Source organism: Protopterus annectens, chromosome 1.part1, assembly GCF_019279795.1.
Source record: "Protopterus annectens isolate FY-2018-M chromosome 1.part1, PAN1.0, whole genome shotgun sequence".
Lineage (NCBI taxonomy): Eukaryota > Metazoa > Chordata > Ceratodontiformes > Protopteridae > Protopterus > Protopterus annectens.
Window position 1 is genome coordinate 539,547,002 of NC_056726.1, and position 72,089 is coordinate 539,619,090.

The window sequence follows — 72,089 nt, forward strand, 5'->3', positions numbered from 1 at the left end:
GAACACCTCTTGCCAGTGTACTTTGGTTATGAGTGATTGAGATTCTGTGGGATATGTGGGCTTTGTATAGTTATCAAGGGGTGACATTTGCACTGCATTTGCTTGCTAGTATGTTGCAGTACGTACTGCATCTAATTAGGTGGTGCCATTGTGGACAAGCTTTGAGTTATGCTAGGTATTATTCCTTGGTTTTCTACACAGCTAATTAAGGATTTGTAATTGTTCTTAGCTTCTGATGCTAGTATAAGTCCATGGGATGCCTTCAGTTTCTCGATAGGGTATTTTACTTCTTTAGATATCTTTATAATGTTAACTTGATTTGATATATATATATATATATATATATATATATATATATATATATATATATATATATTTTTTTTTTTTTTTTGTTATATAGTTTAAGAAGCTTTTTTCTTTTATTGCACTTCTTATTTATACATGTGGAAAACCAGGCTGGTTTACTTTTAAACTTCCCATTTTACATGCATCTGGTAGAGATTGCCAGGTTATTGCATTTAGCCAGGTGCACATCGTGTTTGCTTGTATAACTTAATACTGTGTCAGTATCTTTAGTATAGTTTTAGTTGCATTTAAGATGCAACAGTTTCAACTGTAACACAGTCATCAAGGGGTTAATTAATGTTCTGTCTCAGTGTTGCTTAGCTAGCTGCCTCTCTTTGCTTACCCAATCAGAGTGTTTTTTATATGTATATAAATGGCTGTCTTACATTTTAATGGTGTCTGATGAAGTTAACACTTGTTTAACGAAAGCGCTCACATTTTATTTGTTTTTCTTGTGGATTTTTATCATTAAATACACCTTTGGTTTATCATCACCTGATTGATTTGTGCCTGTGAAACTCTGCCTGGCAGCATTTTTATTTTATTTATTCATTTATTGGTTTGTAAGTGCCCTGCCTAGATGCCAGCAAAGAAGAAATTTAGAGAATTTGAAAGAAAATCAACCACAACAGGTGAGAAAAAAACACCGTCTGGAAAGAATCCTGCAGCTATTTAGCACAAAGCAGTTCAAGCTCCAGCTTTGGTGCAAGACAGGACTTCCAGTAATGTAGACAAAAATAACTCAAATGTGCTCAGAGCCAATTAAAATAAAAGAAACACTCCTCCTCTTCTTCTTTTTCGGCTGTTCCCATTAGGGGTCGCCACAGCGGATCATCTGTTTCCAGAAACACTACAGGAGTATATTAACTCAAATAACAAAAGGCTGGAAACAATGAAAGAAGATTTAAAGATATTCAGATGAGCTGTTAAAACTGAAAAAAAAAAACAGAGGTAGAAATGAAGAAATATGAAGTATGAAGCTGTTCAAGGAGAGATGTTTCAGAAAATGGTAGAATTAGATGACAGAGAACATAGGGAAAAACTGAGATTTTCTGCTGTACTAGAGAAACTGGAAGGAACAGGCTGTATTCATTTTATGAAATCATAAATAAGCAACTGGACTGGTATTCCACAGCAGGAGTTGTTAAATGAAAGAACACATAATGTGTATGCTCCAAATCTGGTCATGAGAAAGCAGCTAAGACCTCTTAATAGTAAATATGCAATCATACCAGCAGAAATAGTTGATTCTGACAAAAATGTGGCAGAAGGGCAAAGTACTACAAGAAGGAAACAGTGGAGTATTTGTGGAAAATGATTATTCACTGTACACCAGGCAAAAGGGGAGTACATTTTTCCAGTAACAAGGGAATATTGAGAGGTAGGTGTGAGATTCAAGCTGCTGTATCCAGACATCTTCAGAATATATTTTTCCTGGAGGATCAAAGTCATTTTTTGATGCAGAGCATGCTAAGTGGAAAATATAAAAGTTCGTTCAATAAAAAAAGAGAGATATCAAACAGAAGGGTACTCTATTTCTTATTCTTCTGATAATAAAGCTCAGAGAGAAGGACTATGCCAGTATAACCTTTTTCAATGTTCCAAAGGAAAATACTTGAGAGACAGAGAAAAGCAAAGTACAGGAGTTAACTAGAAAAAAAAACATGAGTACATTGAAAATGAACCAGAGACTAGAGATAGGAGATGTTGATCAACAGGAAGTAAACCAGCAACTCGGAAATTTAATGAATAAGTATCAGTCCTATTTGTGAAATATGGCAGAGCAAGAAATCCTGGAAATATTGCACATTTTTTACTTTGTTAGACTTATAGGGGACTCTAACGCATATGCCCTACTTCATGTCATTAATATTTGTAAGAATATCAAGGAGAGAAAATGAGGAAGGAAAGCAATAACTGTAAGTAAAACAATTTTTGTTCTTAACAGTATTATAAAACATGACATATACTGAATATTATATAGTAAAGCATTTCAGTATTTTTGTATGTTATAGGGATACTAAAGTAAGCAGGTGCGATGTTTACCTTCATTCTTTCTTCTTGTTTAGTTTTATGAAATGTAGGCAAACGAGAAGAATGCTTGGACAAAAACATGTTTAAGATAAAAGGTTGTAATCTTAGGTTGTTGAGGTGAGAGATGGGTTATAAAACTGTACAGAGCATGATGTAATTAAAACTAATATGCTTGTTCTTATTTTTGCATAGGGTAATGGCTGTATTTAGGCCTTGGCTTGATCTAACAACATGTTTTAAGTGGAAGCAAGTAAATAAAAGAATATTGACTGTAATGAAAACTTTTCCTTTAGCAAATAAATGTTCACAGTGCAACATGAGAAGGTTGCAGTTGAAGGCAACTGTGTAGTTGGTTTTCATGTTTTTATGGAGTCAATGAGACAAGAGGGCAATAAAAACAGAGTAGTTTTTTCTTTTGGTGGCTAAAAGATAATGATGTTCTTCGTGTTTCACTGTTGCAGTCATTACATTTGGGTTATCTGCTTGTAGGTAGCCCTCAGTCGGCCTGATTAACAAAGTCTTGGGTCCTGCATCGGTTGCTGTCCCTTCTTCCATGATGTCAGGTCATCAGGGGTATAAAACATGCAGCTGACACCATTACATCAGTCTTTCTTGCCATGCGGTGCCAGAAGCAGAAGCAGTTCACAAGTGCCAGTTGGCCGACTCCTGAAATTTTTGTTTTCGAGTTTCAGAACCGAAGTCTTTAACTAAAGCTAAGTACCCCATTGGGGAAACTTTTTCTTGCTCCTTACCAATGCCAGTAAAAGTTATTAATTGCATTACTTATGGAAAGCAAATACCTCATAAAGATTTTCATTTGTACAGTATTCCTTGACTAGGCCCTGACTACGATGTACCTTGCTGTCGGTTTTGTGCTTTATTTAATCAGCCACTCTCCGTCGTCGGTATATTTTCGCCTCTAAATATTTTGGTTCTCAGTTTAATTATCCAGAAATGTCATCAGTTAGTCATCCAACTGCCAGGATTCCGAAAAATGCAAAGATAAAGACAGAGACAGGCCACCGAGGTCCAACACTGCCGACAACGCTTCTCCTAAGCCAGTTGCCAGTTCAACGGTACTCAGTGAGGCACTTTTGCAGCCCCTGATACCCACTACTTCTGATTCACAGGCCTCTACTGAGACCCATTCGGAGACCAATATGCTGCAAGATGCTTCAACTATGGAACCCGTGGATGTCTCTACCTTGCATGGGTCTGGAGCCGCTGTGCAAGCTTCTGAGGGTGTTTTCAGGCCTACGGACTTGCATATTAAATCAACACCTCCTTCATTACTTAGGCCTAAATCTCGATCCATGTCTAAAAACACGAAGCCCAGGCCAAATTCTCAGGCTTCTATGCCTAAAAAACAAATTATAAGAATGGCTGAAGATCTAATAACTCTAATCAGGGGTAGCCAACCCCCCCCCCCCTTCTAAGAGGCCTAGGACTGAAGTTGATTATTAATCTTCTGATCAGGATTCTGTTTTTTCTGACTCTTCTGATGATCTGGATTTGCCCTTACCTACTTATGAGGATTCTGATGCAGAGGACTCTATTCCCTCTGCTTCCCCTCCTGAGGAGTTTTCTTTTGGGGAAACCTTACATACTCTAAGGGAACATTTCCACTGGGAAAGCCAGTATTTTTCTGATTCAAAAATGAGGCTTAGGGATTTCCTTCTCCTACCTCAGCATAAGCCTTTAGCTATTCCTCCTGTACTAGACATTGTTGATGATGCTTTCTCGGAATCTAGTTTGGCCCCTGATTCCCTGCCTCCTGCTCCCAGAAAACCTGACAGATACTGCAGGGTCCCTGAGTCCCACAAGTTCCTTTTCAAAAGTCTTATTGAAGATCCAGAGACTATTTCACAGGGGCCCAAGGGCATTAAGTCTTCTACTGCTAAAAATCCTACCCCTTCTGATAGAGACTCCAGGGCGCTGGATAGATGGGGTAAGAAGGTTTACACTTCTACAACCTTGGCCATTAGGGCTTTAAACTGCCAGTTTCATATGTTAAAATATCAGTAACATGTTATTGGACTGCTTAAATAAAAATGATGTTGATTCCTGACTGTATGGAAAATAAAGAATTACAGGATTTAATGCATTCTGCTGAACAAGTTGGAAAACATACTTTGCAATCTGGTTTTGATTCATTAGAGGCCTCTTGCAGGGCTGCTGTTACTGGGTCTGTGCTCAGAAGACATGCTTGGCTTAAGGAGCAATCTTTGCCTGATCATGTTAAAGCTAAATTGTTGGATGCTCCTTTAAATCAGGACCGCCTGTTTGGCAACAAGGCGGAGGAAGTTCTTAAAAAGATGGAAGATAAAGCTAACTCTATGCAAACTGTTAAAGATTTTTTACAAGTTTAGCCTCCTAGATTTAATAGGCACTGGCCCTCTAAAAATTGGTCCTTTCCAGTCCCTTCCAGGTCTTCCCAAACTAAACCCAGACACAGCAAAAACCCCAGGTTTCAGTCTCAGGGGACTCACAGAACTAAGCAGTGGGGGCCTCCACTTCCAAGTCTGGGAATAATAAGACTCCCCCCTATGGTAAACTGTCTCAATGACTTCCTTTTAAAATTTCCAAGCACTTATCAACTGACTGCCCCTTTGGGGGGAAAGATTGCTCTTCATGCAAAGAATTGGGAGCTCATTACCCAGGACAAATAGGTTTTAAATATAGCGTCCCAGGGATACAGATTTCACTTCCACATGTTGCCAACACTAAGTGGGTGGCCGGACCTACCCCCAAATAAATGGGCAGAGGCCCAAAAACAAGTACTTTCTCTCTTAAGCATGGGGGTATTCAACTGGTACCAGAAGAGGAAAGGGGACAAGGTTTCTACTCGAGACGTTTCCTGGTACCCAGAAAAGACAATTCATGGCATCCTATCCTGGAACTGTCTACTCTAAACACCTTTTTGGAGATTCCAAAATTCAAGATGCTGACTCTTCACCAATTACTTCCTATGCTAGGCAAAGATGCCTGGTTGGCAACACTAGATTTAAAAGAAGCATACCTGCACATCTCAATCAGGGAATCTTGCAGAAGATACCTATGCTTCAAAGCAGGCTACATGCACTATCAGTTCTCTGCACTGCCCTTTGGCATATCTACTGTGCTCAGGGTATTCACAAAGTGCCTAGCTCCAGTTATTGCATTTTTGCAGGCAAATAAATATTCAATTATACCCATACCTGGACGATTGTCTAATTCAGGCAGAAAGCCAGGACATACTTTTGAATCATATGGCCTTTGTAAAAAAGGGTTCTAACTTCTTTGGGGTACACCATAAATGAAAAGAAATCACACCTGGTACCCTGTCAACAAATTATATTCCTGGGAGGAAGCTTGAATACAACTTCCCAGATGACTTACCTCATGCCAGAAAAGCAAATTCATTTGACAACCTACTTCAAACAAGTGGCTACAAAAACCCTGATATCTGCAAGACAAATACTGCAAGCCTTGGGGTTCATGGCTTCCTGCATTCTTCTAATTCCATATGCAAGACTGCATATGAGGAAACTACAGTGGTATCTAAAATGCCTATGGTGTCAACATTCTCAAGACCTAGTAACAATGATTCCTATAATACCTTGCCTACGCCTAGAGTTCCTTTGGTGGGCAGAGGCCTGTCACAAAAACAAGGGACTACCTTTCACACCTCCCCCTGCTGCCCAAACCCTAACAACAGATGCATCAGACTATGCATGGGGGGTCACCTGGCAGGGAAGAGCATTCAGAGCAAATGGATCCCAAGTCAAATGCACCTCCATATCAATCAAAAAGAAATGTTAGCTGTACAGAATGCCCTGACAGCCTTAAAGGACCACATTCTTCCAGGACAACTAATGGTAAAGATAGACAGCACCACTGTTATGTGGTACATAAACAAGCAGGGGGGTACACATTCTTACCCCCTCTGCAGACTAGCCATGGCATTGTGGAACACAGCCTTGAGCTACCAAGTGCACCTACAAGCTCAATTCCTGCCAGGAAAATTAAATACACTGGCAGACTGACTAAGCCGAAACCTCATGGACCCACACGAGTGGAAACTAGAATCAAGGATTTTCAACATGTTGACTAGCAAATGGGGGAGCCCAGATATAGACCTGTTTGCCTCTACCCAGAACTACCAATTGGACACATTTTGCACAAGGACTCCCACCAAACAAGCCTGGAAAGTGGATGCTCTGTCCTTTAGCTGGAAAAAACTATCAGTCTTTGCCTTCCCCCCTCTGCCTCTGCTCTCCAAAGTACTACTAAAAATCAAACCGGACAAACCAAGGATGATTTTGATTGCTCCAGACTGGCTGCGCCAACAATGGTACCTCCTCCTGCTCAGTGTGTCATGGTTATCTCCATGGCACCTGCCTCAGACTCCTTCCCTGCTGTCTCAGCAGGAGAACCAGATTATGCACCCTCAGCTTCCAACACTGAACCTGGCAGCCTTGCTAATTACTTAATTTGTCCTTTACCATCCCTCAGCAAACCTGTGATGGATATCATTTCAGAGACAAGGAGGCCTAATACTAGAAAATCTTATGCTGAAAAATGGAAAAGATTCTGTGCCTGGAACCAATCTCAAGGGATTAGTACAGCAGCGCCCAATTTACCTCAGACTTTACAATACTTAACTGAGATGCTTCACAAGAGCCTGTCTTTTTTTCCTCTATTAAAATCCATGCCTCAGCCATTTTGGCTTATTATAACAGAGAACCTCCCCTCTTCTCTCATCCACTGCTCAAGCAGTTCCTCAGATGGGCCAAAAATTTGAGACCACCCAGGAGAGCTCCAACCCCAGCCTGGGACCTTAACTTTGTCTTGAAGAAACTCACTCTACCTCCTTTCGAGCCAGCTGCTACTGCAGACTTAAAATTTCTTTCTTGGAAAACAGCTTTCCTTTTAGCAATCACTTCAGCTAGAAGGGTATCTGAATTACAGGCCCTTATGGCAGTGGAGCCTTTCATCATCTTTCATGTGGACAGGGTGTCCTTCAGAACCAATCCATCCTTCATGCCCAAGGTGGTATCCAGTGTGGCTCTTAATCAGTCCATTCATTTGCCAACCTCCTTTCCCAATCCACACAATAAAGGGGAACGGATACTGCATTCCTTAGATGTGCACAGACAACTTAGATTCTACTTGGACAGGACTAAACCTCAAAGGCAATCTGAACAACTGCTGGTGGCATTTGCTGCAGGGGCAGAGGGGAAGGTTATTTCAAAGCAAACCATTTCTAAATGGATAAGCCATTGCATTCATTTCTGCTATAAGCACCATGGAAAACCTATCCTCCAGGGGATCAGACCTCACTCCATCAGGGCTGCATCTTCCTCTACAGCCTATTTCAGAGATGTCCCTACCACGGACATCCTAGAAGCTGCTACCTGGAGTTCTGTACATGCTTTCACCAAGCATTATCATTTGCCAATTTTCTCTAAATCCAGAGCTGGCTTTGCCACTGCAGTCTTGCGGGGCCTTATAGCTGGCCCTAATGCTATCTAAATTCCTCCTCCCAACCATAGCTTTGGGAATCCACCCAAATGTAATGAACTGCAACAGAGAAACACAAAGACCATAGTACAGTTGTGTACACTTACCATAAATGTAGATGTTTGAGTGTATTCACTGTTGCAGTCCTGGTTACTCTCCCTCCAGCCCCCTAACTTATTTTGGCTATACCTCTACTTTCCTTTACTATGCTTAAAAGCCTTTTTGGTGTATTTGCTTTTTTGTTGGATGTATATCTTTGTACTTTTATGTTTAATTGCTTCCCATTAGGGGGGCACCTGACATCTGGGGCAAGGAAAAACTGATGTAATGGCTTTGGCTGCATGTTTTATACCCCTGACCACCTGACGTCATGGAAGAAGGGACAGCAACCGATGCAGGACCCAAAACTTTGTTAATCAGGCTGACTGAGGGCTACCTGCAAGCAGATAACCCAAATGTAATGACTGCAACAGTGAATAAACTCGAACATCTACATTTATGGTAAGTGTACACAACTTTACTTTTTCTGAAAGCATTTAAGTTGTTTTCTTCATGTGGGAGAGGAATAAAGACAAGACAAAAACAGATGCTGAGTGTAAGTAGAAACACATGCTGCATCATGCTTCTTAGCATGGATAACCTTCATTTTAGGCCAATTAAAGCCTGTGAGTGGTAACTGTCAGTCTGGGAGAATTGTTTGAGGGTTTTCATTAAAACATGACCTAATCACCTACAGCCATATTTTTACACCAACAGTTGGCTATCCCTGCCAAGGCCTTCAATGTGTGATCTGTGTTCTCCTATCTTGAAGATACTGTAGACCACTGTAGATGCTTAAAGCAGTTGGTCTGTACAACTCTTCCCCCTATAAGGCACCATCTAGAATATATGCTGCTGCCCACAGGTCCAATCATGGGTGAGTTTGAGATGAAAATATTCACCATGTTTTTTTTTTTTTAAGGTGAGATTGAACCTTATACCTTGTGCATAAGAGGTAACAACATCAACCATTATGCCAACTGGTCTCCTAGGAGTTTTGAGGAAGGTAGAAGAGTGGCATTGAATAGAGAGAGATGGCAACAGTTGACATGACACCCCTACCCCATGCAGAAGAACAGGAAAAATGGGGTTGATATTACTGTTGCTGCTGATTTTGTTAAAACAAAAAGTCTTGTAAGATGTGACATAGATTCAAATGGATATGACAAGAAACAACTGTATAAAAGATCACTTTGCCATCACAAACTGCAGGAATCTAAATTACAGGTCATCAAAGTTCTGTCTAAGGCAAAAAACACAGCCTCTGTGGGTTCTGATGGCATCCCAGGCTGCATTTTAAACAAACTAAAACAGGAATTAGCAACCCCCTTTAACCACAGCAGGATACAGGATTTGTCCCAGCTGAATGGAAAACTATGACCATTATCCCCCTCCACAAGGGCAGCTTAGCAACAGATCCAGGGAATTATAGACTATAAGCCTGACTAGCCTTATCTGCAAGGCTATGGAATGTATCATCGTGGACCTCATAAATAAAGATATAGGTGACCTCAAAACCCTTGATCCAACCCAGTTCAGCTTTATAAAGTGTCAGTCATGCCTGTTAAACCTAACAGACTTCTTCAAATATGTGGCCAGGGCCATAGATGAGGGCAGATCTGTGCACATAGCATATCTGGACTTGGCGAAGGCCTTTGACACAATCCCCCATTCAGGTATTATTGACAAACTCACCCACCCAAATGTCAACCCCTTCATTGTTAGGTGGGTGACAAATTGGCTCACTAACCGTACACATGCTAGCAAGGTGGGTGATTCCACCTCAACCAGCAGACCTGTTACCAGTGGGGTTCCAAAAGGGTCAGTACTGCACCCCCTATTGTTTGGTATTTACTTCTCGGAAGTTCAGGCCAAAACAAAGGGGATGAGGCTGACCAAGTTTGTTGATGACTGCAAACTTGGTGTGACTGTTGACTCCCTAAATGATGTCAGTGTACTCCAAGGGAACTTACACAGACCAACAAATGGTGCCAAAGCCATGGACTCAAACTAAATGCAAAAAAATGCACCATCATCCCCATTGGTAAAAGCAGTCTTCCTATACTAACTATCAAATAAACAATATAAGTACAAACACTGTAGTGAGAGCTATGGGCACACAAGTAGACTGTGACCTAAACTTTGACCACCATGTGTCCACTGTAGTAAGAAAGCCATTCTACATCATACATTTGATTATTAAAGGCATAACCTCAAGAGCAAAAGTAGTTATAACCCTCCCCCCTATACTCATCCCTTATCGAGCCCATAATTGAGTATAATACCCCATTTGGTATGTACCATACCAGGCACCTGCAGCAACTGGAGAGACCCCAAAGATTTTTAACTGAAATGATCCAGGGTCTTCAGCACATGCCTTACACAGACAAACTGAAGTCTTTGTCAATGTACTTATAAGCATATAGGCTTCTTAGGGGAGACTTCTGCCTGGCTTCCAGAGCAGTCTCTGACCTCAACCTGATGAAGTTGCTGCACATCTGTAAGTCAAATGGGACTAGAAATATCCACTCCAGTGATCAAATCTGGCCTGTAATTTAAACAATAAATATTTAAGAGGGACTGACAAGGATTAAAGTATTGCAGAATCTGGGCAATCTCACAAAACAATAAGAGGTGCAACTGTAAAGTGCTAAAGATAATATATGAACACACGTGTGTGTATACATATATATATATATATATATATATATATATATATATATATGTGTGTGTGTGTATATATATATATATATATATATATATATATATATATATATATATATATATGTATGTCTGTATGTGTGTGTGTGTGTGTGTGTGTGTATATATATATATATATATATATATATATATATATATATATATATATATATGTATATATGAGTTTAGAAAGATTGCTCTGAAGCAACTGTTTTTTGATAATGACTCCAGAGCAAAAGCTTTTAGCACATGGCTGAGGCAAAAGAATGTAGAAAGGGTTGTTTCCAAGGGGGGGGGGGTGGAGTTTACTACAGAAAGGCGGTAAGGGAACCAAGGTATTGGGAGCAAATAAATAATGAAGGAATGGCAATAGATTGGGAAGAGTCCAAGAATACATTTAGACTGCTGGCTAGAGAATGCTTCCCTATCAAAGATTGATATCATAATATAGGCAAAGAGAAAGGAATAGGGGAATCCTAAGTGAAAGACCACCACTGGTAGAATATTTAGTAGGCTATAACAATGAAAATAACCAGAGATACTGTAGATGTATTAGAAATATTTTGGACATTTTATGAAAATCTGTATACAGCAGAGAAATGAAAAATCAAGAAAAAATACAAATGGAAATGTTTATAGAAGAATTAAATATGCCAAGGTTAGAGGTAGACAGTTAGGATAGGAGAAGGTGATATAAAAATGGTGATGATGTATAACCAATCTACAGGAAAGTCTCCAGGAATAGATTGTATTACTGTAGAAGTTTGGAAGCTAGGAGGGAAGAAAGTGATAAAGTTGTGGAAGTTTTTGTTTAACAGTATTTTAAGAGGAGAAGTACCAATATCCTGGAAGAAAGCAGTGACACCTGTAATACCTAAAGAGAGTAAAGATCCTTGGGAATCCCACTTCATACCAGCCCATTTAAATACTAAACCAAGATTGTGAAATGTTTATGTCTATAATGGCTAAAAAAAATGTCAAAAGTTATGCCAAAATTAATAGATATGGATTGGTGTGGTTTTGTGGAGGGGAGGCAAACATTTGACAACATTAATAGAACAATGGTGATCTAGGGAGAATCAGAATGTAAGAAAATACCACTACTTTTGTTGGTTCTTGGTGCAGAGAAAGCATTCGACAGAGTAAGGATAGGATTTTATGAGCAGAGCAATTGAAGCATTTGCATTCCCTGACACAATAATAAGGTTTATAAGGAGGCTATATGTGGGATGGGTGGTGAAAATTAAAGTGGGCGCATCTTCTCTGGTAAGTTCTATTAAAGAGAGGAACCAGGCAGGGGTATCCTCTTCCTCCTGTTTTAATTTGTATTATATTTAGAACCATTGGCAAAAAAAAAATAATAAAATAAAATAAAGGTGTGAAATCCAGATACTATCCCACTGAACTGCCGCCAAATTATGTGACTTCACCCACTATCCTGGATCAGTAACTAAGGAACTTCAGTCCTCTCTGCTGACTTCAATGAGGCTGTCACATAAACAGGAGTAATATTTCACAATTTTCCCTTAAGAGCACAACAGGAACACTCTCTAACTTGGGTATAGACTGTATACTTCTGTCCACCCCTGTTGTAACTACTTATTACACACTTCTGAGCAATGTGTCCCCGTTTAAGACCTCTGACACACTCACACTTAAATAAATTAAATGTCACACATCCAAACCATTCTGGGAGAGCCTGACACAGATTTTCAGCTGTGTCCCTTCCCCAAAATAATATGGTAATGCTGCCACCAGTCAGAGTGCCTTTGTGCCCTTTTAAGGGGTGTCCAATTATGAAAATTAAATATTAAAACAAATAGTAGAAAATGAACAAAGCAGCTAGGTTTTCAGAGTGGCCCGGGAAGTTATCAAGGCAGGTATAAGCATTCTCAATTCACTAAAGAAAACACTGATTGATCAGCCACAATGTAAGTTAATAAAAATATTTAATAATGAGGCAAATGATTAAAAAATATAAAACAGTAATTTCCAATAAACAAACAGAAGTCAGTCACCAGGAAAATAAAATCAATACTGAAGTATAGAAATCCAACATTTAGAAAAACTCTAACTGATCTGATTAGTTGTGATTTTCCTATCTGACTAAAGAACACTATCTGTGATCTAAACTAGATTACTACAATAGAGCAAAGGCTGGCTTACAGTTCTTGGTGAGTTCTTTTTGGGTAGCCACTACACAGTACATTTGTGAACAACTCACAACTGGCTATTAATTGACAACTAACTTCTGACAACTGACAACTGTAACTGACAACTGACTTCAGCTGTTTTCAGCAGGCTCTGTTATAGACTAGCCTAACTATCACAACTGTTCCAATTCTAATTTTCATTTCATATTTTGAAACTCAACCAACAGCTGTTTACTAAATTTCTTTCCCATCTTTCAGCTTCTGACAGTAAAACATTGCAACCGTCAACATTCTGATGACATCACCTGCAGATCAGTTGCATCTGAGACAGTTTGTCTTTAGAATATTTCTTTGCAAACATGTGGAGTTAGAAATGTAAAAGGACACTGTTCAAGTCTTTAAAACATTCTGTACAAACAGATCATTAATCAACATGTAAAACATATTTACAATATCATAGCTACTCATGCTGACATATAATACACAAATTAATCTGAAATTATGTACAAAAACTCAGCCAGACATGCTAGCACAGATGACAGTGTCTAGTTTCTTCACAAAAGGACTCAGTAATTCAAGGAAATAATTGGTATGGTAATCAAGAAAAGTTGACTTTATTTGCAGATGACATTATTTTGTGCCTAATAAAACCATAAAATGATATTTCAGTGCTGGGAAACATTCTTAGACAGTTTGAAGTCTTTTTGAGATACAAATTTAAAGACGATAAAACAAAGGTAATAGTTGTAAACTATGTATGCACACATGAATTGGTGCTGCAATACCCATATTTACGGTGACATGATAAAATGAAGTACTTAGGAGCATAGGTTAAAAAGGATTATGTTATGGCAGCTAAGGATATGTGTGAAGAGACTAAAAAGATAATTCAAAAACTGAGAAACTGAAAGCTCTGTTTTATGGATATGGATACCAAGATACAAGCATTGAAAATGTTTAGTTTCTTTAGTTTTTTGCACAGGTCAGGCATATTTTTATCAACCAGAGGAGAAGATGTGGATAGCAATTAATAAAGAGTTGAAGGATTTTATCTAAGAGGAGAAGAGGGCAAGAGTCAAGTGGGATAAATTGAACCTTCCAGTAGAACAAGGTGGTTTGCAATTACCTGATTTAAAGGGGTATTTTGAGTTACATAGTTAAAACTCCTATGCACAGCACAAGTTGAAAGCTATAATTCAGAGTGGAAAGGGATGATGATGAAACAGAGAAAAGGCTCAAGAAATAAGGAGAGAATGTGATTTTGGATGCAGATCCTTAAGGAGAATAACAATAACCATACAGAATATTATATTAATGAAATAAGAGAAAGTATTCTAAGAACTAAGTCAACATGGAAATAGAGAAAGGAGATTCTGCCGATAGGGAAGACTGCAATTAGGGGTATAGAGAACAGGCAAGAGGAGGCTGGAATTTACTGGAGAAAACTGGCAAAGGAACCAAAGTACTGGGAGCAAATAGTGAGAAAAGGTAATAGATTGAAAAGAGACCAATAATAGATTTAGACTGCAGGCTAGAGAATGCTTCTCTATCAAGGACTGGTATCATAGTATAGGCAAAGAAAAAGGAATAGGGGATCCTAAGTGAAAGAGCAGCACTGGTAGAATCTTTAGTAGAATCTTGAATAGAAGCTGCTGTTAAAATGGGATAATTAATAGGGCATATAAAATATTGCACGATAACTATGTATACAAACCAATCAGAGAAGGTTAAAAAGGATTGGGAAGTGAGCCTGGATAAGCAGTTCACAAAGAAACAATGATATATGTATAGCTCCCAAATATGGAACAACATCTAGAAGATTTAGGATTTATGCTTGAAAGGGTTTGCATAGGCATTTTTATGCCCCAAGCAGAGGTCAAAGAATCTTTCCTCAGATTAATTACAAATGTTGGAGGTATGATCATGAAGAAGGAGATAATTGGGAACATATCTTTTGGGAGTGTAATGACTTGGCAGACTTTAAAAATCCTCTGCAGACTACTCTGTCAAAAATATTGGGTGAACAAATTGGTGTAACCAAGGAAATTATTTTTTGAGCTGTGCTATAGAATTGGAGTTGCCTAGACATAGTAAGGCCTTGCTGAGTTTAATTCTGGTGGCTGCCAAAAAAACAATTACTAGAAAATGTAAATCAAAGTCTAAAATAACCATACTAGAAGTAGTGAATATAGTAACAGAGATAAAAGAACTGGATGTGGGATCTTTAAAAAAAGGATAGTAGCAAATTGCATTGAAACATGTGAATTGTGGGAACAATACATGCAGAATAATGTTTTGGAGGAGGAATGAGGTTTAAAGGAAGGCAGGGCTTGAATGTAGTGTTCAATTGACATTGACCGTATAGAAGATTATATGTGATGCATAATGTTTGCAACTGTAAATATGTCAATATAGTTTGTTTTCTTTTATATAGATGAATAATTGCCTATGTCATAAGTGATAATTCAAAAAAGATATATTTTTTTTAAAAAAACACCATTCATCATCTTATACACAACTTCTACAAATTTTCTTTTTTCACAGACTTTTTTATTGCTCACCCTGTATTGGCTTCAGTTAAGCTACTAGTCACTAAACTGTACTGTTTTACTGCACCTAGTTTTGAAACTTTGACTTATGTTCTAAAAGCAAGCAAATCAATTGGCAAGACATGGGGAAAATCTTTCCTGTACTGCATCATTACCAGAAGTCCTCTTGCATGAAAGTCTATTAAAGTAAGTGATACTCCGAGTATAAAAAAAAATGACCTTCTCCAGAACTAATTTTTAAAGACCATGCATCGCTACATATACTAGTGGAGCATTTTATGCACTGTAATTAATCCTTGCAGTTGACCTGTACAGCTCTGGATGAATATAGTACAGGAAATGAAGGGTGGTACTATGCCTGAATGGTATCATCATCATCATCGTCACCAAATCAGTTTTTATGAGCATGTACATACCTCTGTAAGAGAGTTTTACATACACTTAGTATCCATCTGTCTACTGGGCTATATACAGTAACTGTTTATAACTGGGCAACATTCTTCAAGTTAGTACACAGTAATCAACACAACATGCCATGGCATCTCTTATCAGAGATGGCCAACAAGAATAAATATAGTTCTCATTCAGCTGTGGTACTTTTTTTGTTAAACAATGTAAATAATTTAATTCACATATTCAGTTTTGCATACTGTGCAATCCTTATGCATGATGCACTGGATATTTTGGCACTGACTGCTGATGCAACAATTGTATAGGTATATGTTTATACAGCACTAATAAAGTAGCCTCATATCAGACAATGACTGCTTACATTTAACTTTCAATGACTTACCTTTATTAAAGATCACATGCAACAAAGTCTGATTTACCTAAAATCTTCCTGTATAGGAGCCATCTTTGCATTACTGATCACATAATGGAATTTAAATAAACCACCAAAATGTTCCCCTACATATAAAGAGTTGTTAACTCCTTTAAAAAAAAAACATAATGTTTCCTCATACAGCTTGCACTCTGTGTTTGACTAACTTCATCATACTTAGCATGTTGACGACATGAGGTCAGGGGTGCAGGCATCAGTATTTCCTATAGTTCTACTCATAAACACCTGAAAATTACTACTCTGTATATTTCTCTCTTAAAACTGCCCAAATGCCCATTTGTGATCATGTTGTTACCTTGTCGGGCACTGTAACTATCATGTACTTTCATCTGGGCATGTATTCCTTTTCCTGAATTAAATATATTAATTTAAGTTGCTTGGCCTCGCCATATGCCTCCAAATGTGAATATCTCAACTACCCTGTTCGTTTGTCAGTATTAAGTTTTCAAATTGCACTATTTCTCTTTTGTTATCCCAAAGGAACTCCTTAATTTCTTTTTTCATATTTTCTCATATCTGATCTCCTGGTTGAAAAATAAGTAACTTGTAAGAATGCTAGGTCCACAGATCCCTGAGATGGAAAACCATCAACAGAAACCAAATCAGCAACTAAATTGGCTATAAAGATGCACAGCAACAACCAAGTTGGCTTAAAAAAATCTTCTTTTAATACTTCCTGTTAAGCACTTTCACCCACAAGGATGTGGGCTTCATCAGAACAACTCAATGCAAAACTGTTGCAGTTTAAATACTGCTTTTGGCACCAGTTTAAAATATTTTTAAAGTGCAAGTGTGTCAAAATAACATACATAAATTTAATTCAAACAATTCATTCAAATGTTATTTCAAATTCTCCTGGTTGATACATATAAGCCTGACCTACATAAAGAACTAGCAGGACGAAAAACATCTCAGTTGCTTGTATATTATTCTTGATGTCTATAAATAAATGGGGAAACTTTGTACCAAATCACACATTGGGGAATAAATCATTACTATGGTCTAATACCTCTCAACCTCTTAGTGCAAGATATCTGGACAAAGCCAGAAAGAATGGGTGGAGAAATGCCCAAAAATAGAGACAGAATTTAAATATTGTTCCTATAAACTTAGAAAGTTGCTAGAATGAAAGGTTTTGCATTATTACATATGTTCTTAATGATATAAAGTCTGAAATTCAAATGTTTGTCTTTATTTACTGCTATTTAGTGACTTTGATATTCAATAATTTACCAGAAAACCACAAATTTTATGAGGAACAATCCAAACATATGAGACAAAAATCTGGACATTCTGGAAAATCTGGACAGTTGAGAGGTATGATTTATTCTTTGTTTTTGCAGTATTTCCTTTATATCTTGCTGTACTATTAAATATTTCAATTGTCAAATATTATTTTTATATCGTGGTCAGGGTTGGCAAAATATAATAATAAGTCAGTCGAAAAAGGATTGTTTTCTCATTAGTATTTTGCCATTTATATCCAGTTATATTTGGTTATCTTATGTTCCTGGATAACAGTTCTAAATACAAAACAAACAGTAATGGTGAAAGTGAAAAGCCCTGCCTAGTTCCTCTTGTGAGGTTAAATGCTTTAGTTCATTTGCCATCACACTTCAGTGTAGCTTGCTTTCCTCTGTAGATATTAAATAACAATGATGTCCATGTTTGTGTATACATATATGTCTCAAAAGACCTTTTCATATATTTCCATCTCAATCTATCAAACACTTTTTTGGCATCCAAACCTATAAAGACTGATATATTATTATTGTGCAGTGCATCTTTTTGAAATATATGGGTTCCACTAAATTTGTCAGATGTTTGCCTACTATCTATAAAGCCACACCAAACCAGGTCTATTATTCTCACAGTATCATTCCCATTCTTTTGGTGAAAATCATCACAAACACTTTGTAGTCATAATTCAAAACTGAAATGGGTTTGCATGATCCTGGCTCAAGAGGATCTTACCCACCTTTAGTATAATTGCTACCATTGCTTCTTTTCAAGTAAAGGGCAGATCTCCACCCAGGAAAGTACTATACAAACATTTATTAACACTTGCTGCTTCTTCTTCCACATTTATATTGAAATTCCATTACTACCAGTGCTTTCCCTGTATTATGGTTTATCATTGCTTCTTTAATTTCAGTTTCCTATATTTCTGATGTTAATACCCCCTTTCTGCTTCAGTATGTTGCCATATAATGTCTGTTGCTCTCAACATCTACATCTTGTCTATATAGTATCCTGTAATAATTTACGATTACATTCATAATTTTCCAGGGACCACTTCTACCCTATTATTTTCATAATTTCTGATTTTAGATATCCTTTTGACCTTTTGTTGCCTCAGATGTTAAGCTAACAATTTGTTTGATCTAGGTTATTACTGAAATGGTTATTTTAAAACTATTACTCTGTGTTCATTCATATTTTCTAAGTGGTCTTGCAAAGAGAGTTTAGCTTCTTTCAGGTGCTCTTAAATTTGTTTTGTTTCACTTATTTTTTCACTTCTTTAAACCCCTTATTTATAAGCCCTCTTAGATACCTACTATGACTATTTTTCATATCTATATTGCATTAATTGTAACTACATTTCTTTTTTCCCTCAATTTTTTTATTTTTCAAATACAGTTGAATAAATTCCATAGTATTTGTATATAACATCTTAATAACTATGTACACTATTTACATTACCCTGACACTATAACAGAGCTCAATATATACAATTACTTTATAGGTATAACAATCCAGTTATTAGAGTGTATCTGTTCAGTTATTGTAAAGTGTTAATCAGTGATAAGACTTTTTTCATGGATTGTTAATAAATGGCTTAGGATGAATCCTTAATTCTTTAATTTTAATTTCCAACAATGCCGTGGTCTTCAGTAGGCTGTAGAAGTCTTCCAAAGTTGGTATTGTGTTTGTATTCCATCTTCTTATTATACACTTCTTTGAGGTTGCAAGTATTGTTCATACTAAATACTTATTTGACTCATTCAAATGAGGACCTTCATACATATTTAATAATACTAGAGCTTTAAATAAGTTAAATGATTCATTAACTAAAGCTTATAAAATGTTTTTAATACCATTCCAAAATGGCTTAATTTTAACACAGTCAAAAAAATGTGATTCCAATCTGCAATGTGTATTTGCTCAGACCTCCAACATATTCCCTTTGTAGAAGAATTAATTTTAGTAATTCTATCTGGAGTTAAGAATGCTCTGTGCATGCATTTCCAATTAAAAACTTTCCAGTATTGTATAAAGGATATATGTTTTATTGATAATAAAATATTTGATTTAATTTCTTCAGTTAGCTGTAATGAGTGTCCTTTTGTTATATAATTTCAATATGAGGATATAGGTGTTGTTTTATAATTTATCAATATCTTGTAAAATTTTGAAATACTGTTTCCCATGTCATAATCATTATATATGATTTCATATAGGTATTTCATAAGTTTAAGTGTTTCTTTAAATAAAGAATTACTAATTATTCTGCATAAATCTTGCAAATACATCAGAATGCTTTGCATAGATAGCCAATCTTGTTGTGGAATTTTGTATGTTTCTATTGTTTGCATATCCAGAACTTTTAGTTCTTTGATACATTGAAACCAACAAACAAATCCTTTCTGTTCCTAGGAATTAATTATTTTTCTGTATATTTTATGTGGATAACTCTTTGTAACTATGAATGGTGTTAAAAGATCAAACCAGTTTTTTAAATCTTTATTTGCATTAATCATTTTCCTAAATGAGTCAATGTAATAATCATCTGAGTTTTAGTGGGCTTAGTTATGTTACATTACATATTAATACATATGTGCCATGGCAAATTGTTTTTATCTGTTATTTGAAATTGTTTATGTAAATCAAATTTATTTATTGATATTGCAGTTAGTAATACTTTCCAATTTGCAGAATAATTTAGTCTTATCCAATCTGAGATTGTTTTAGATATTGATGCTTTTATATATGTTTCTATATCAGGAAAGTTTAATCCTCCCTGTTTCCATGGTCTGATATGATGTATTAAAGCTATTCTGTTTCTTTTGGGAAACCATAAGCATTTTATTAGGCATGAGTTTATTTCTTTTAGTACATTCCTTTCTGGTAACAGTTGTATTAAAAAGGCTATATATAGAATCTTAGGTAGTAAAACCATTTTTATTAACTGTAGTTTATCTTCAAATGTTAATATTATTTTGTTTCACTTTTCCACAGAGAGTTTAAGTGTATTGATGATATTATTGTAGCTTTTTTAGACTAATTCAGTATTATCCTTGCATAACTCAATTATTTGATATTTTAAGGTAGATTCTTGTTTCCCTATAATGTGATTCCCCTTCATCTGCAATTCTTTTTTTATTTAAAAATAAAAATTTAGATTTTGATTTATTGAAATGGAGTCCTGAAGTCCTGTAAAATGTGTCAATTAAAATATCTAATTCTTCTAATGTCTCTTTTGTATTGGATAATGTTAATAATATGTCATCAGCAAAGAGCATTTCTTCAGAACTGTATTGTTCATAAACATCTACGCCTTTGATTTTTGTATTGTTACATGTTAAATCTGCCAATATTTCAATAGCCAACGCAAATAGAATCAGCAACATGGGACATCCTTGTTTAGTACCCTTTGTTATATGTATAGATTCAGAGGTGAAAGGACCTAGTTTAACATATGCTAAATTATTTATAGCATTTAGTAGATGACCAAAGGAAGGAAGGAGGAAATTCAAATAATGGGGATAATGGGTGGGAGGTTGGCATAATGGTTAAGGTGTTTACCTTGCAAACACAAGGTGCAGGATTTGATTCTCACATGGGGTAGTTGGCTAGGCTTAAAATGACCCACAAGGGCAGTTAGCCTAGTAATAATCTATGAACCTATAACACCAGCATTTTAAATAAATAGTCTCAATTTAGAGAATCAAAGGCTTTCTCTATATCTAAGCCAATTATGAATGTTTCTTTATTTTCTTTATTAACATGATCTATAAGAGAAATTATCCATTTAATATTGTCATGTGTGTGTGTCTATGATATATAAATCCAGTCTGATCGCTATTTATTGGTTTGGATAGTGGTATTTTCATTCTGTTAATTAATATTCTTATAAATATATCGCAGTCATTATTTAATGATGATATAGGTCTATATGAGGTACAGAGGTTTGGGGATTTGTTTTCCTTTAGGATTGTTATGATTAAGGAATATCTCCAAGAGGGTGGTATTAAAGCTTGTGACTGAATTTCTAATAGAGTTTTATGGAAGAGGGATAGTATCTTTGAAGGAAAAAAATATATATTTCCATAATTATGCCATCTATACCTGGAGCTTTATTATTTTCACCCTAGTTTACTGTATCTGTAATTTCTTTGTAGGATATGGGTGCTTGCAGATCTAGTTTTGATTTTTCTTTTTTTTATATTAGAACATTTTTCATTTAGATTTAATTGATCGATATGTATATTTTCTTTTTGGAAATGTTCCATATAGTGATTTCTATAGGCATTAAAAATGTCACCTATATCCAAAGCAGTTTTCCCTTTCTTTTCATGGAATATACTTTTAATGTTATTATTTTTTGATTGTATTTTGATTCTTGTGGATAAATTATGTAGATGTTTGGGAGAAGTGACCAAGGTATTAATTTTTAGTTTTTCTAAAGATAAACTAGTTTTATGTATTATAATTTAGTTGTATTTATTGTTTAATACTTCTACATTCTTTTTCATCTTCAAATTATTTAGATTTTTTTTTCAGCTTTTACTGACAAAAGTTTGGATTGTAGATCTAATAATTCAGAATCCCATTCTCTGATTTTTCTTTATACCAAGTTAGGGTTTTACCATATATGTATGCTTTTAATGATATAATTATTTTATTTATCTCTGTGGTGTAATTAATATCGAAGAAGAACTGTAATTCAGATAATAACCAGGGTTTCAACTCTTTAATTTTAGTTATATATGCTGGAATTCTGGAGTTAAAGATTAATGGTTTCTACCAATTTTGAAGTTTTAGCATTAATAAATTGTGGTCTAAAAAGTGGCAGGGACTGACTGATAAATTAATGACTTTAAAGTGTAGGTCATGGGCAGTAAATATTTTATCTATTCTAGTTTGGGTACCAAATCTGTGATCTTGATGGGAAAACAACAAAGATTTATCTTCTTTAAATTTGAAAGCATCTACAAGATGAAATTATTCTACCCACTTGTTTAAAGCTTTTAATACAGCAGATGTATGCAGCAGTCTTTTATTTGTAGTTTCAGAAATATCAAATATACAGGTAAAATCTCCTCCTGATATTAAGTTGCCTTTATAATTATTGGAAATGAAATCCAAGTGTTTTTTAACAGTTCCTGATTCAATGCCTGGGAACCAGTATAGATTGGCTAGGGTCCATATTCTGTTATTATATTTAACTATTACCAATGCCATAAGGCCTTCTTTATCTTCATACTTATAAACAATTTCTGGGTTAATCACATTTGTTTTCCATAAAATTGTTACCCCTTTTGTCTTTGTCTTATAAGTGGATTGCACCAATATCATATATTCCTTAGGATTCCATTTGTAATTGTCGTTTGTTTTGAAATGAGTTTCTTGAAGGAAGACAATTTGTGCTTTGTTCACTTTTAAATATTTCAGTAGATTTGATCACTTGCTAGGATTGTTTAAGTCATTGGTATTTAAAGATAATAAAATTAAATCCATCTTAGGTTATTTAGACTATGTATTTTTTTTGTTTTATTGTGACTATTAAACATTTTCCTCTGATAAATATAAAGTATATGTTTGAGCTTTAGTGTTATCAGTTTTATACTTTGAGTGTTTACCAATAAAGTAATGTTTTGGTCAGGCATACTAAAAATGTTTTTGTGGAATAACAAATTTAAACTAATACATTTTAACAAAACTAAGATCCGCACTAGCCATGGGATGAAAATCATTCCTAATCTGATGGATAAACCTAAGTACATCAGATTATCACTCATACCTTGACAATCCAGAACATCTGAGCTCCATAAATTGAATTATCATATGGAGACTATTTGTGATAGGAATAAGCGATATTTATATTATTTTGAATAGATATAATACTATTGTAGATTAGACAGAATTCTAATACAATATAAATACTTATTGTATAAGCAATTATTTACATGAAAGATAGATGACAAGCAATTTAATCATAGTAAAGTAAGATGTATCATATATAAAACCTCAGTAAAAGATTATAGCACACAGTTATTTAACATATTCACCCTTATTGATGAAGTCTTTCAAAACTTATTAATTAATATAAATAGATGGTAATAATATTTATACCTAATGTTTATAATGCAATGTAGTTTACTAGATATATCAGAAGTTATATTTCATTGTTTGCCAGCATTTAAGTAATCACTTTGTTTGTTGCTAACTTACTTAAAGCATCAAACTTGTTTTATGTAAACATTGATGAAAGTTAGTGCATTTTAATTATCAGTGCATCCCTCTTCCCCCCAGTTCCTACACACAGGGATTTTCATATATGTCATTTCTTATTATACATTATACATTTCAATTATAACAAACACCCTTGCCGACTTTTCACATTAATTTTGTACACATTCATAGAACTAGTAAATTCATTACAAAAACTAGCTATATAAAATAGTGCCTATTGGATTAGGACCACCATATATTAGTTTACTTTTTCATGCATCATTTGTTTACTTCTTTTCATAGATTCATAAATGTTTACTAGACTAATGATCACAAGGGCCTTTTTAAGCCTAGCCAACCATCCCAAATCTTTGACAAGTTCTGATACCCTTGATAAGTGTAAACATGGGCCTGGGAGATTAACCATTTACAGGTTACCTGTGTCCATTAGAGACATAGGTGCCAAACCAGTGATAAATTTCCATTTTCCTATTCAATTGTCCAAGTTGCACTTGAATTGGGTTAGGGAAGAACTCTGCTTCACATGGATGGGGAGCCTGTTCCATAGATGGGGTAGTCTTTCGGATACATACCTATCTCTCCAGCAGGTCCTATTTAAATCACAGGTAAGGTTTACGTCTTTAGAATGGGTAATTCTGGTGTTGTTTGTTTTGTGGATATGCAGGAGGTCCATTATAGTGTTGCCTGAAAATGCCCTGTATGCCAGGCATAGATCTCCCCTCAAAAGCCTGTAGGGGCAGAATACAGGGATAGGGCTTTGAAGTGGTCTGTGTAGAACATTTTACTTATGCCACATATTCTTTTAGTGAGAAACCTCTGTGGACATTCCAATTGTTGGATATGCCTGGTTAGATACATACCAAAGGGGCCACTGCACTCAATGATAGGTCTGATGAATGCCAAATAGAGTGGAACAATGACTTCCTTGGACTTAGATGCCATACCTTTGTTTATAAGTTGCAAAACATAGATTGATTTCTTCATCACTGTGGACACATAATGAACAAAGTCTAGATTGCTACCCATGTCTGTCCCTAAGTCCCTGACTACTGGGTCAACTCTAAGGGGTGTGTTGTCAATATGATAGTTACCAAGGATGGACGACTTCCCAAAGGATACTATTATGCATTTATTGGCATTTAGTTTTAGCCCATGGCTCTGACACCAGTTGTTTGTCTGTGTCAGCCCCTCCTGGAGAACATCTGTATCAGTGTTAGATTAAATGACAGTTCCTATTTTGCAATCATCTGCAAATTTAGTCAGCCAGAGACCACTGATATTGACCTTGACTTCTGAGAAGTAAATGCCAAAAAGGAGCAGCCCAAGGACTGATCCCTGAGGGACTCCACTTGTGACTGGCCTCTTTGTAGAGGTGGACTCCCCAATTCTAACTTCATGGCACCTGTCTTTGAGCCATTTGGCTATCCACTGGGTTAACCTCTTGTGTTTGTCAGCAATGGCTGATTGGGATTTTGTGTCAAATGCCTTGGCCAGTTCAAGGCAGGCAGTGTGAATGATTTTGCCCTCATTCATTGCTTTGGTGACCTTCTCAAAGAAGTTCTCCGGGTTGAGTAGGCATGATCTGCCCTTGACAAAAATCAAACTGGGTTGGGTCCAGTGTCTGGAGGTTTACTATATCTCTTTTGATCATCTCCATGATAATTCTTTCCATGGCTTTACATATAAGACTGGTAAGACTTATGGGTCTGTAGTTTCTAGCATCTGTAGACCCTTCCTTCCCCACTGTCATCATATCTTCATTAAAAACAGCATACTGTATTGCAGTATGACCAAGGATAATCAGACAGCATGCAGTATAGCTTATATCCAGTATAGCACAGATATAAACTTTTATTTTTAAGTAAAATTTGAGTTATAATGCATGTATTTCTATTAATCTAAGAACTTTTTCTGTATTATATTTAATGAATTCAATAGTTTTAAAATAGCATTCAAAATGCAACTCACATTTTGATTATATCACATCCTATTCCATATAAGCATTTATCCTTTTTGAAGTACTCTCCTCATTCAATGTTCCATTTGCATTTTTTGTGAAATCTCCCATTTTTTTTTTTGAAAAATCTTTCAACTTTTTTGCTTTATCCATTATTTTGTGTTGAAAGAGGAAAGAAATTTACAGGAAATTTCTCAATTGTCATGTCCATAGTTTACTTTTATATTCCTGTTAACTGGTTACCTACTACTGACCGCTCCTTCCTCCAAATCATTTTTTCTCTTTGCCAGTTTATCTTGTGCCTGTCGAAGGTCTGAGACGGGTTTTAATTCAAGTGGATAAGAAGTCGTTATCTTCATAAACCCTTCTGCCTCCAACATTTAAGATCGCTCTTTTCCTACACAAAATAGAAGAGCATTCTCATTTTTCTGGTATGTCTGCACAGTTTAATCATTATAGGGCTTGGCTGCTTTCTCAGTGTCTTTACTGTGTGTGCTCTTTCTATTATAATAGCAGGAACAGAAAGCCCAATCCATATGCTGAGGCATTTTCTCATTAAGTCTTTACAGTCCTTCCCTTCATTTTGTTCTGGTACTGCTGTAAACCTCAGGTTTTCACTTTATGAGGAGTTCACAGTCTCTGGGCTATTTATTCCCATTTTAATTGCTTTTCCACCATTGTTTCCTTCATCTCCTTTTCAGCAGTTTGCATATTAGTAATTTCCTCTGAATACCTGGTTAAAACATCTGTTTCCTGCCGCCTTCTGTTGTTTGTCTCTCTCTATATATTCCAACAGGGAAGCACTTATCTTGAAAATTTCAAATGTGCACTTAGTCATTCTTTCTATTTAGAGTGACTAAATAGTTTTCTCTTTCAGCCTCCGTTACGTCTTCATTTCCTACATCTGCTCTGTCACACTACTTTTAGTCTCCTTCTAAGTTTTCATAGTTGCTCTCCATTTCTCTTCCTGTTGATCTTGAAGATGTCACAGATACTTCAGCTACCATCTTTTATCACTTTATAGTAGTCTGTAGTGCAGCTCTCAACTTCCATCCCAAAATGTATAACAGATGAGCAAAATGTGAAGCACTCCAACTAGGAAGCCCACAGCATGATTAAATGTGTTACTTTCTACTAATAAAAAGTTATTTTGATGAATTAATATGACTCAGTATTATTTACCATGGATATCAGTTTAAAAAATTTCCTAATACTGAATGTACTGCAGCCCATTTTAATGTAGAATACTGAGGAATATGGACTTTTTAAGACTCAAAATGAGGACTGCTTCCCATAATAAAGTGCACTTGAGAGGTATAATGTGCAAACCTTTGCTGTTTTAAACTGTTGTCTTCATCAAGTTCTGGTTTAGCTGCTTACACTGTTGCCACCGCATTTCTTCAGAGCAACTGGCAAACTTATTGAACATGAAAAGGAGTTGGTCAGAGCTGATGGTGAGTTGTGGGGAGAAAAAGTAAAATAAAATAAATAAATGCATTTGCATTAAATGTGTTGTGAATATTGCTTTAACAGGGGAAGCAGAAAAATGTGCAATGTGTACAAGTAATTCAGTACTGAATTATATCATAACAGAGATATAAAAATCATAGTCCCAAGATTATGGAGTTCAGTAAAGCCAATTTATATTATAGATACTTCAGAAGCAGAGTACAGCTTCTCGTTGTAAGTGTAAGCAAAAAAAAAAAAAAAAAAAACTATGATTGGGAATGAACTGACCACATAACAAGAGCATATAAAAAATAAGATAAATACACATTTTAAGAAAGGCCAGTTTGAAAGAGCTGAGAGAAAATGCAGTGGTGATTGCTTACATTATTAAGTGTCCAAAACAAGCATTTATTTTTTATAGTATGCACACCCTGAATTTGCAAAAAATTAATCCTTTCCTGTTGCAAATGAAGATAGAAGGAAAGATTATTAACTCTGAAGTTGAAAGTAAAAGCAGCGCGATTATAACAAATAAAATTAAGTTCAGAAAAAGTAGTAACAAAGTTTAATGACCAACTGACCTTATAAAGGAAACGTACACAGGAGGAAAATTTGGTATTCCTGGTATGAAGCTTTCTTACAAAGAAAAAATAAAGCATATTCTTTGAGAAAAGTTAAACAAGCTTAAGCAGTCTTGCTGTAAAGATGATTTATTAATAAAGTTATTTTTAAATCTAGGCAGAAGTAAAGCAAATATAGTCTAAAAGTGGACATTTAGAGATTAGAAAAGTGATTTTATTAAATATTAAACTGCTGTACAATAAATTGGTATATTAAAAAGAATCACAACTAATACTCATGATCCATCAGATAGCAAACCTAGATTTTGTCATACACGTATCAGTCCCACATGATATTCACATTAAGGCAGTAGGAGACACAAACAGAAAGCTAAATGAGAAAATAAGTGCCCCTTTCACATATTCAGAATGGGCTGCCCCCATGAAGACTCTACAGAAGCCTGATGGAACCATTAAATTGTGTGCAGTTTATAAGTTAACCATTAGCCGACCAAACAAAATCGCACTCCACAGCAATAATAAATGAGAACACTAGCCACTCAAAAATTAAAGATGTATTCAAGTTAAAAATTTTATTTGTTGAGTACTTTCATTCTTCAAAATGACCAGGACTTCATTAGAAGTAATTAATCACCCATTTCCTCTTTTTTAAATGCTGTTCATATCCACGTGACCCAAAAGAAACAATCATTATCCATTTAAAAAACACAAATGAAAGACAGAACATAATTTATGTTTTCCATATAATAATCACTGCATATAAATCCATAGTATAAACTGAAAGCTAATGTTACACAGAGCTATATATACTATCTAAATGTTAGAACCTACATGTCAAAATAAAAAAAAATGTTTTGTAAAAATTATTTGCAAATAACATACTTCTGTCAAAGCATGCAACATATAAATAGATCAGTTTATAAATACATAAGTTTATAGTTCTTAAACTTCTTATAATTTTGGAGCTCTATCCATTGTTTTTATTTGATATTGGGAAAACTGAGTACTCTTTGTGAAAAAGGGATATATGAACATTATTATAATATTCATAAGACATATACTAACATGCATAAGGGTGGTGCAGTGGTGCAGCAGTAGCATTGTCACCTCAAAGCAAGAGTTTCTCTAGTTCGATTCTCAGCTGGGGTGCCTTCTGTGCAGAGTCTGTATGTCCTCTCTGTGTTTGTATGGGTTTCTTCCGGGTGCTCCGGTTTCCTCCCATGTTACAAAGACATACATCTGGAGCATTTCTCCCTGGGCCTCCACTGAAAATTGGCTTTGTTCCAAGTTGGACTTTCCAGGATAAGAAATGTTAAATAAATAAATAAATAAATAAAATGTCCTATATAGACAGTCTATCACATATATGGAGAATTTTGAGTTTAGGTTTGCCATATTAGAAAAAAAATACTTAGGAACATGGGGGTGGTAAAAGAAACAATGTGACAACTTAGACTCAATGCTGCAGTACCTCCAGACCTTAATGATGTTATCTCATTACACAGTATTTTAAAATGACTTTCTTAGATTGGAAATATGATATTAGTTTTCAATTTACACTTTAAATGAAGTTTGTAGTTATATAAATGCAAAATTTATGTTTTTCATATCTTTGATATATATATATATATATATATATATATATATATATATATATATATATATCTATGTGTGTGTGTGTGTATGTATATATATATATATATATATATATGTGTGTGTGTGTGTGTGTGCTTTAAATGACACACACACACACACACACACACACACGCACACACACACACACACACACATACAGAGTCACTGCCTTCTCTTGAAGGGCCTTGCAGTGGTCCCATTCATTCTCAAATTTAGTCACTGCTATTTATCACATTTACCATTCAGAAATACTTTATTAGTTGCATGATAGCCTGTATATGAAATAATTGCTTCCTTCTGTCTCCCTTGAGCTATTTACTTTGTGTCCAAAATGGTTTCTTCTTGTTTTAATATGTATTTTAAAAATAGCTACCGATTAGAATTTATGGATTCCCTTGAGGCATTTACATTTCTAACATTTTATTATATAAACCATAAACATGTATGATACTAATGTCTGAAATGCCTCCATCTTCTCAATTTTTTTGCAATGATGAAGTCTCCAGAGCACAAAAGTGCTCCCAATTGGGTGAGTCTTATCACTAGCTGTCTCTAAATGTACATGGATAATAACTTCTTATGTTGTATAATTTCTGGTTGTTTATATACATCATGATTAATCCACTAGTTCATGAACTGCTCACCACAAAATCTTTCTGTCTTTCATATACACTAGACAAAAATTAACATTAAAAATAAATGAATAATGCATGAACACACAATATATATACTGTTTACTGACACAAAAACAACAGCTGTGTTTATAAATGACATAAACATGCATAGCACATCACACAGGTGTCTCTGATGAATCATTTCAGTGTTATCAAAGAATGGATTAGTATTAACAGAAGGTTATGCCTCTTATTTAAATCACTCAAGCCTATAATGCCTTTTTGTATAGTTCCAGTTCACTCCCTTACCTCCTTATGGGGTCTGGCTTCTTTAACTTAATGACTTACCAGCTAATAATAAGTAGTATTAGAAAGGGCACAGAGTTATGAACAAAATGGCACTAAACCTGTCAGTCTGCTATAACCTGTAGTGGCAAAATTAATCTTTGTTTGCCAATTATTATTCATATTTTCATATATGTATATATATATATATATATATATATATATATATATATATATATATATATATATATATATATATATATATATATATATATATATATATATATATATATATATATATATATGTATATATATATATATATATATATATAAATATATAAAACTGAGAGACCTACATATTCTTGAGATGTATGGTGTGAAATACCGAAATAATTGATATACTGGATGATACTGGAAAAAACTGAAATGAGACTAGAATGTATACCTTTATCTGTTAATTACCCAAACCTGTAGTCAGGGACTTAGGGACAGACATGGGTAGCAATCTAGCCTTTGCCCATTATGTGTCTATAGTGATGAAGAAATCATTCTATGTTGTGCAACTTATAAACAAAGGTATGGCATCTAAGTCCAAGGAAGTCATTGTTCCACTGTATTTGGCATTCATCAGACCTATCATTGAGTACATTGGCCTCTTTGGTATGTATCTAACCAGGGATATCCAACAATTGGAATGTCCACAGAGGTTCCTCACTAAAAGAATACATGGCGTAAGTAAAATGTCCTACACAGACCACCTCAAGGCCCTATCCCTGTATTCTGTCCCCTACAAGCTTTTGAGGGGAGAGCTATGCCTGGCACACAGGGCATTTTCAGACCCCACTCTGATGGACCTCCTGCATATCCAAAAAACAAACAACACCAGAATTACCCATTCTAAAGACTTAAACCTTGCCTGTGATTTAAATAGGATCTGCTGTAGAGATAGGCATGTATTTCAGAGACTACCTCATCTATGGAGCAGGCTCCCCATCCTTGTGAAGCAGAGTTTTTCCCTAACGTAATTCAAGTGCAACTTGTACAACTGGATGGGAAAATAGGTGCCAGTCTTTATGGGCCAAGTGTTCTTGTACCTTACACAATAATGTTTGCAAACTGCAGTTTGGATAAGAACGCTTTATTACGTACAGTGAAGATCAATATCTGAATAACATAATATTCTGGAATGCAGAATAACAGTAACCTTGCTGATAAATGTAATAGTGCTGATAAATATATCCAAAGGTTCTGCACATATATTATGATTCTCTTGAATAATATTAACTGAAACAGTCTTTTCCTCCTGTGTAATGCTGGACATTTTATCTGATTTTGGTACTCAGGCTCAGGTGTCTGAACTGCAAAGACCTTTTGCATATCAGTCCAAAACTAACTTAACTGATTCAAATGACCATGTCTGAGGTATTTCCTAATAATACTAAAACCCTGTAATATTTTATGTGTCTCTTTAGACTTTGTTTTCAAGCCTTGTCTTGCATGTGCCTCACAGTGCCTGTCTATTCTTTTTCTTGCATACCATTGCAAGTACACATATCTCTCCCTTGAGAAAGGAACATTCTGTAGCTTTCCCTTCAGAACTGCTATTTCTGCACATCTCATGCTTAGCCAGCAAGATTATCTTTTCCTTTCTACTGAACTGTTTTTCCCTAAAACTGAATGCATGCATGAAAACACAAGTCTGACTCTATATTTTCAGGCCTATTATACTACCTTATGGGTTCATAGGTTGGTACTAGGCTATCGGCCATGCAAGCCTAGCCATAACAATTCCCTGGATATTTCTTCCCACAATATTTACTTCTCTGGGCCCCTGTCTAGTAGGGTGACTGACATGATCCCCGGGGTGAATTTCCTATCTCCCATCCAATCATCAAGGTTCCTTTTGAAGAGGGCCATTGAGGCACTCTGCTTGACATGTATGGGCAGTCTATTCCAGAGTATGGGGAGTCTCTGGGTCAGGAACCTATCCCTCCAGCATGTTTTGTTGATTGTGATGACTAGGTTTAGATCCCTGGAGTGTGTGGCTCTGAGGGATTGGGATTTCTTTAAGTGGAGCATGTCCAACAGCTCAGGGTTTGACATGGCCTTGTATGTTAAGCAGAGATCATCTCTGAATAGATGATATGCCACAGAGTATAGCTGGAGTTTTTTTTAGACGGTCAGCATATTTCATCTGCTTTAGGCCTGTGATTCTTTTAGTGAGGTATTTCTGTGGCCTTTCCAGCTGTTGCAGATGTCTTGTGAGGTACACACCAAATGGGGCATTATACTCTATAATGGCTCTAATGAGGGATGAGTACAGTGGGACAATGACCTCCTTTTTTCTGGATGAAAAGCCCTTAATGATGAAGTGTGCCACATAGAAGGATTTCCTGACTGTTGTGGTGATGTGATTATCGAAAGTGAGACCACTGTCCACCTGTGTCCCTAAGTCTCTCATCACACTTTTGATGTTTAGCGTCTTGCCACCTATGTGGTAATTCATGGATGCATGTTTTTTTCCAAAGGGGATAACTATACATTTCTTGGCATTAAGCTTGAGCCCATGGCTCTGGCACTGGGCATCTGTTTCTGTAAGGCCTTTTTGTAGAATATCCACATCATTTGCGGATTCAATAATGGCTCCCAGTTTGCAGTCATCTGCAAACTTTGTTAGCCAGAGTCCCTTAGTGTTGGCCTGTATTTCAGAGAAGTAGATGCCAAACAAGAGTGGTCCCAGGATTGAACCCTGAGGTACCCCACTTGTCACTTGTCTGGAGCTGGATTTGGAGTCTGCTACTTTTGCAGTCTGGGTTCTGCCAGTAAGCCAGTTGGCAACCCATCAAGTGATGTAGGGATTTATGCCCAGCTTAGTAAGTTTATCTATGATTCCACTGTCGGGGATGGTGTCAAAGGCCTTGGCAAGGTCCAGATAGGCTGTGTGGACCACCTTACTGTCGTCCACAGCTCTGGCGACTGATTCGAAGAAGTCAATCAGATTCAGGAGGCAAGATCGGCCCTTCACAAACCCAAACTGGGTGGGGTCCAGTGTTTGAAGGTTGCCAATGTCTTTGTTTATAAGTTCCATGATAATGCGTTCCATGCCCTTGCAGATCAGGCTTGTCAGACTGATGGGACGGTAGTTCCCGGGATCCAAGGCGGATCCGCCCTTGTGGAGCGGGATAACTGTAGCTGTGTGCCACTCAGTGGGCATGAAGCCTGAGGTGAGGCTATGATTAAACATGACACTTAGGTGAGGTGCCAGTTCATTTTGTAGTTCATGTAGTACACAGCCTGGGATGTCATCTGGTCCCATGGATGCTGTATTCTTAGCTTTGGAGAGTGCAGTTTCTACCTGTGTGGCTGTTATTATCAGAATTTTCTACACCTTTGCTAACTACGTAATATTTCCTTACTAATTCTACCATCATGTCTACCAAAACTACCTCATCCCTAACTAATCTGCTACTCTGTGCCACACTCATATCTGTACTAACCTCAGCATATCTGATAACCTCCTATGAACACCCAAATATTTCTCAATTTAACCATACAAGAAAACAAACAGTCCTACATACTTTCACATTCATCCATAATAATATTACTATTACATCCACACCTAGATACATACTAGCTAAATACCACAGACTTGCCCACATTAAATACAATAACCTAACAACAAAGAAATTCCGATACCAAATTAGTAACATACATTATCTTTTGCTTTCACTAAAAAAGCATTCCTTACAGGATGGAGACATACATCCTAATCCTGGCCCACATAATATCCTATCCACTGGACATCTCACCAACAATCCCTCTATTCCCCTCATCCCCAAAAAACACCCCAACTCTCTCCTCATTGCACATCTCAATATCCAAAGTGTGAATAACAAAGTTCCCCATCTTCATGCTCTCCTTGATGTACACTTTTTTGATATTTTATGTTTGACAGAGACTTGGCTAAAACCTAAAACACATGATAATGAAATTATCCCACCAGGTTATAACATATTGAGGCTTGACCGTATAAAAAGAAAGGGAGGGGGAGTAGCACTTCTTTTTAAAGATGGGCTACAAGTCACCTCTATACAACCATGCTGAAGTCCTTATTTCCAAATTACAGCTTAACTCTAGTAAATCCTTCTATATCTTCTGTATCTGTCTACCTCCTGGAAACAATATCAGTACACTAGAGGATATTCTTAGCTGGGTCTCAATATCCTTCCCACAAGAAACTATAATCCTAGGAGACTTTAATATAGATTGAAAGAACATCAATACTGAACATCCTACCTCTCATATTAACCTTCAAGGCTTCTCTCAGACCATTACCTCCCCAACAAGAATAAACAAACCAAACAAAAAAGAGAGCACTTTGGATTGGATCCTTATTAATAACTACCACCAAAATTACATGGTTGGTATCCTCCCTGACGATGTAAGTGACCATTCCTTGACTTATATAATCAGGCAAAAGTTTAATACCTCTCACCTAACTTCATATAGAACTATACGGACCAACAAGCAATTTAACCAACACCTTTTCCAGAGTGAACTCAATGCCTGTGATTGATCTCAATTAAAAACCCTCCCACTTGAACAGGCTGTCAAATACTTCAACTCTAAGTTCTTAGAAATCCTAGACCAGCATGCACCTAAACGTACTATCAGAACTAGGTCCAAACCTGCCCCCTGGCTTACAAATGAAACCAAGAAAAAAATCCTCGTCAGAAATAAAGCCTGGTCTAGGTGGCGAACTACCAAAAATACATCAGATCAACAAATCTTTAGACATATGAGAAACATGACAAAAAAAAAAGAAATTCTTTCAGACAAAAAAAACTTTTACTGTAAAATGCAGCAAACAAACCAAAACAATCCTCAAAGATTCTGGGCAAGTATCAATAGACTCCTTTATCCAGGTCACTCCAGAACACCAACCCCAACAGGTGCAACACATGAGACTCCTAACCAAACTGCCAATGCTTACAATTCCTTCTTCACAGAGGCGATCCAATCTCTAGCCAGTCAACTAGCTCCTGATATATCCAGTCTTCTTAACTCTTCTCCCAGCTGTCTTCCTACCTTCTGATTTCTACCCACCTCAACAAATTTTATCTATAAACTCATTCTAAAACTTAAGCCTTGTACTCCTTCTGCTGACCAGATCCCAGCTGAATACCTGTAAAGAGCAGCTAAAGAAGTAGCTTACCCGATATCCATCCTGATTAATAGAACTACTAACGAGGGAAGTATCCCTGACATATGGAAAATCTCACATATTATCCCTCTACACAAAGGTGGCAACTCAATGAATACTCTATCGACCTATAGCCCTACTATCCCCCTTAGCAAAAATAATGGAAAAATGTATTCACCATCAGCTTCTAAACCATTTAATTCAACATAACATACTAGCTGAAAGCGAACATGGCTTTAGGCCATTCCACAGTACTACTACTGCCCTCTTATCTTTTACTGATACCATAAACAAAAACCGCAATCACAATGTTCTCTCTTCCTCTCTATTTATTGATCTCTCAAAAGCATTTGATATGGTAAACCACTCTCTACTTATAAATATTCTGAAATCACTCTCTCTTGATACTATGGCTGTAAAATGGTTTACTACTTACCTCAGCAATATGCAACAGGCTGTGCTCTGGGAAAATAAACTATCATCCCACCTTCCAGTCTCACTTGGTGTCCCTCAGGGCTCCATTCTAGGCCCTCTCTTATTCTCAATATTCATCAATGATCTCTACCTAGCTATTCCTCAGGCAACCTGCATACAGTATGCAGATGATTCAACTTTAATCTGTGCAGCTGAATCTTCATCTGAACTACAATCCCTAACTCAGAAAATATTTAACGTAGTAGAGACTTAGTTCTTAAAATGTTGCCTCCTCTTGAATCCCAAAAAACAAAGCTCCTTCTCTTTACTCCTACCCGTAAATCCATGCCTTTATATTTCTCTGTTATTTCTAACAATGGTGCCCTCATATCCCCTGATTCTATCACCAAACTCCTAGGAATTACTATAGACAAATACCTCAGCTTTGATAACCATATTAATAACACTTTAAAAACAGTCAACAGAAAAATGGGCTCCCTATACAGGATCAAATATTTTCTCACTCCAACAGCCAGAACTACTGTTGCCCACTCTCATCTAATCTCAACACTTCTCTATGCCTCACCAATTTACACCAACCTATCCAAGAAGAATCTTCTTAAACTAACTACATCTTACAATAACATTGCCAGATTTGCTACTGGTAATTGCTTTAGAACTCATCACTGTCAGAATCTAAAACAACTAGGATGGCTTGAACTGCAAAATATGCTTTATTTTAACCAACTTACCATTGCTCATAAGATCCGCAACCAGCCTAACAACACTCCTAAACTCTCAAACCTCATTACTCCGTATAAAAATCTTAATACCTTACGCACTGCTAACAAACGTCTACTTAGTATTAGTAAGTCTAACAACATGGCAGGTAACTCTCTTTCCTCAAACACAACTGGGAAATACTGGAATCTTCTACCTAGTGATCTTACTTCACTTCCTTCCCTACCCCACTTCAAACAAAAACTCAAAATATACCTTAGAACACACTGGCTATGCCCGTGTACTAACCCTGACTAACCCACTCCCTCTATGACTAAATTTCTCCTAACTCCACTCTAACTATAATTTAATGCTCTTTACTGCAAACTTTACAAGAATAGCAAACCCGCATACAGTTATGATCTACCTCACATGGATATCTTGTTCAATATGTTGTAAATACTCTTATGCAACTATTCTCAGGAATTGCAAACCTGAAAAAGTTCAATCTACCTCATGTGAATATCTTGTTCTATATTATTGTAAATATTGCTTTGCAATATACTGTATAATGTTTTGTATCTTCTGCTATGGTAACTTGATTGTAACCTTACAAACACTGTTTTGAATTTGCAACCTTATACTTATTGGTATAATGGATCTGTCTTGGAGCGTTTCTCCCTGGGCCTCTACTGAAAATGGACATATATCCAGTTGGACTAGCCCGGTCAACAAATGTAAAATAAGTAAATAAAAATTTGGCAATCTTTTGGTATTGAGATGGGCCCTTTAGGGGGTGAGAAGGGGTGAAGTTGGCACTAAATCGATCTGCCAGGATATTGGCAATATCCTTGGGATCAGTATATTTAATGCCATTCTGTCATAGCTCAGAGCAGATCTGAGCATTGCCGTTTAGATTCTTGACATAACTATAGAATGCCTTGTGGTTGTCTTTGGAATCTTTGGCAATTTTATTTTCGTAACTCTCTTTTGAGGATTTTATGAGGGATCTCAGCTTCTTACTTAGGCTGGTGAGGGAGTTTTTTTGCATCCTGGGATTTTCCTCTTTTCTGCAACAGTTTCTTCCTTCTGTTGTATAGTTTGTTTATAGCAGGGGACCACCAGGTTGGCTTCCTTTTTTTGGAGAAGAGCATCTTGGTTCTATTTGGGATGGCACGATTCATGCACGAGTGGATGTGCTTGTACAGTGCCGTAATGTAGGATTCTACAGTCAAACTTCCAGATCCCATCTACGTGGGTGTTGTGAAGTTTGTCACTTCTGACTTCAGTAGCATGAAGTTGGCTTTGGAGAATTTTTTTAAGGAGGTTTCCTTACTGGGGGGTGGGGGTGGGATGTGGATGTCAAAGGTGATTTGCTTATGGTCAGACCTGACCAATGAGGGGGTGACCACTGGTGTGGAGCATCTATCTCCCATGTTGGTAATGACCAGGTCTAGGATATTGGCTCCCCTGGTGGGACAATGGATTAGTTGATCCAGGGCATTGGAATTTATGAATTCCAAGAACTGTTGGGAAAAGGAGTTGGTACCCGAGTAGTTTTCCCAATTAATGGCAGGGTAGTTGAAATCACCTAGTATTAGGGTGTTTGGTTGTATCTTAATATTTTCTAGTATGTTTAGAAAGGTGTAGTGAGAATCTTGGGACATGGTGGGGGATCTGTAGCAAGCTACAATTTGGATTGCAGTCTTACCTAGTGTTAGTTGCACCTGGAGAATTTCAGATGCATTGTGTTGGGCAACTAGCCTGGAGGTGTGAATATCCAGGGTGAATATGGACACTCCTCCACCTTTAGTGTTTCAGTCTTGGTTTTGTGGCCAAAAAGTGTGGTAAGAATTGTAGCCTGGTATTGCAGGGGTGCTCTCTGGAGCCTTGAATCAGATCTCAGTTACTGCACAGATATCGATGTTCTCCATGTTTAGGAGTGCCTCAAGAGAGTGCATTTTGAGGTTTAGACTTCTAGCATTGAGTAGCATTACCTTCAGATTTTGCATGCTTGTATCTGTTATGGTGGTGGCTTTATCCTTTGAACCTTGCCTAAAAAAGGCACTATAGGGGTGGTAAGAGCTTTAGCCAGTAACCTGAATCCCAGGGGTGACAGGTGCAGACCATCTCTAGCAAAGCATCGTAGTTTGTCGATCATGTCTTCCCAGGCAGACAAATACTGGATCCTCTTTGAATGACACCAGAAGCTTAGCCAATTGTTGAAGTCAATCATTATGTCCTTATACCGTGGTATAATTCTGGGCAAAGGCAGGATGCTACTCAGGACTAGGGTCATACCTGCCTGGGTCACATGATCCAAGAGCTCTTCCATGTCTCTTTTCATGTAGTCCAGGGAGGTACGTCTCAAGTTATTCACTCCAGAATGGACAATGACAGAGTCATATTTGTACTTGTTGTGGAGTGACTTGAATGCATGCATTATGTGGCGGATCCTGGCACCTGACAGGCAGCTGACTGTAATTTTCTCCTTGTTCAGCCTGGTGAGTGGGACATCAGTGTGCCTGACTATAGAGTCACCTTTGACTAAAGTGTTGGGTACATTGTCTTGCCTTAGGGGCTGTGGTTGGGTGGCACACTGGTGTTGTGAGCTATGTGTCACTTTGGTTGTGACTGGTATTTGTTTGCATTTCAGCTTCGGAGGTCCTTGTTGCTTGGGCACGTTAATGTTAAGGGCCTCTGCATATGTAGGTTTAGTGTTGCTCTGTGTGGGTGTTGATGGTGTGGGTTTTGAAGGGCTATGAGTTGCTTGAGGTGTAATACAGGTGTTAACCTTCTCCTCTTGACTGTCTAGCATAATCTTGGCCAGAGAGAGCTTAGCTTCCAGTTTGGCTATGTAAGTGCATCTCTCGCAGGTTGTAGTACTGGGTGGTAGGAGGAGAGGATTGTCTATGTCCATGAGGCAGTTGCCGCACTGCCCCAGTATGCCCAGATTCACCAGATGGACAGAAGAAATCACCGGAAGCTGACCCTTGGACATGCCTGTTTAGGTGCTTTTTTGTAAAGTTTAAGAGCTGTTTTCTCTTACCTTTGCAAGGTACTCTGCAATTATAGGCTGTTTAGTGCCTATGATTAATTTCTCCATATTGACAAGGAGAGCTGAGTGCTTGAATCAGTTTCAAGCTTTCTAGTGCTTTCTTGTAAAGTTTAAGAGCTGTTTTCCCTTACCTTTGCAAGGTACTTTGCAATTATAGGCTGTTTAGTGCCTATAATTAATTTCTCCTTATTGACAAGGAGAGCTGAGTGCTTGAATCAGTTTCAGGCTTCCTAGTGCTTTCCAGCAGGTTCTAGAGCAAGTGCTAGTCACAGGGGTTCAGATTTTAGTGCTACTACTGAGAAACCAGCTAGTTCTAAGGAAAAAGTTGAAGAGCAGACTTTCTGGCACCTGAAATAGTTTAACTGTAGCCTCGCAGTGCTGCACAATTTGAAAAATGTGCAAACACACGCGTTTTTAAGCCAGAAAGTTGAAAGGGATAGAGATCAGCCCAAAAAGGCTAATAAAATTACAATTTCAGAGCTGGAAACCACTCCTCTAGTGTTAGATAGGCAGTACAATGCTCACCAGTCCCACTGGTAAGCAGTAGGACTTCCCACTACCACAGCAAGGTCTGGATAGCTCTGAGCACAGAAAATAAAGTCCTGAGACAAGCAAAGCCTGCGATATGGACTGGCTAGAAAAGGTGGGAAATGAGCAAACAAGATAGTATTTTTTTTTTGTTGAAACAGGCTAAACAATGCAATAATACAGTAAATAAACACAAAAAAGCTAACACACTTGAGTGTGTAGCCCTAAACAGTAATTGCAATTAAAACTCTAAAAAAATAGCAATTTAAAACTTTTTAAATGAAGCAAGGCAAGTGCACAACTGAAAAATTATTTAAGAGGCAGTAACACAGCAGAATAAGTAGCTAGTCTACATATACAGAGAAGTCTATATATACAGAAAAGCAGCTAAAACACACAAACACTTAGCACTTGAGTTGAAGCAATATTAAGACAATTACAGTTATAATAAATGCTCTAAAATATACTCTATATTTTCAAAATGTTTGAGAAGCACAGTCAGAACCAAGGAGATTCAGGCAAAATTTTTTTTAAGGGAAAAAGGAGAAACAGAAGGCCTTATCAAATGTTCTCTCTGTATTAGGTAGAATGAGCTAATGACACTAGACTGGGAGGAGTGTCCCAGGTCAGATTTACAGTAGGGGCGGGCAACTGCAAAGCCACCAAGTATAACAAAGCCACCAAGTATAACAATTAACCTAACAACTACTTTAAAGTGAAAACTCTTAGTCTAACAGCTTCCCCTGAGGTCCATGACAAAGTTTACAGGGATCTTCTTTTGTAATTACCTCATATCTGTATTACTAACTACTATAATCTGGTTTGAATATACAGGCTTTATACTACCTCACTCATAATCTGCAGATGTATCCTGATATATAGTGTCCTGATAGATAGTGATGTCCTTTATGGTCCCAAAGGTACTATTAGCTCCATATAGCTTTAACAGCTCCATATGCAGGAAATATACCTGTTCCAGTGATTACCCCATTACCCAGATCCATAGTCTTTAGAGTATTTTAGTCTAAGTTATGATGCATGTGTGATGTATCTAAAACCTGCACATTATTCTGAAAATCAGTGCCTCTTAATTCTGTGTTTTCTAAAACTGATTAGGGCAGGTCATTCTTTCAACACTGCTGTTCCAGAAACAGCATGAAGAAAATGCCAAATATATCCTCAACTTGTCTCTGTGAGTCTACAGTCAAGGTAGACACAGTAAAACTGTAAACCCTGCCTAGTTTTCTTTTATATTGCTGTACGCTGTAATATTAAAATTACACTGACTATTGCCTATGTTTTCATCCTTATGAACTGCCACTTTATTGTACCATGATGTCTCTCTCTCTCTCTCTTATAGCAAATGAAATCGTTCCTTGTTTTGCATGGATTCACATACTCAAATATTGTACTGTTTAGTCCATTTTCTTTTTCATAGAAAGGCTATAGCCTGTCAAGCATGATGGGTATTTTCTGAAGACTAACTGAAACTGGTGCTAGAGGGATACCTTTATAACTGGTCTTGAAGCATACTTACCATGTACTGTATTAACTTGTGTCTCCAAATTTTCAGCTAGGTTTGTTAATCATTTTTATTTACCTTTTTAATTTCTATGTGCTGCAATAGATGTCTGCCTTCTAAATTAGTGTTAAAAATCCTGTAAATATTTATGTGCTATTAATGGTTCACTAAACCTATGCTTTCTGTATTTCAGATCTGTACCTTTGCATACTCTGTCAGTGTCCTTTTAACTTTCTCTCTAATGTACAATAATTTTGCAACGTGCACTGTAATCTGTAAATTAATTAACAAATTAAGCCTGCCCTGTTATGCCTTGAATATAGTGAATAACTACTATTACTTATTCTTTAGATAACTTATGTTAATAAGCCTGTTACAAATAATTCTGTCACTTTACCCTTAAAACTAATAACTGAATAATGTGATGTGTAATGTAATAATGCTGTTTAAAATAATTCTGTCACTTTACCCTTAAAAGTAATGACTGAATCATATGAAGTCTGATGTAATTGCATGTTGTAACTGAGTAGGAATATTATATTCTGAAACTTGTCTGGAATCTACATAATGCTGTTAGAAATGTATAACAGAGTATTAATGTTATACTCTGAAATTTGACTGAAATGTCCTCTACTGGACATGCATAACTGAGTATGAATATCATATTCTGAATCTTGACTGAAATTTAAATTAGAGTGATACATATTTATATGTAAATCTAAAATAGCGGTGTATATTCTGGAAACTAACTAAACTAATACTAAAGGAGTATCTCTTTGCCAATGTTACCTGAACACAGATAAAAGCATAATTAAAATCTGGTAAATGTTATATTCTGGAAACTAAACTATTAGTACCTTTTTCTGTCAGTATTGTCTGGATATAGATAAAAACATAAACTGAAAACTAGTACTGTTATGCAACTATCTGAAAACATGAGAACATTTACATAAAGAAATTCATTTTCTGTAGATAGTCGACATGTGCACCACAGCTCTTGCCAAATCTACACCTTACTCTACATTATCCAAGTCACTGCTGAGGTATTGGAGGCTGTTTTAATGCCCATTTGTCCTTTTCTGTCTCCCTTTTTTGCTTAGGCCTTCCAAACCTCCCATTTTCCATCTCTTGTACAAAGCTGGGTGACTGATGTTCTTGACTGCATTTAAAATCAAACTGAACATCTGAATGAATAACCCAGCCACACATCCCTTTCCCAATTCACCATGTGATCAAAAATAACCAGGAAGTCATATATTTTAAAATACAAAAGCACTTAACCTTTTGTATTTATGGTTTTAAACTTTCTATTATAAATACATTTAGTTTTTGGTGATCTCTTTTCAGCTCCATGGTTGTGTGTCCACAGTTTGGAAGACTAACAACTACATTTATGCATGTTTGTAACTGAACTGATAATGTACTATAGTGAAATGGAAAGGCTGTAACTTTATTATTAAATCAAACAGAAACCTCAATGGCATTGTTTTTTCTTGTCATAACTTCAAATGAAATTAAAGTAGTAATCTAACACTGTATTCATATATCAACATTTTTTTGCATTTCTGCACCTCTATAAAATTAACCTTAATTGTTGAACTTTCTACGTTTACTCTTTGACACTCAGGTCGTAACATAGCCTTCTGTGTGTAAATCTCTGATAAATGCTACAAGGATTTATCCTTACTGTCTACAATTTTCTTGGATAAATAGTAAGAACTGTAACTGCATAAGCTGTTACTAAGAATATTAAACTGATCTTTACCGTACTGTTTTATGGCATACAATACTATCTTTAATTCATATTGCTGAAATGGCCTGTAACCTGATGTGCTTGGTGAACTGCAATTTCTGCAATTTCTGCATGAAATACATACAGTCTTTAACCATTTACATATATACATCAATTAATAGAGTTGAACTGATCCGATTCTGGCAGTTTATTTCTTTGCCCTTTATACAAGTATGTGACTTTTCTTAATATAGTATACACATTTATTGCTAAAGTTGAGCTGATCTAATTCTGGAACTTTACTAAGCTGCCCTTTATACAAGTATGTGATGTTTCTTCATATAGCATAATTCTGGAAGTTTACTTGTCTGTCCTTTATACAGATATAACATAGGAGTTGAACCTATGGATTTAATGGCACATAATATTTATGATTCATTCTTTTCTTGCATGGGATTTGAATTTTTGACTGTACTGTCACTTCTGAGTATGACGCACTGACTTTAAATGCTACATTCTGTAAACTAGCAAGACATTTAATATCTGTGAATGCTTTTTTGGCTCTATCTATATTGAGATATTATTTATGCATTGCAACACTTTACTACCATAATACAAGGGTCTTAAAATGTCTGTTAAATAAAACAAGAACAAAAATAAATCATTTGCCAAATCTGTAATGGTAAATCCTTTATTCTGCAAATTAATTTGACTGTCGTTTCTGGTATGCCTCACTCAACATAAATGCATACTGTTAACTTTGTTTCTCACTGGCCACTCCCAATATGTCTTTGTGAGAACTTCTGCTGTGTCAGCTGAACTGGAATTTATTTTATCTTTAACCCATAATATGCATGTTCCTGTCATAACCAATTCTTCAAATTCTTTACATTTATGCAATCTACTACATGCAAATTCTTACACCTGTCATCTATGTGCACTACTGTACATTCTGTAGCATTTTTATTTTCTATAAAATCTTTTTACTGAAGTCTAAAACAACATATAACTTTGATGACATTTCCTTACCTAGTAAAGAGCTATTACACTTCAAACTATTAACTGCTGTAATTTTTGACCCTTTAAATCCTTACAAAACTGCATTTGTATCCTCTGGTAAAGGTTTATTTGTGACTGAAGATGATTTGTCTATATTGATCAGTACATTATTCCATTTTTTTTCTGTAAACAATGAAATATTGTCATTTCTTTCAACCTTAAACAATAACAGATAAATAATCTGGTTGGATGCTGGACTGGCACACCCTTTATAGATATGCTGGAAATCCTTTTTTATGGTACTAGCAACAACACTGATTTGAGCTATGGTATGCATTTCTTCTTTATTTTTCCCTGAAGTCTGTATATTATTTATTCTGGTGTTTACTTTATCAGACTGATCAAAATCTGTACTCTTATCCCTCTTATCCCCTCTCAGTGCAATATTTGCCTTGGTTGCTGAAAACAAGAAATTAAAAATTGTTACATTCTGAACAGCTGCATTTGAAATAATGTGAACTTGAGACATTGCAAAAGTTTTCTTCCTATTTGGTCTGGAAATCTGAATGTTACATAAACTGACTGTGTTTACATCTGTATTGACAATACTGCTACTTAACTATGTACTTGGAATTACATGTAAACTACAATTTATTGCATTCTGAACATCTGTATTTAAAATATCCTGAACTTAAGATATTGAAATTTTTTTTTCTATTTGGTCTGGAACTCTGCATGTTATGTATACTGGCTGTGTTACATCTGTATTTACTGTACTGCAACTTAACTCTGTACTTTGGATTACATGTAAACTAGAATTTATTACAGCCTGAACATTACATAACATAACAAATACCAATGTAGAAGACAGGGAAATTCACTAAAAAGGCTGGTTTATATCACACCATACAGGGAATATTGCTAGTTGTTTCTTAGTAATTATAACAATTGCGAAACCATAGATGTTGTTAAAGAAAACAGTCTTTGATATTTGCACTGTAAATTGTATACATTGAGAAATGTACAGTATTATTTGTATTGCTAGTTATACAATTAAACATATATTTTCATATTTATGTAAATGTCTCAATAAACATGCACTTATAGTGGGATTTCTTGTTGTCATGCAAAAGCTTATGTCTAGTTAATAAAAATGTTGCAACAAAATATGTCTAGGTTATATAGTTTTTAAGATATGAACATTGTGAAAGTTTAAATAATTTTATAATCAATGAATCAATCATTCATGAATCATAGGGACTAGGTACTGCCACTTTGGCATATCTGCATTATCAGCCAGAGAAGGGGATATTGTAGTTTTAAGCTCTGACAGCATTTTCTAATTCCAAATTTCTAAGGGAGAAAGCCTTCTAACTCATGTGAAAACTGTACTGCTGACTTCTTGGTAATCATGAGGAACAGAGACTCTTGTCATTAATTGTGTTACGGAGAAGTCTGCCTTTAGAAATATTCCAGGTCTGAATTTGGTCATTTAATATATCTTTTTAATATCTCCATTAGCTTATAAGGGATACTTTGCATTTTTTTTAAATCTGAAAACATTTTAAATCTAATTCTTACTGCTTTGCTTATACTAGGAGAAAATACTCTTGTCATTGATTGGTAGGAGAAGGTCTGCCTCCATAATATTTGTACAAGTGAGGGGACTCAAAATGGCCATTTTCTAGATATTCATCAGTCAGCAAAGGAGAAATTGTATTTTTAACTCTGATACCATTATCCATCTTATTTCAAGTTTTGAAGGTTGACAGCTTCTGAACAGCATTAAAAGCTATAATGCAGATGGTTAGATCTCTCTGGTCAACAACCTTTCTTGTCACTGATTCATATGGGGTGATTCTATTTGCAGAAAAGGTTTGCAAGCCGGGGTACTGAGTATTGCCATTTCACACATCTTTGGAATACCTGCTCCATCACACAGCAAAGGGGACTTTCAATTTTTTAAACTCATAACAACATTTTTCATCTAATTTCAACTTTAGAAGGCATACAGTCTCTTAACTCCATTGAAAGCTATAAAGCTGACTGCTTCTTGTCACTGATTGGTTGGAGGTAGGTCTGCACCATAAAAGGCACACAAGACTAGACCATGCCCACTCATGGTGTAACAAATATTTGTGTTTCTGGAGCAGGTTTCATTTTTAAAATGTATTAAGGTAAGTTACATTTATTTATGAGTGTCTTAATATTTGCAGTCTTAAACATCCAGATTATATAGCTAAATAACATTAATTCTTTCTTTTCTTACAGAAACATCAGTCTAGTTGTGTTATTTTAACTAAATCATAGCATATTTATTTTTCCCTTGACCACCAGGCTATATAATTGTGGAAGACAGCAGGAGGGGTAGAATTCGTGAAAGTGTGTTTTTTTTTCGGACACGATTTTTTAACTGAATGGACTGAGTGCACCCATAATGAGTATCAAGTTAATATGGTCTCTGTAAGATTGCTTAATAATGGTTGTGTCATGTTTATAACTACTGCATATTTTCCCACACATGCATTTGATAATGGTTTTATGTTAAATGTATGAGTAAGTCAGTAAAGCCCAATGAAATGTTGGTCATAACTGGAGATTTCACTTGTAACTGGTTACAACTTAGTCAAGATAAAAATGACAAAAATTAGACTTGGGGGTTTCTTCAGCTATTAAACAACCTACAATGTATGCTAGCCTGGCTTGTATCATTGTTAGACTGGGTTCTAATCAATAAAGATGATGCAGGTCATAAACATATACTTCAGGTTTATATTACAAGATCAAAGCTTTAGTTAATCAAATAACTAAAGCTTGATCTTGTAATATTGAAACCGTAAAATGTCAAACGGCTGATTTAACCCAGGGAAGCACTTTTGTTAGCCGTTATATGGATTATGCCCTTTTCTCCAATTTGGAGTAATTTCAGAGCTGGTATATTTAGTTAGGGGGTTGTGAGAGGCATGGCTCCCCCACATTGTGGGGTGTGGGGGGCAAAGCCCCCCCCCCACTTGATTTTGGGTCTAATGTTTTTTTTTTTTTTTTGATGCGGCCAAGGGAAGTGTTTCCCTGGGTTGAATCAGCCATTCATTTTGCTGTTTCAATATTACAAGATCAAGCTTTAGTTATTCGATTAACTAAAGCTTCGATGTTATAATATAGATGCTATACTTCTGTATGAAATCATCAGTGATTATTTACACATTTTGGCAATTATACCTACAGAAAGGAGCATGGTACAGAAATTCTCAGTTAAGAAGAGATGTACTAAAGTGGATTTCCAAGAAATATGTGAGGGATTAGCAAGTTTATATTGTACTCATTTTAACAGTCTGGTGATGTTAATTATAAGTTATTTGTCATTATGGTAATGAAATATGTAATGAATTAGCCCCCTTGGTTGTTTCCAAAACATATAATACATTGACACATTGCATAGATGTAAACAAGAAATGTTTATATTTAATAAAAAAATAAATAAAAATAAAAATCATTACCCTGATTCCAAAAGACTTGCTGTCAGTGAGAGTAGGTGTTTTGGAATATGGTCCCTGTAGTAAGCCTGTGTATAGATAGGTTTTGCACCAAAGGAAGTAATTTACACTGAGACCAAGCATTTTGGAATCAGGGCAGACTTTCACTAAATCTGGCCCCAAATGTTTAAAATGTATTAAGCCCCCTTAGAATCAAATTAGAATAATTGTAAGAAGGCTTGTAATGCAGGTAACAGAATATGTATTAAAGCAAATACTTTTATTTTATTTTATATTATTTTAATAATACAACATATTATTATATTATATTATATTATATTATATTATATTATATTATATTATATTATATTATATTATATTATATTATATTATATTATATTATATTATATTAATAATATTTTATTTTATTTATAAAGACTGAACTCAAATGTGAGATGCACTAGTAAATAAGTGTAACTATAAAAAAATAATGGGTCAGGAAACAAGGCTAATGCCTAAAGTTTTAAAAAAATTACACTGGAAAAAAATTCTCCAGTAGATGTAGAAGTAGAGTTTAATACAATATATAGTACTATTAATTAAATTAAATTTAATATGAATGTACCCAATCTAAAAAATAAAACTTTTCCTTTTTCCATTGTACTTGTTGACACAGGATTTTGTGTGTATGGTCATTATTTCTAGTAAAACTATGCCTGTTATTTGGTATGATGACAATGATTTGAGATTTATTAAAACTGGAACTTAATTTTTGCTTTGTCTAATACTTCTAATCTAACCATGATTTCCCTATTCAGTGGAAGCACTCAAATCTGGCACCAGTATACAACAAAGAAAATAAAATTAATTAAAAATACTGTTCAATCACTTTAATTAAGCTCCTCTCCAAATATTTGTAAAAATATTCTCACCATATAAATAATGGAGTATTTTCATGGCAATAATTTGCTTGGAGATCCTCAACATGGTTTCAAACAGAAATTCTTTGTCCCTACTGTTGTGATGGCATTATTACAATGGACATTTATTGCATTTGATAGATTTACACAAAGTATTATTATTTTTGTTGATCATGGTAAAGCTTTTAAATTTAAAAACCATAATAATCATAAAGATTTATTGGTTTTACTAAACAATCTTTTTTGATGAAGTGATATATTAAAAACACTAAAAGGAGCAGAATGTAAAGAAAATTTAATACAATTTAAGCATGTTTGTCCAACCATACATAAAGGGCTTTTGTGGACCTTATGCATTTAGCTAGTACTATTCAGGAAATGCCCCATTACACTCTATAATTCAATAAGGGGAGTTTATATTGCACTATGTTCATCATGTGAAACATTTTATACAGGAATGACAACAAGAAAATTATCAAAGAGAATTTTGAAACATAAAGAATACAAATGAAAATAATGTGTTATATAAACGTTTTATGGTATGCAATGAATGTGCTAAGTTTTATTTTTTTCATTTTGGATCATGTGAATTTTGATTTTAGGGTAGGTGACTTTAAAAATAGACCTGAGGTGAGACAGAGAAACAGCAAGACAGCTAAGATTACAAGCAGATAAATCTGCAGTGCTAAATTGTGCTATGATTATAAATTGTAGTTTATAGCCAAGAAGTTGTGAAATAAATAATTAAATATTATGTGTTTATATTTTGCTTCTAGTGTTTTATTTTTTAGTTATTCTTTGTTGGCCAGTCTAGTTGAACTAGACTGGTGGTCTGTTTTCAGGGGACACCCAAGGTGGTATTTATACTATGAGAGAAAATTTGACCAGGGCATCTGAAAACTTCGCCTAAGCATCGTTCTTGCAAGTGGAACCCCCTTTTGCATGAGGACTTCCTGTTTCTGTCCCAGGTGCAGCGGTGGCACAGAGAAACAGGGAGGTAGATAGAGAGAGAGCAGGAGATAATGAAGTGGTGAAAGAAATGGAGAAGAAAGCCAATATCAAGGCCAGAGAATGTGAACAGGATTCTGAGAAAGAAATCTGTTTGCTGGAGATGATTTGGCAGGTAATGGCTGAATAATTACAACCCTCCAGTTACTTAAGAAAATGGTGATACAGGGTGAGCCAGAAAATGAAGGAGATGTTTCCTGGAGGACATTACAGAGAAAATTTAAAAAGAGTTGAAGAGGCAATCCTGAAGAATATCGATGAGATGGATAAGAAAACATATGCAGAAAAAGTAAAAGAAGGCAAATGGGGAGTATCAGAAAAAAAAGGCAGAATAAAATGAAAATTGGAAGAATGTGGTAAGTATTCAAAGTAAAGAAGACATAGAAATGGACAGGTATGAAGTGTGGGACAATTTAATAGCTCCTTTCGTTGTAAAAGCACGTGAGGTAAGAGCTTTTATTCTTAACAAAGAGACACTTTGTGACATTATATTTGAGACTGTTTTTCCAAAGGAAATTTTTTTTGGATAATATGGAAAAAATAAATACTGTAACCTATGGAATCTTCATGTGTTAAAAGCATTTAACAGTGAAACAAAAAAGAAAATTCATGTACAATTTCGAACAGAGAGTGGAAACAGAGACTTTGAAAGGACATTTCAAATCTTTATGTGAAGAAGTACTGGAAACTGTGAAAGTTTATGATAAAAGGGATTTATGGACTGGTGGATGGATTTGTAATATTGTCTTAAAAATAGAGAAAAAATATACATATACCAAGCATGATAAATGTGGACGGGGGATGACAGTGTCGTAAAATACTGGGGACAACACAAAACATGTTTTTTTGTTTTTTTTTTTTTTTTTGTAGAAAAGAAAAACATTTGATAAGTAACTGTCATAAATGAAAATGTTATATTTGTGGGGAAATGGGACATGATGTGGAAAAATGTGAATTGAAATATTATAAATGTAACAAAACTGGACATTTAAGAATTGATTGTAAAAATGAAAATAAGAATAAAGAAAAAGAAAGAGAAGAAAATGAACAAAAAGAAAACAGAAGTAGTAGAATAGACGAAAATTACATGAGAAAAAATAATAAAGAGGGCATAGAAAAAGGCTATGAAATAAGTGATGAATAAGACATAAATTGGGAGATAGTAAAAGAAAAAAGAAATGTCCTTACATTCACTGCTGCAGTATTTTTAACCTATGGGGTTCCCTGCTGTGGAAGCCTGATGCCTGGCCAGTCTACCAAAGACTCCTGTTGCTTTAAAGGTATGCCGAATGTCAACCAAATGCTGCTTTTGCAGCATAGGACATAAAGGTGACATTCAGGCCTACCATACTCAGAACGTCTTTGCTGCCAGACTGAACATATCTTTTCACCATCAGTCTGTTTACCTGAGTACATTTTCAGCCAGTTGAATGCATTTTCATTCTCTAGTGACTACATATGCTTGCTTGCTGACTTCTTTGCAATTTCAGAAAAGCACCCATTGGGGGTTTTGTTTTTTCTTGTCTTGTTTTGTGCTCCTTGGGGTTAACGTCATCCTAGAAGGGTAAATGCCACTGCAGGAGACAGGTTCCCTACAAAGACTGTCACAATAACTGTCTTTTTTGTTGAGGAGCTTCTTATGACCATACCTCTTGTACAATTTCTCAGGTGTTCATCCCAAAAACCCTTCGCAGTAGACTTTCTTCCCTTTCCTTGTATCATGAGAACCAACATCTTAAGCGTCTCACTAAAGATGCAATGGAAGGAATCTCCCACCCTGAGGGTCAGCTGTTAGGGAAGAAGGTGAAAAAGGTACAACCGGAATCTTCCACTGTCTAGCCTCTGCCAGGTGTTTCTCCCGAGGTCATTACAAACCTGCAGGCTCACCCAGTTGTGTTTTTATTTATTTATTTACTTTATTTATTTATTTATTTATTTATTTTATTTATTTAACATTTGTTAACCGGGCTAGTCTAACTGGAGACAACTCCTTTTTCAGCAGAGGCCCGGGGAGAAAAGCTCCACAAATTGTACAGACAGTCAATACAAAACAAAATGAAGGGAACAAAGTTTGATAGGATAAGTAAGTATTGTGCTCAACATAAAAATTAAGTCCTGGTTTAGTAATACTTAAAATTATCAGATTTGGACTAAAATATGGTAGGAGGTAAGAGAGAAAAAAAAGAACATGATAGATAAGAAAAGAGAGAGGAAAGTGTATAAGTATGAGACTGCAATAGTAGAGAGCAGGTTTAGAGTAGGGAGGATAGAAAGGTGAGAGACTACTGAGCCATGGTTAGTCAGGATTGAGACAGGGGCACAGCCAGTGTTTTATTAAGTGTGTTTTTAGTTTTTGTTTAAAGAGAATAGGAGATGTGATGGAAGTGAGTTCAGTGGGAAGCTGATTCCAAGACTTACCAATGGTGTTGGAGAAAAGGGAGTCACCAGCTGAGTTATTAGATTTACATATAGTAACTAGAGGATTGTTAGAGGACCAAAGGGAATTTAGGTTTGTATAAGGGGTAAAGAGATTAGAGAGGATAGGTGTATTGTTAGGTTGGTAGAATATTCTATGGACAAAGGTAAGTTGAGAGAGTAATGGCATGTTGTGAAATTCTAGCCAGTGAAGTTGTTGTAGATTCAGACAGTGATGGGTTCTAAATTTGTTTCCGGTGACAAATCTAGCTATGTTATTGAGAGTGTTAGCTAATTTAGAGATATTGTTCTTCTTGAGGTTAGTGTAGATGGGTGAAGCATAGAGGAGAGTAGAAATAAGATGAGAGTGGGCAAGTGTAGCTTTAGCATTGGGAGTTAAGAATGTTTTAATTCTGTAGAGGGAGCCCAGTTTTCGATTGACTATTTTAATGGTATTGTTAATATGAGTATCAAAAGTAAGGCAGTTGTCTATAGTCACACCTAGCAGCTTAGTGGTAGAATCAGGGGATATAACAGTACCATTGTTAGAAGAGATGGAGAATTCTAGTGGGGGGGACCTAGAAGTAGGCTTAAATAGGAGGAGTTTGGTTTTTTTAGCATTCAAAAGTAAACAGCGTTTTAAGAACCATGTCTCGACTGTGTTGAAGACGTTTTGAGTAAGGGTTCATAACTCAGAGGAAGTTTTTGCGGAGCAGATAAGTGTGGAGTCATCTGCATATTGAATGTAAGTTGCTTGGGGTAAGGCTAATTGAAGGTCATTTATGAATAGAGTGAAAAGGAAAGGGCCTAGAATAGAGCCCTGTGGACTCTGACATTTGTTGACTGGGTTTGTCCAACTGGGATTTTGCCCCATTTTCGGTGGAGACCCGAGGAGAAAAGCTCCAGATAGTACAATAAAAAAAACTACAGTAGTATACAAGCACAGCAATGTGTTGTTGGATTTCTCTACTGTGACCATTGTTGGAGGCCAGCGAGGATCCATCTGGTTGCTGTCCGAAGATGCTTTGCAGGCATCTATCTCAGATGTTCAGGAGGAACCATGGTTGATTTTTTCCAAGGGGAATACAGGAGTTGTTCTGTTTTTAGCTGGGGAAGAAGTATATACTATGGTTCTTGACTGTCATCCTGGGTTTGAGCCTTCTCAGTTTTTTGAAGGGAACATTCCCTTAAAAAGAAACAAAAACTTAAACATGTTTCTTTTGCTCCCTGGGATCCGGAAAGTGACTGGCAGGCCTTTACTCAGGGACTATTTACTCCATTAATGTCCTTAAAGCCTCCTCAAGGGGTTTTGCTTCCTTGGTCCTCTATTCCCCTTAAAAGGCCTAGAGAACAGGATTCTTCTGAGGATGAGTCAGATTTTGATAATGAATCCCTGACTTATTCTACTCAAATTCCTTCTCATTTGGACTATGGGTCACAGGAGGAGGAATCTATTAGTCCTGATGTTCCTTTTGAGGAAATTTCCTTTGGGCACACACTCTCTAGGATGATGGATTTTTTAAGTGGGATTGTGCTCAGGTCTCTGATATCCATAAAACACATTATGAGTTGCTGCAGCTGGAATCTCCTAAGCCTGCAACTATTCCACCTGTTTCAGCTGCTTTGCTGGATGCTTTTTCCAATGCCTCTCATGTGCCTGATTCTATGCCCCCTGCTCCCAAGAAACCTGACAGGTTTTATAGGATGTCTGAGGATTATTTTTTTTTATATAAATGTCCAGCTGCTGACCCCTCTATAGTGTCTGTAGCCTCTGATAAGCCGTCTCAATTGCTTCCTTTGCCCAAGTTACTGCCTTCTGACAAGGACAGCAGAGCTATGGAAAGGCTGGATAAGAAGGTTTACACTTCTACTACCCTAGCATTTAGGGCTATTAATTATCAGACCCATATGTCTAGGTATGTGCTGACACTTTTTTCTCAGACCTTTCAACTTATTTCTGATTTTTCAGAATCTGAGGGTAAAACTTCCTCTGAAGTTGTTCACCATTCTATTAAATGTAGTTATGATGGGGCTGCTGTTTTTGGTTCAGTGATGAGGAGGTATTCTTGGCTTAGGCTTCAACCTCTAACTAATGATATTAAGGTTAGTTTGATGGATGCTCCTCTGAATTCTAAGCTTTTGTTTGGGGAAGCTGCTGCTGTTGTTTAGGTCCCTTTGGTATAAGGGTAAGGCCTTACAGGAGCTTAACTCATTAACCCTGAGTACCTTCTCATGGTGCCCCTGTGCTTACATCCGAGCGTGCCATGAGAAGATAAAAATTGCAGGCTGTTACCCCCAAGTGCATTCCACAAGTGTGAGAATCTATAGTGTGGTTTGTAGTTTATCTTAATGTAAAACATGCTCAAATCTTAACTTAACTTGCAATTTAACTTATGTAGTTATGATTGAGAGTGTTTTTACATTAAGGTCACATTAAACTTTTAGTTGAAAATCCCTGGCAAAGTTGATGGTAAAGCAAGTGGTGGCAGCCAATCGGATTCTTGCAATCCAAGCCACCACTTGTGTAGCACCTCCACCCCAACTTAATTTTCTTTTGTTATCCCCAAATAAATAGAGGGTCCAGTAGCAGGTATTTCCTTTCTTTTTTATAATATTTGGAGATTTTACCTGCTACTGGATCCCTCCAAAGAGTTCCCGGTTCATAGAGATCTTACAGCTGCAGTTGCTACACGGAGTTCCAAGTTCAGCTTGGAAGAACTACAGTAAAAAGATGTTACTTTTAATACATGTCCACTCCACTCCTTGCAGCCTATGCTAAGGAAATAAAATTAGCAAATCTGTTCATTTATTTATTTGTTTAGTTATTTTACTGTGATACTAATTATCAAGTGTTAGACCATTTGGATTAGTAACTGATATCATAAGGGCAAAACAGCTACAATAACACAAAACTTGCAAAACAATATTTGTCTGCTTTGTTGGTGAAAAAAGTTATGTAGCTGATGCTAGAAAGCCTCTCACTCCCTTTACTAAAGAATGTAGGGCAAAGCCAAAATGTACGAAGAACAAACGCAACACAGATCATAGATTAGGACAAGTTTTTATTTGCTTTGTTGGGGAAAAAAGTTATGTAGCTGATGCTAGAAAGCCTCTCACTCCCTTTACTAAAGAATCTAGGGGAAAGCCAAAATGTACGAAGAACAAACGCAACACAGATCACAGATTAAGACAAGTTTTATTTATCAGAATCACTCATCCGTTAATTTAGGGATAGAAGTGTATGCTTATTTTAGTAACTACTAAAGAGCAAGAGAGATCCGATAGATACTTTATCCTCATCACCATCATCCTCTTTCAACAGTGCAGTCTAAACTTTTCAAATTTGTAAACTTTTTTAACTGGGTTACAGAATCGCTTCATTTTCTTTCATTCTTGGCAGCTGGCATGTGGAGAATCCCTTCCTGTCATCGCACATCTTGCATTTGAAAACCTCACTGCCGTTCCTGAACATACAGACACTACAATCCCAATATCCCTCGTCTGATGAAGGCTTCGGTTGTCTCTTCAGCCTGGTAGGACTCTTCTTGTCCCCCATGCTGCAGAAAATGACTTTATTTAGTAAATAATCTCAGAGTGGAAACAGGATTCCAAGGAGGGGAAAAAAAAAAACGTCTCGCCAAAAATTACCCGGAACCCGCAGCCCTCCAGTTGTCGGAGATTAAGCCGGGTCATGTGATTCACCTCACCAACCAGTTCATTTTCATAGACTAACACTGTCCCTCTCTCTCTTTCAATCAATAGTAAAGTATTAAAAGTCAGGCTTCTAATTTTACATCAGAGAGACAGGGGTCTTCTGCTAATGCATTAGTTAATTATATGGCTTTTTTTCTTTCATACACACCAGACTTGTTTTTAATTTATTTTACTAGGCTTGCTTTTACTTTTTTCTTGGGGAGCATTCTTTGCTGAAACTAGTCTTCTTTAGCTTGTTTGCCACCCCCCCCCCAACACCTCCTAGCCACTTTCCTAATTCATTATAGCCATCAGCCATTCCCATGTTTGTTTTTGCATTTGTTTTTGCACAAACCGCCGGAAAATGCTAGAGCAACTTACACTCTGAGGAAATAAGACACATGCAATGCTATTTCTTTTATATAAAGCTGAAAAGGGCCAAGAGAGCAACAAACAACGTTTAATCAAAATAATTAAAAATAACTGGAGTTACACATACTGCCCTGATTATTTATTGTCACGTAGAAAATCCATTTAAGACCTAAGACCTAACAAATGTAACTTCTCTAAAGATTAGTATGTGCTAAACAGTTTAAACTTATACTTTTTGGTAACATATATGGTTCTTGAGATATAATCATTTGTCATAACTGTGAGGCCATTAATTGATCAAGACATAAAATGTCAGTACAAGCATGAAGAGCTCCATTTCCGGGAATGATTTTAGTTCTGAATGAAATTCAGTATAAAAATAGTGGTACATAGTTTTGTTTCTAAATTAGTAAGTGAGAAGGGCAGGTCATTTTTTTTAAACAGAGGACCCAAGTTTTTTTTATTTTTTTTATTGGTTTTCCAGTGATTTAAATACTTAGGTGTTGCATACAACTGAATATGAGAATTGCAACAGTATAGTAGTTAATTGATGTCTGATTTTTTTCCACAAAATTAAGCATAAAATGCTATCAGGACTCAGTTCATAAACTGCATTGAGAGTAAGCTTAACTCTCCGATCGTGATGGCAGTGTTATAAGTTGCATGTTTGTTGTCAGTCTGGTTTATCTGTGAGTGGATCAGTGGCATTTTGAGAGCTTGCTAAAAATGGATATTCAGAAACTGTGTTATTCCTGTTTGTATGACAAGACTGAAGAGCGAGCGATGCTTGAAGGAAACGATTCTTCCATGATGTAAAACTAGTGGCAGCCAAGTAGATCACTCTGAAGATCCTGCAGCAGCAGACTTCAAGGTGGAGATAGACCCAGAGCTGAAGATAATAATTGAGCTTTGTTTTCTGTCATCTGGTATGCAGTGCATGTAAGTTTTCATGCTGGAATTAATTCAAAATCCTGTAAGCAAAGATTACTGTTGTTTCCAAATGTATGTGCTTTTCCTGACTGGTACTTTTCTTCATTTATAAACAGTACTGTAGCCTTAATAGCTGGGTAATGGAATACATAACTGATACTTTCTTACTTCTGTTTGAACCGAGGGCATGTAAAGTGGGGTAACTAGAATTATAAGAGGGATAACCATAATTGTCCATCATAAATCAAACTATTTGGGTAAAAGCTGTCTCTGGTAACTTCTTTTGTCTCTTCTGCTAGCACTCTGCAGCCTGCTTCTGTTGCCTCTTCACCCATACGTGCCTATCACATTTTCAGCTTTAGATTCCTCTCTTTCCTTAGTTGTCTTCTTCAAACCTTCAGTTTTTTTTAACTTCTCGAACTCTTTGGGGTTTCTAATACCATGATGGGACTGGACCCCATTACTAAGTAAAAGTATGTAAAGTCCACGAAATTAGTATTGTTGCGATCTTTGTTAGCCAGAAGTGTTCTTCGCAGCACCCACAATGTGTCCATAATTGACTCCTCCTACAATTGATAGAGTTACATGTATTGGTAACATCTCCAAGTACGATTGCACATTGTTTTCATAATACACGGTGCTCCTACTACTATTAGAACTGTCTAGGTATCCTCCTTCCACATTGCCGTCGTTTCTGCTTGCAAATCCTGGTATTATATGACTTTGTGTCTGTCTGTATATGTAAGACACTGTAGTCAGTAGGTGTAGTAATTTCAATCAGCAGTGCTACTTTTTGTCTTTCATGGAGTACTACATCTGGTTTTCTCTCATCTATTTATGAACTGTTGACAATGGGTGACGCCATGTGATATAAACCTCATCATATTCTATAATGCATTGTTTTTTCAGATACTTCAGTATAATGTTTGCACAATCCCCAGTGCAACAGTCTTGCCACATTATTATTTCTTTCAGTATATAGGTCTTCTACCATTAGTATATTATAGCCATCAATATGCGTGACTGTTTCCAATTCTGTTTTACAAAAGCTTCAATAGTCGTTCTCCCACATGTTCAATAGACTTTGTAAACCAAAGTGTGTGTATTCGACTATGTCGGGCTGCCAATATTAACTTTTGTCTTTTGGTTTAAATGCACCTCTCCTTAACCATTCCTGTACGTTGCTGCATTTCTAGTCACTTGTCAAACTTAGAACAAGTAGCCAGTTTTTGAAATATCTGTGAGTCATCGAGATCACGAATAGTTGGTATAATTAATGATATCACAAAGTGTACGGGATACATTTTCCAATGTTCTGGCTGAATTTCCTTAAGGAAAAAGATGATCTTGTCAGTTTAGTCCTGTATTGCTGAGGTTGGGAACATATAACTCCCCAAATGGAGGGAAACCCTTTAAATGAGATGAAATAAGTAATTGGGAAGTGCAAACCAGATGTGAGGTTATACTGTTTTATTGGCCTTATGTACCTGAGCAGTGCATATATTATTTTTGGAGGACAGAATAGGTGAATCTTTTCACTTGTATATATATTTTTAATGTATTATTAGATTATTTGTTTATTATTTTCTGCTTATTTTAGAACTAAAATGCCCAACATGCATAGACTTCTGTTCTTATAGATTCATAGGTTCATAGATTAGTACTAGGCTAACTTGCCAATGTGGGGCATTTTACACCTAGCCAATTACCCCATGTGAGAATTGAACCCTGCATGTTGTATCCGTAAGGTAAACACCTTAACCATTATACCACCCCCCCTTATGATTGTCCACATTGTTACAACAGTGGACATGTTGGTCAAAAGTTAAGTCACAGTGCAAATTAAGTTCAGCCCTTCCCAATAAACAGAAATAAATAAATAAGTAGGTGTATTTGGTCCATTTGGTCCATTTGGGGTTTACTATTAGATTTTTGAAGCAAACTCTGTCGACTGTACTGTTGTCGAACATGGAAGTTTGAAAATGGTAATATCGAACACCAAAAGCCAACCTAGGAACAGGTTTTAACATGGGTCGAGATAGGGGAGAGGTTTGTAGTTCGGCAATAACACTGAACACCTATCTCGACCCATGTTAAAACCATTCCTAGGTTGGCTTTTGGTGTTCGATATTACTGTTTTCGAACTTCCGTGTTTGACAACAGTACAGTTGACGGAGTTCACTTCAAAAATATAATAGTAAACCCCGTTTGGCTGATGGTCATTTAAAGATGGAGAAGCTCACATTCATTGTCCTGTTTCACTAGGCATGAGAGAGGTTTTAATGTATATTCAGACACCTCCACCTTTACTCCCTGTCTGTATATTACCTGGTGTAAGGTACAGTATACAAAGGAAACATGATTTGACTATTACTTCCTCTATTTCCTGTCAGTACTTGGTTCTGCTAGCCATTTCTGTATGATTTTGACCTGCAAAAATATTGTGTTATTTACTGCTGGTATTTCACATAGCATATGTGCCACTGCGTTGTTATGCCACTAATTCTAGCCAAATTTCCTATAATTAATTTCTTGTAGATGTCTATTACAAGCATGGATCTGCCATATGTTTTGTGCTTTTTTCTTGGCTTTGTCAGTCACTTCTGAAATTTAGCTGGGAGGAAGGGCTCAATATCTAAGTTTATACTATTTTACTGAATTACTCAGGTATTCTCCTTACTGATGATAATGAGTCTCTGTTACATAACAGCTGCACAAGGTAGTATAATGAATGCCTACTCAACAGGTTATTTGCAGCAATTATCTCCTGTGTCTGAGCATGCATAACTTTGCACGTCATTATCACAGTGCAGTTGCAATATAGCCCTGAGTCATTATCACTTTTTAGGCAAAACTTTCAGCTGCTGTCACTGTTATTCACATAAGTAGAAGTCATTATCACATTGATGAATGCACAAGCCAGATTTGGGGTTTTCTCCACTTGGAGTCATTGCAATCCCCCCACCAATTTCTGTCATTTGTACAATTTCAAGAAATGTAATAAATCTATGAGGCAAAATCTGGACATCCTGTGAAAATCAGGACACTTGAGAGTTATGACAGGGATAGATTTTAAATTTGTTCTTTAGAAAGTTACTAGAATAACATGATTTGTGGTACATTGTATGAAGGATATGAATATATATGTCATTTAGTGCCTTGCATCCTCTGATTTGCCAGAAAATCACAAATTATTCTGATAAGCAGACCAAAACTATGAAGTCTGAGTGGGTTAGTGAAGCCCCATGCCTGTTCTCTGCATATTAGTGGAGTGGCAGTCCTTACTCTGCTTTTTCCATTTACATGTGCCCTTTCTGTGCCCACTTATCAGCCATTGTGTGTAATTTGGGGTTTTCAATGGTGGTAGGTATGGTCCTCTGCAGCATCATCACCAGTTATGTACCTTATGAAAAGAATAATATCTCTGTGGATAGGAGTGAAGATTTGGATAGACTAACCAGGTAATGCATATGATATACATATATATGTAGTCTTCCAATACATCTGTCAAACATCAGTGGTAATCTATTTGCATCTTATTTCCTGTGCAGGTTCGTCCACCTTCTGACACTGACATGGCTTCATGTGCAGGAGAACGACAACTGAGAGTGTGGGTATGTGGCCATTCCTACATTCACTGGGCTGCCAGCCATGCCTCTGTAACACAAAACCACTACAACTTGAGCTTCCTCACATCCAGTGTGAAGGTATACTGGATTGCAAGAAGAGGTATGCATTGGAGCGGAGTACTGCATTTGTTGAAGAGAAGTGTTCCATCTACCCTGAGCCCGACATCCTTATGCTGCACATTGGAGGAAATGATGTGATCAGTCAACCACTTCAAAGGCTACAGTTTAAAATTAGAGCAATTTTTGAACACCGGCAGTCATGGTGGCCACGTTGTCATTTTGTGTGGTCTGACATAATTCCTTGCCAGATATGGAAACAGCAAAATGTCAACAGGCAGCATACAAGGCCAGACATTTACAGAATGGGTTCATGCATGGCTTGATGCACAGGGTCGGTGGATCTACAATCTGCCATGGCTGTGTGCTCCACGAACTCAACGAGGAATTAAACCCACAGCTAGGACAGCTGTTTAATCATAGTCTTACCTCTGGATACGTACCCAGGGAGTGGTGCACTGCAACTGTGGTCCCACTTCACAAAGGCGGTGCCTCCACCGACCCTGGAAATTACCGGCCCATTAGCTTGACAAGCCTTATCTGCAAAGCCATGGAGAGGATCATAATGGACCTCATAAATAAAGACATAGGGAATTTGCAGACTTTGGATCCATCCCAGTTTGGCTTTGTCAAAGGCAGATCATGCCTTCTAAACTTGGTTGACTTTTTCGAAACAGTCACCAAAGCCATTGATGAGGGAAAGGCAGTCCATACAGCCTACCTCGATCTGGCGAAGGCCTTTGATACAATACCCCACTCGGGTATCATTGAAAAACTCATCAGCTTAAATGTTAACCCATACATCACAAGATGGGTTGCAAACTGGCTGAGTGACAGAACCCACAGGGTCAGAGTTGCTGGCGCCATGTCAGACTCAAAGCCTGTCACAAGTGGTGTACCACAGGGCTCAGTCCTGGGCCCACTCTTGTTTGGCATCTACTTTTCCAGTACAAGCAAACACAGGAGGGTTATGGCTGACAAAGTTTGCAGATGACTGCAAACTGGGCCATAGTAGAAAACACATCTGACACAGATATCCTTCAGAAGGGTCTCACAGAAACGGATAACTGGTGCCAGAGCCATGGCCTAAAGTTAAATGCCAAAAATGCATAGTCATACCCTTCGGGAAAAACAAGGTTACCCCTAGCTACCAAATAGGTGGCAATCCACTGAGTACAGAAGAAGTTATCAGGGACCTGGGGACCCAGGTTGATAGTAGTCTGTCATTTGACACCCATGTAGCTAAAGTAGTTAGGAAGACCTTCTACATTGCCCACCTTATCATGAAGGATTCTCATCTAGATCAAGGGAGGTCATAGTCTCCCTATACTCATCACTCATCAGACCAATGATTGAGTACAATGCCCCATTCGGAATGTATCTGACCCGACACTTGCAGCAGCTGGAGAGGCCACAAAGTTCCTCACCAAAAGGATAAAGGGTCTCAAACATCTGTCCTATGCTGCCCGACTGAAAGAACTCCAGCTCTATTCAGTCGCTTACGCTTGCTCAGAGGTGACCTTTGCCTAACATACAAGGCCATGTCAAACCCAGATTTGATGAATATGCTTCACCTCAAAAAATCTAGATCCGTCAGAGCCACAAGGGCGGGAGACTTAAACCTCGACACGGCTATTAATAGGACGTGCTGGAGGGATAGATTCATCACCCAAAGACTCCCTATGCTGTGGAATAAAATCCCGGTATATGTGAGGCAGAGCACCTCGCTGGCCTTGTTCAAGAGAAATCTTGACCAATGGATGGGAGATCGCAGATATACCCCAGGGATTACCTCAGTGTCACTGCTCAACAGAGGCACAGCAAAATAATGGGTATAGTTCCCCATACTAAAGGGGTGGCGTAAGCCACAAAACTATGGGCTAGGCTTGTAAATGCCCTCGGGCAGATAGCCTAGTATGAACCTATGAACCTATGAACCTATGACAGCATCGCCACAGAAGTTGTTCACCTGTTCAGAAGGGATGGCATTCACTTAACTGAGGAGGGCATTGTGTTGTTCTTGACTGACCTCCACAATGACGTGAGGAGAACTATGCAGAACTGGTAACATGCAGCTTGTGAGAAGAATGGAAAACTCCCATAACCAAGTAGGACCAGTATGGTAAGTAAAACTCTTATGAACTGTGTTGTATAAAATATGATATTTTTAAGTTTGGCAAATAACTGTGGGAAGGAGCTGGTGAAGATGCTGAGAAAGAACAACTGTTTCAGGAGAGTGCTACCACGTACAATCAAATGTCAGTAACCATCCTGCAATACTTCATTTTTTATTCTTCTTTTATCAGGCATGTGTAGACTTTAGATGACAGGAAGGGCTTAGTAATACAGAACTTAATCCCTTAGGTCCATTGCTGAATGGACACATGTAAAGAGAAAAGGCATAGGTAAGGAAGACTGCTGACCCTGAAGGAGGTCATGTGACTGTAGTGGTATCAGCTGTCTGAGTGGGTAGCCAGCACAGGTATCAGACAGATCAGATGGCCTTGCATGCCTGTCCTGGGTTCATTAGTGGAGTGGCGATCCTTACCTTGCTTTTTCTCTTTACGTGTACCCATTCAGCAGTATGTTGGCTACACCAAGAATGTATATATTTACAATGATATGTGTCTACATGGTAAAACAATTGGGTCTAAATGCTGTACACATATACAGATATCCATTTGTTTAGGACTTAGGTTATGGAAATTATGATTTTTTCAGATTTTAGTAAATAACTTTGCAAGGGAGCATCTGAATATGCTAAGTAATACTTTATTCTGAAGACGGTATTGATAGCTGCAACATGGTAAAAGAACCGTGCCTGTATGTTGTACACATGTACAGATATCAAAGTTTGTTTTGGACTTAGGTTATGGAAATTATGATTTTTTTCATATATTGGTAAATAACTTTGAAAGGCAACATGTCAGTGTGCCAAGTAATACCTCATTTTGAAGACAGTATTGATAGTTCCAACATGGTAAAAGAATGGTCCCTGTATGGTGTACACATGTACAGATATCAAAGTTTGTTTCAGACTTAGGTTATGGAAATTATGAGTTATTTTCATATTTTGGTAAATAACTTTGCAAAGGAACATGTCAGTGGGCCAAGTAATACTTCATTTTGAAGACACTGTTACTCCTTACAACATGGTAAAAAACTGTGTCTGTGCACTGTACACATATACAGATATATTAGTTTCTTTAGTCTTGTAGGATTATGAAAATTATCCACTTCCAATACTTCTTATTATTATGTCCATATCTTTGCAAGGGAGCATGGTGATGACACAAATGATGCATCATTTTGAAGCTGACATTGAGACACACAACCTATACACTGATAAGTAGCCTCTGTCTGTTACAGATGATTAAGTGTTATGCTTTGTTTATTTATCAATTATGAGAAATGTTATATTAATCATATTTCCATGAATATCTTTGTAAAGGAGCATCACACAGTAATGGTTAAGGCATCATTTTAAAGCTGACATTCATACAAACAAATTAAATACAAATTGTATGGGTTTACATGGTATATTGACCAAGATATTGTGCTTTGCTTTTCCAAAAAGGTAAAAAATATGCACAATATCACGATTCCTAGCCAAATATTTAATAATGACTTTGATACGCACTATCAACATTTACACTGTTGCAAAGTTCAGTGTCTGAGCAACAACTTTTGCATTTACATTTTTAGTCTAGCTCTTATACTTAAAGAGTTATGAACCTTTGTTTTCTGTGTGGTATTACAAATGGATTTTCTGAAAATTAGCTCAGGCTGCACTGTTGTTCCTATGGTGGAATTAAGCAGGCAGCTTTTTCTGAGCTGCTCCGAAATGAATGAGTTAAACTTGTGTTTCTTCAACAACGAATAAATGGAAACAAGTATTCACTACCAAAAACCAACAACCAAAACTCCAAACAATGTAGATACTTATTAGGTGAAGGCCTTCCAATATCAGTTTTTATTATCAAATTTGACAGGAAACAATAAAATAGGAAAAATAAAATCATAAAATTCTTAATTTTTATCACTGCATTTTTCATCCTCTAACATCGGACTTCATCAGACATTTTCCCATTATCCCTTACTTGCTATAAATACCCATTCAATCCTTAATTAGTCTTTCAATAATTAATTATCAGCATATAATCTCCACCTGAAATTGATAACAACAACCAATAACTGTTGTTAAAGTTTGTGAATGTAATAAATAAAACCAATATTTTATAAACATAAAAACTTGATAGGAAACTTCCTTGAAATATATTTTCATGTGAATACTCATACATATATATGAACAAATACAATTTTTTTAAACTAATGTGAATGACAAGATGATATAAGATTATATACAATTATATTCATATTATCCCCTCTACCTAGATTCAATGCACAGACATATACTAACCCTGAAAGGGTATTTAAAAAATTCCTTATACTGCTAAAATACGTATAAACCTTCCTTACTCTATATTTCTAAGACATTATAATAAATATCAATCTATTTAAAATGTATAATTAATAAACAAATATGTTCATAGGTGTGTACTAGGGCTAATGGCCCTGGAGCCTTTACAAGCCTAGCCCATAGGATTATCCTGGCATTGTGCCACCCAACCTTAGTTCCCAGTGCCTCTGTTGAGTAGAGCCACTGGAGTGATCCCCAAGGTGAATTTCCTATTTCTCATCCACTCATCAAGATTTCTCTTGAAGAGGGCCAGTGAGATGCTTTGTTTGACATGTATGGGAAGTCTATTCCATAGAATGGGCAGTCTCTGGGTTATGAGCCTGTCCCTCCAGCATGTTCTGTTAATTGTGGTAATGAGGTTGAGGTCTTTGGAGCATGTGGTGTGGAGGAATTGGGATTTCTTTAGCTGTAGCATTTCTAGCAGAGCTGGGTCAGACATGGCTTTGTAAGTCAAGCAGAGATCGCCTCTAAGTAGGCGAGATGAGACAGAGAATAGTTGGAGTTTTTTGAGTCTGTCCATATAGGACAAGTGTTTAAGGCCTAGGATCCTCTTTGTGAGGTACTTTTGTGGCCTCTCCAATTGTTGCAGGTAAGGTACATGCCAAATGGGGCATTGTACCCGATGATTGGCCTAATGAGGGAAGAGTAGACGGAGACAATGACCCCTTTTTTCCTGGATGCAAAACCCTTAGTAATGAGATGTGCCACATAGAAGGTCTTTCTGACCACAGTGGCAATGTGGTGGTCAAAAGAGAGGTTGCTGTCAACTTGTGTTTCCAGATCTCTTGTAACATCTTCTGTGTTCAGTGGACTACCATTGATGTGGTAATTCATGGGAACTGTTTTTTTCCCAAGGGGGATGACACATTTTTTGGCATTGAGCTTAAGGCCATGGTTCTGACACCAGTCGTTGGTCTCAGTGAAGCCTTTCTGTAGGATTTCAACATCACTTGGGGAGTTAATTACGGCTCCCAACTTGCAATCATCTGTGAATTTTGTCAGCCAGAGTCCCATCGTGTTGGCCTGGACTTCTGAGAAGTAGATACCAAACAGGAAAGGATCCAGGACCGATCCCTGTGGGACTCTACTCCTGACTGGTTGACAGTCTGACTTGGAGTCAGTTACTTTCACACTGTGGGTTCAATCTCTGAGCCAGTTTGCAACCCACCTAGTGATATAGGGGTTGATGCCTAGCTTACTGAGTTTTTCTATGATTCCAGAGTGGTGAATGGTATCAAAGGCCTTGGCCAGATCAAGGTAGGCCGTATGAACCACCTTGCCTTCATCCACAGCTCTGGTGACTGTCTTAAAGAAGTCAACCAGGTTCTGCAGGCAAGATCTACCCTTCACAAAACTAAACTGTGTGGGATCCAGAGTTTGGAGATTCCCTATATCCTTGTTTATTAGGTCCATGATGATGCTTTCCATAGCTTTGCATATCAGACTTGTCAGGCTAATGGGGCGATAGTTCTCAGGATCTGTGAGGTGCCATTTCACTCTGTAGTTCATGTAGATACTAAAATACTAAAAAATACTAAAACATATGCATACTTTTCATAAAAGCATTTAATATGTTAAAATAGTCCATCAATGCAACCCTACAGCCTAGCTGCCCTTAATTTAAGAACAGGGGCTAGCAAAATATTTTCAGTGAGGCCTGGGAAAGTATTGGCTTGCAAGATTAGCTGCCAGTACACTTCTCGATATTCTATTTTCTCTTCTCATGGTCCCCCTAGGATCACATCTAATCTCCTCAAGTACAAAAAAGAAAAATCTGGCTTCCCTACATCTTAATGTATGCTTATATAGAGCATTATTGTCATCCTTTGTTCTAATATCATAATAATGTTCATAAATCCTATGTTTCAATGCTCTTTCAGTCTTTCTAATGTAGAAAGCCATACATTTGTTGCAGGAGGCCATGTTACTATCACAACTGCCATAGCTTTTGGCTTGTATTAATCTGTCTCTACTGGGTATGTATACAGCATGCTGATTAGAAATATAAGGGATTGTGCACAACTTCCACAGTTATATGTTCCCTTCTTTCAGACATTCATACTATTGTTTCTCAAATTGTCATTCTCCAATATATTTTTGAACCCTTTTCTATAAACACATTTAATGGTTTCATCAAAGATACCCTCTAGGTCAGATAAATTCTTAAAATGCTCCCATTTTTCAGTTATAATCTTTTTAATTATATTTGAATCCTTGTTATAATTCTTAATAAAGACCCCCTCATATTTTTTACCTTTCTACCCCCTATCATATGTAAAATTGCTTGCTGCCTATTATTTTCCTCTATCACACTTTCTTTTTCCCCAGTATGGGGTAAAATTTGTCTTTCCTTTTATCCATAACTTCTTTCATAACCTCTTTGATTAATGTTAATGGGTACCTCCTTTCAATAAACATTTATTTTAACTTCTCACATTCTACCTTAAAATCATCAGAGGTTATTCTAGAAGCGCTAATATACTGTCCTTTGACTATATTCCTCTTCTGTTTGTATGGATGGTCGCTCATATAAAATAAATACGAATCTGAAAAGGTGTCTTTCCTATATATGGTGGATTTAAACTGCTGTAAATGATCTACTACCTGTATAGAAACATCCACATAATTAATCCTATCCTTTTCTATCTTATAAGTAAACCTAAGAAAATCTGTAGTTTGCCCCATATAGTTTAAAAAATCCTTTAAATTTTCTTCTGTCCCTGTCCAAATATACAAATGTCACCCGGGTATCTTTTGTAAAGAGTACATAATTTTTTATAAGAGGAATTAAAAATAAATTTCTTCTACACTTGTAATATAATATTAGCTTAGCAAGGGGCACAACATGCTCCCATTGCCAGTCCACTAATTTGCTTAAAAAATTCCCCTTCAAAGTGAATATAATTATTATGTAACACTACTTCCATTAACCCTAACTTCTTCTTCTCTTTCGGCTGTTCCCGTTAGGGGTCGCCACAGCGGATCATCTGTTTCCATTTCTTCCTGTTCTCTGCATATTGCTGTGTCACACCAACCACCTGCATGTCCTCTCTCACCACATCCATAAACCTTATCTTAGGCTTTCCTCTTACCTGGCAGCACCATCCTTAGCATCCTTTTCCCAATATACCCAGCATCCCTCCTGAGCACATGTCCAAACCAAAGCAATCTCACATCTCTGACTTTGTCTCCAAACCATCCAACCTGAGCTGACCCTCTAATATACTGATTCCTAATCCTGTCCATCCTTGTCACACCCAGTGCAAATCTTAACATCTTTAACTCTGCCACGTCCAGCTCTGACTCCTGCCTTTTTGTCAATGCCACCATCTCCAACCCATATAACACAGCTGGTCTCACTACCCTCTTGTAGACCTTCCTTTTCACTCTTACTGGTACCCGTCTGTCACAAATCACTTCTGACACTCTTCTCCACCGATTCCATCCTGCCTGTACTCTCTTCTTCACCTCTCTTCCACACTCACCATTACTCTGTACTGTTGATCCCAAGTACTTAAACTCATCCACCTTCACCAACTCTACTCCCTGCATCCTCACCATTCCTCTATCCTCCCTCTCATTCACACACACATATTCTGTCTTAGTCCTGCTGACCTTCATTTCTCTCCTCTGTAGAGCATATCTCCACCTCTCCAGGGTCTCCTCAACCTGGTCCCTACTCTCACTACAGATCACAATGTCATCTGCAAACATCCTAGTCCATGGGGCCTCCTGTCTGATCTCGTCTGTCAACCTGTCCATCACCATTGCAAATAAGAAAGGGCTCAGAGCTGATCCTTGATGTAATCCCACCTACACCTTAAATGCATCTGTCACTCCCACTGCAGACTTCACCACTGTCACAGCTACTGTCTATTAACCCTAACAATGCTCTGAATTCTTTATGACGAAAGGTACCCATATGTGTTTTTTCCTCCTGTGCCTAAATTTCAGAGAAACTACCCCACTAAGCCTGCTTTTGTTTGTAGGCAATCCCACCCTTCTGTTAAAGGTAAGAAGAGTGGCAAACAGGCTCCTCCTGCAAAAGCTACTCAGTTTTCAGGGACTCTGAAGCCTTCCTTTCCAGACAAACCAGGTGCTGTATAGCTATCCATCCCTTCCCACCCACATTCCTCTTTCTCTTTGCCTTTCTCTTTCTCTTCCTGTTTGGCTTCAGATCGCTCAGGATTCTTGGGTTCTGTCAATCATTCTGCAGGGGTACTTCATGGTGTGGAATTCCTGTCCTCCTTTTATGGGTATTCCTCAGCCTCCTCAGGAACAACTTCCCTTTTTCCTAGAGGTTCTTTAAATTCTCTTTACTCGGGGTACTATTCAAAAAGTGCCTGTGTCCCAAAGGAGGAAAGGTTTCTACTCTAGACTGTTTCTAGTGCCTAGGAAGGAGGGCACTTGGAGACCTTTTCTAGATGGCTCTCATCCCTATGCTTTTCTAAAAGTGCCTTCCTTTTGGATGTTGTCCCTTCAGATTTTGTTTCTTCTCTTGCTCCCTCAGGCCTACATGGTGTCTCTGGATCTCAAGGATGCTTATCTCCATATTCTGACCCATCCTCTTTTCAGGAAGTTTTTACATTTCTCTGTTGCTTCCTGGCATTTTCAGTTCTCTGCTTTGCCCTTTGGCCTTTCTACTGCCCCAAGGGTGTTCATCAAATGCCTTGCTCCTGTGATTGCTTTTTGCAGGCTTCAATGGATCCAAATATCTCCGTAGTTGGACGGCCTGTTGATTCAGGTGTCCTATCCAGAGACCCTTTTGCAAAATCTTCACTTTTCCATTTCTTTTTTTCACAGTCTCGGGTTCACTATAAATTTTAAAAAAGTCTTCTCTGACTTCTTCACAGGATCATGTTTTTCTGGGTTGCAGGACTCAGATGGTGCCAATGCTGGCTTCCCTGCCCCCTCCAAAGGCCTTAAATCTCATTTCTTTCTTTCTTTCACACTCTTCTTCCTTTGGCTTCCATTACCACCAGCAAGTTTCTTAGAGCTCTTTCATGGCATCTACCATTCCAATGCTTCCTCTGGCTAAATTTAATTTGAGAAAGTTTCAGTGGTTTCTGAAGTCAGTGTGGCTTTAACATGCACATCCTCTGCACTTTGTAGTTTCTGTTCTTCCTTGTCTCAGACAGGAACTTCACTGGTGGATTTATCAGTTGTCTCTGAATCCAGGGATCCCTTTTCATCCCCCTTTCCGTCTCAGGAATTGTTCACAGACACTTCAGACATGAGATGGAGGGGGGGGTAACATTTGGCTCCTTAAAAGTTCAGGGGGTGTGGTCACCTCATCAGTGCCAGAGAGATGAAAGCTCTTCTGCTGGCTCTTCATGCCTTTCATCCTTTTTTCTCCCCAGGGCCTCTCAAGGTGTTCACAGACATTACCACAGTGATGTGGTATATCAACAAACAGGGAGGAATGAGATCTTATCTTCTTTATCAGTTGTCACTTCTGGTATGGGATCTTGCTGTGAAGTATCAAATGACTCTTCAGGCAATTTATATCCCTTCCAGTCAGAACATTGTGGCAGACAGTCTATGCAGGTACTTAACTCAGTCCCATGAATGGATGCTTCACAGGGATGTATTTCTAGACATTATCTTCCAGGAGGGTACTCCTCAAGTGGATCTTTTTGCCTCTCCTCTGGACAGATAGCTTCCTCTGTTTTGTGCCAGAATCCCAGGTCCTCTGGAGTGGAAGGAGGATGTCCTCTCATTTTCTTGGAAGTGGATGTTTCCTTATGCATTCCCTCCCCTTCTTCCCATTCCAAAAGTCCTGTTCAAAATTCAACAGGATGCTCCCAAAATCTTGCTGGTGACCCTCTTTTGGCTGTGACAGCACTGGTTTCCTCTTCTTTTACATTTAGCCATGGGCAATCATCACAAGTTACCTCACAGGGTGGATCTACTCTCACAAGACAAGGGATCTCTCATCCATCCCCACCTGTCCACACTTCAACTGACACTGTGGGTGATAGAATTTTGATTCCTCATAGACACCTTTTTTTTTCCTGAGGATGCACTGCAAGTCCTGCAGGAGGCCAGAAAAACTAATATCAGGAAATCCTACGTATCCAAATGGAAGAGGTTTTCTATTTGGTGTCTCTCTCGTAACCTGGACCCACTTACTGTGGATGTTCCTTTGTTTGTCTCTTATTTGTGTGAGTTGATTAATGCTGGTTTGGCCTATTCTTCTATTAAGGCCCACTTATCAGCTATCTCTGCTTGTCTGCCTTTTTCTCTTTCTTTAGCTTCTAGATTCGATGTAAAACAATTTCTTAAAGGTGTCCTTAATATTAAACGTCTCAGGAAGCCTGTTCCTCCTCTCTGGGATCTTAATTTTGTTTTGGAGAAGTTGACTCAGGCTCCTTTTGAGCCTGCTGCTTCAGCTTCCTTGCAACATTGCTCCTGGAAGACTGTTCTTTTTTTCGCTCTTATTTCTGCCAGATGGGTGTCTAAGTTACGCTTGCCTCCTTTCTTAATCTTTCATGAGGACAAAGTGTCCTTACACACTAACCCTTCTATTTTACCCAAGGTTGTTAATGATCTATCACTGAATCAGTCTATTAATCTGCCCACTTTTTTCTCCTTTTCATAATCTGACAGTGAGAAGTTGCTGCGTACTTTGGATGTGCATAGCCAACTCTTAAGGTTTATTTAGATAAGGCTAAGGCTATTAGAAAATCTGATCTGTTATTTGTTTCTTTTCATCCTAGATCTTTGGGACTTGCTGTATCCAAACAAATTTTTTCTTCTTGGTTTTCTAAGGC